Here is a 60,948-nt window from a genome sequence, read left to right on the forward strand (position 1 = left end):
GATCCACCTGCAGAACTGGCTCAGTTAACCTGGGCTGTGTGAGTTAAACCAGATAATCTGGATTTATTGAACATGCTTGATTGTAAATGGACTGAACTTTTTAGAGCTCTTTTCTAGTTGAGCTGACCGCTTAAAGCACAGTCACCCACTCATGGAGCAAAGAGGTTTAAAATGGTGCAATAAAAATGTTTATTACATGACAAAAATACTTTGTCGTCATCATCATCATCATCACCAGATCAGGACCGACTACCTTTACATTTTACACAGAGACATCTTTTACACAATAAAATGAATAAGTCTTGAAAACAACCAGCTCATCCCCCCCCCCTTATTTCAAGGATTCTTCCAGCAGTTTCCAAGTTGTCTACAGAGTTGGGCTCTTCCTTTAAATCCTCTTTTCCTCTCTGGTGTTTTTCTGAACAGAAGAAATCTCGTTTTGTTTGTTGGTGCAAAGCAGCAGAGAACAGGTAGCCCCACCTCCTCCACCTGCCAGGAGGTAAAGCATTTCTTCTCTTCCATTAAGGCAGCTGGTTGGCGGGCAGTTACATGTTGTTGAATCCCATCATGCCTTTCATGTTGCCAGCAGCTCCCTGCTGAAACTGACGCATCATTGACTGAAGACCCGCCATGCCCCCTGAAAACAGACACAATGCGGTCACACCGGCCCCATTTCACCTTTTCACACAGGATAAACAGTCTGCAACATCAGTGTCTTCATCCAGCCACAGATCACCTTCCTCAGAGCCACGATTACTGTCCTTTGAACTGTTCAGAAGCCAAAGTGATCCCGTGGCTGTCTTTCAAAGCACCAAGAGGCTCATTCAGACACTGATATGCTCAATTGTTACCAAATTAGTGAAGCAGTGTGGGTCTAAACAGGATCTCCAGGTGGCTGTTTAGTTGAGGGGTCATAAAGGTATTACGATCATCTTACCCATATGGTGCAGGACTCTCGGATCCATCATTTTGGCCATCTGTTGGTTGAGTTTAGCCATTTGAGATGGGTTCACATTCTTTGACATGTCTCCTCCTGAAAGAACAAAGCCCCACAAACATTTCAGCACCAAGACACAGGCTCCAATGCTACACTAAGACCTTCACACTGCTCTCGTGTGAGTGTCTGAGTCCCAGAGGGCTTAAAGGCCTTCTTCGCTGACTCGGGTTACCTTTGAAGAGTCCTTTGATGCCTCCCATCTTCTTGACCATTTGAGCAAACTTGGTGTACTGAGTCAGCAATTCCTGAACATCTCTGGTGGCAACCCCCGAGCCCCTGGCCACCCTTTGAATCCTGTTTGGCTGCTTACTGAACAGCTTCGCTCCATCTTTGCTGTCCAATTCTGCAGAGTGAAACCAGTAAGAGACACTAATGGACATCTTATGAGGTCACACTTGATGCTTTCCTGCTGCGCCACTCAGGAGGAGAAGCTTTACTCTTTTTTGTTTAATGGTCCAGATTCACCTTAGTCTAAGGTGGTATGATCCAGTCTTTTACTTATAAGAAAACTACAGTTGGTGGTAGGTCATGCATTACCCTGGTCATTCATGCTGTCCATGATAGTCATCAGTTTCTTCAGCCTGGCCATCGATTCCTGTTCATTTCCTTTACTCATAAAATCTGTCCCGAACCCTGGAATCATGCCCTGAACACAGCACAGACACACAGTCAGCACAGCTTTCCTCTCGGCCTCTTCCTGGTTTCAGCATCCTGTGGATGAGTCGGCCTGGGTGAAAGCCCCACTGAAGCAGACACTTCCAGCTACAACTCTATTCTATAGCAACATGTACATACAGTTTAATTTTATGTCAAAGAAAGTGAACTTAACCAAGTTGATATTAATAAACTCATTACATTCCACTTGTGCAGAACTAAACCGATGTCACGTGGCGTTTACCATTATCTGTCCAAAGGGTCCCATCTTCATGATGTTCTGGAACTGCTCGTACATGTCTCTGAGGGTGAACTGACCTGGAGGTCAGAGGTCACAGGTCAGTCGGCACGGCCACAGCGCATTCTGCACGTTTCTTTGGCTGCTTCCTTACCATGTTTCAGTTTGTCGATCAGCTCCTCGTTGTCGTCCAGCTTCAGCTCGTTCACTCTGTCGATCAGTCCTTCGATATCGCCCATTCCTGAGAGGAAGAGGATTTACCGCGAGTTACAATGGACACGCTGCGCATACCAAGGACTTTCAGACATGAGTTACACTGAGGTCTTCAGGAGTCTGTCGAAGGGACCCACACCTCAACCATAGCTCAACTACTCCTTTCAGCGGCTGTGGAATACGATTTGAACAGACACACAGTGGCTTTTTCTGCCCACTGAACATGAGCTGACTGAGGCACAAAGGTTGGAATAAGATGCTGCGAGTCCTACCATGGAATTATAGGGTCATTAAAAAAAATACCACCGTTTTAGGGGGTAAGACCTGTTCCCCACAACTTCTGGTTCCTACAGTACAGATCAGAGAAAAGAACGGAGCTCCAGGAAAAGGTTCCTGCAGCCATCGTCAAATGAGATAATATTGTGTGATTTTATATCTTGTTTGGAAAAGAAATAGCGAACCAAAATGGGTATCATTGCATCTTTCTGTACTTCCAGGAACTGGTTTAATAGGTCCCAACATCAGCGATGTGATGGTCACCCAGCCTCACCCAGGAGGGGTACATGTAGTGGTATGATTCCCACCTTCCATGTGCCAAATCCCCTGCATGAAAGGTACTGTCTCCAGTAGGGGTCCTTAGGAAAGACCCCCCCACCCTGACTGCCTACCTGTAAGTCGCTTTGGATAAAAGCGTCTGCCAAATACATAAACATTATAAATATTATAAAGCCCACAGAACTGTTTGAGCTTCCTGACCGAGGGCTTTGAGCCAAGCAGCCAACAAACGTCTGCAGAAGTGTGAGCAGCGCAGCAGGTTTGCTGAGGTCATGCCAGTCTCACTCAACTTTATACCGGCTTGTCTTTTGCTGCATTTTCTGGCAGCACACTCAGAGTTGACTGAACCAACTCCGGTCAGCTGCTCAGACATCAGGATAAACGTGTTAAAGCTGCTGGAACACAACCCAAACAGGAGATTATTACCGAGCAGTTTGCTGATGAAAGGCTGAGTCTTAAACGGCTCAAAGTCGTCGATGTGTTCGCCCGTTCCAATGAAGATGATGGGACTCCTGGTGGCTGCCACGCTGACAGGAAACAGCACAACAACATTGTAAACAAACAGCTTTGTAGTGCGATCATGCTGCAAAGGATCATGGTCTTACGCGCTCAGAGCTCCTCCTCCTTTAGCATGGCCGTCCAGTTTGGTGACGATCACCGAGGCCACATCCACTTTGTCTTTGAAGGCTTTCGCCTGAGACTCACAGGCCTGACCAATAGAGGCATCCATCACATACACAATGTTGTCCGGTTGCTACGGAAAGAGGAGGAGGAGCTTAAACACACCAGGAACAGCTACCTGAAGGAATCGTGCAGCTCTGTGGCACAGCACTAAACAACTTCACCCATCTCTCGTTGCCAGGAGAAATAAAGTAACACTTTATGTGCTTTCCATGAGCTCGGGTTCCTTTTAGGTACTAACCACAGCATTGGAGACTTGCAGCATCTCCTCAAACAGCGAGTCTTCCTGCTTGTGTCGTCCACTCGTGTCCACAATGATGATCTCAAAGTTCTCCGCTTTAAATTTCTCCACGCCCTCAGAGGCAATCACCACAGGGTCCATTTCTGTGTAACTGCCGTAAAAGGGGATTCTAGCTTTGGTGGCGTTTTGTTTCAGCTGATCAAAGGCACCTGAGAGAGAAGACGGAACAACTGACACACTGAAGCAAACAGGTAAAGATAAACGTCAGCGAGTGAAGCAGCTGGGTACCTGCTCTGAAGGTGTCCGCACAGATCAGGCACGTCTTCCAGCCTTTCCTCTGGTAATAATAGGCCAACTACAAGAACAGCAACACAGCGTTCACAGGGAGCAATCAAACAAAGCACAGCCTCTGTGTACCGAGTACAGTCAGGTCCTCTTCTACGGGTCGCATTCACACCTCAGATACTCTGAAGGGACGTATGAGCCAGGCAGCAGGTGGCAGGCAACTCCTGTCAAGTCTTTAGTTAGATACAGATTCAATAAACCTCGACTTTTTATCCATCCAATGGTGCTCAACTGACGTCTTTAACCAACCACAAAAGGCTCCCCTCGTGCTGAGAGTTATTCACGTATTCTGAGTTCTACAAACTAACTCCCTCCAGGATTTACAAGGTGTGAAAGCGACCCATATCTGGAGTGTGTGAGGTCACCTTGGAGCAGGTTGTAGTTTTTCCGCTGCCCTGCAGACCCACAAACATGATGACGTTGTTCTTTCCTTTGGTGGGAGTCCAGGCCTTCACACCAGGGTCCACGAGCTGGAACAGAAGTCAGACATGTGAGCCTGTCACTTACTTACTCACACACTCTCCAAACAGCATCTGGGTCAGCTCACTTTGACCAGCTCCTTGAAGACAGCGTGTTGGATCATCCTCCTCTTGTTCAGACCCGAAGCCATCTCCTCCAGGTCTATGGCAGACCTGCAGGGACAAAAAGCATCAGACTGTCCACCACTGGCTTCACATCCAGCCCAGAGAACAAGGACGTGGGCGGACTTGAACTCACTTGACATTCTCTCTCAGCTGTTTGACCAGTTTGATGTTAACGTCAGCCTCCAGCAGAGCAGCGCACACCTCCTTCAACATGGCGTTCAGCACCTGAAAACAAACGCAGTGCCTTCAGCTCGTCTCAGTGAAACCCAGTGCAACAACTCAGCAGGTGCAGCCTCCCCTCATCTGCCCCTCAGCACCTCCCCTTCACCTTCTTGGTGGACATCATGTGGTTAAGGTAAGGCGGTAGGAGAACATTTTATGGACTCAGGAAGAGGGCTTTGTCACTTTTCAAAAGAGCACTTAGAAAATACAACTTGCCACCCATTTCTCCTGTAAAGCAGAGCCAGTATGTATTTCTCCTCCTTTCTGTCCTCACTGTTGCCGACTTAGCAGCTTTGTTTCATGAAGAGCAGCCGGCCTGGCATGTAAGACGTTGGACAAACTGTGTAAGAGTGTCACCAGAAAGCATGCAAGTCCTCTCCTCTGCCAGAGACCGTCGACTCTCTGCTGGAGGCAGAGGGACAGGTTCAACTGGCATCTTTTAGCAGGTGCAGTAATGTTTAAAAACACATCTGGTGCTGGTTTTCCCCTCTTTTCTGTCCTCTCCACCCTCAGCTGGTGGTACTTTTCTGTTATTGGCTCTGAGTGAATGAACAGGACCGGAGTGGGTTATGACTGTCTTTGAGACGACATTTGACGCCGTATAAATAAAACTGGATTGAATATCTAAAAGCTCTCCTCCTGGCTGCCTGTCCAGTGAAGGTGCAGCTCTCTGATGGTACCTACAGGTGTGTAAGACCAGCATGGAGCCCTGTCCTATTTGCTATCTGCACAGCTGTGCTTTGTTGAGCAGGAGAGGAAAACCCTCTCAGTTTTGTCGTGGTTCCAGGTCAGGCGAGCCCCGTGTATCTGTTACCTCCTCATTGATGATCGTGGCGTTGCTGAGTGACCTCAGCGCGGAGGTGATCTTCCTCCCCAAGTCAGCGAGCACCATGATGGCAGCCTGAAGTACTCTTAAAGGGGAAAAGAAAAGAACAGTTAAAGAAAACCTTTTACAGTTAGTTAACAAAGGCAACAAACATCCTGTGGGGAACAGTTAATTATTCATCTCACTGATGACAGAACTGCAGCTCAGGTCATACAAAACATGTTTGTACGGGATGAAAATGGCCCCCTTACTGTCTGTAAGACTGTGGAGTGGAGGGAAACCCCCCAGCTGGGCACGCTCAGGAAATTAGATGCAGGTTGCAAGCACACACTTCCTGTAGGGAGAAGAGAAAAAGGATCAGCTGTAGAGGGCAGAATCAACATGTGTGTCTATGGGATGCCACCACAGTTGTATTTGACATTATGCTTAAATCAGTGAGTACAATATGGACATTTAAAAACACACTACAGTCAATATCAGCTGGGCTAGAATGGCTGTTTATAAAGGAAGGTCTAACCCGTGTTCACAGGGTCTCCACCTCTGAGAAACACATAAAAACACTCCAGAGACCGTCCAGACCAAGATCTCCTGAATGTTTCCAGTGTTTGTGTGTGAAAGCAGCTTAAGTTCAACAGGTGAACCCAGCAGGAGGTATGGCAGGAACAAACATTTGCTTCCACATAAGTCCCCTCCCACCACTGAGGTGAGCAGAGCAGCCTTCAACAAGCTTTGATGCCTTTTGATGCCTGAGGGGATGTTTCATGTTCCAAGAGCCAGTTTGTGACACGAGGGGCTGGCCCACCTTCACCTGCCAACCATCTTACACATCAGCAAACCCTAGTGTTCCCCCCAGGAGGGGGCCCAGTTCCCCTATTACTCAAGCAGAAGACTTTAAGTATCCCAAATCCTGGCAAGCTGAAGTGACAGATAGACTCCGTCCTGATTGAACACATCTGGACTTTGGATCGGGGCCGATGTTCATGATTTGGCCTGCATTTGTGGATTTTCATCAATTCAAAGGGCCAGTTTCTCAGCTATAAGATAGAAACGCTCTGCATTATCTAGATTTATTTGGTGTCCAGGTGTTGCTGAACAAGCACGGAAGCTTTTATTCTTTCAGAGCCCTTACAGATCAGCGTTAATAATGTAGAACCACTTTTATTTCCAGCGATGGCAGACTAAAGCTGAAACATGTCGGTCTCGTCCAGCAGCAAACTGGATGACTGTTGTCAATGGATTTGTTTTATTTAGACTGATTATTTGAGTGTTTTCCTCTGTGGGTGGTGTAAAGTCAGACATTTCCACGCACACACAACCTGCAGTGCACGGTTAGCTGCTGACTTTAAATTGACGCTAAGTCAGGTCAGGTTGTTTCCATGTGTATCAATGCTAAAATGTTCTATGCTTTTGCCTTTAAATGCATCTATATATCCTGTATAACCTCTATATAACCTCATCTATACTCAGATACTAACTGCAGTCCACTCTGTGGACACTCATAATCGTACATAGATTTCTGCACCGCCTTCTGACAGGTGGCGTGAGATGGGGCTTTACTTTTGGGGGATTTGGGGGACTAGATAATGGTCTCATAACCTAAAAGAAGAGAGACACTGTACTCCATGTGCAGCATTACAATGGAGTAAGGCCAGGAGGGAAACTCATTGGTACCTCTGTATTCTTACAGACTGCCCCTATGCCACCTGAGACCACAGATGTCTGAACAACCTGTAGTGACACTGACTCTTTGATACCGAGGTCACAGTATTTTTGGGGCCATGTGTCCTGTATCACTGGGCTATTGTCCCAACCTGGAGGGTGACTCGCCGTCTACCTCACAGCGAGTCAGTGAGCTTTGGATCCGGGAAGTATCGGTGGTCTTCTGCCCTACAAACCGGGTAATACTTCCAAGCCTCCGGCGGCCACTTTTCATGACGGCAGATTACAAACACAACTTTCACAAATAGTAACACCGCGATTTAGCACAAATTTCTGTTCCACTTCCACGTAATTAAACTACAAAAAATAAATAAATAATTCAATCAAATATCAGTCCAACTGATCACATCAACACAGTTGATGGATTTCCTAAGTAAGAGTTTCGCTGTAATCTGCAACAGTGTTCAAGCATGAAGCTGTTTGTTGTGTGTTGGTGATTTATTAAATAAACTCATTTTTATCACTGTGAATTATGGAACTACTGCTCAATATGGTTGATTATTAAGAATTAAACCACTGTTAATGCTGTTAAAGATGCAGCATAATCTATCAAGAAGTTTCCCACTTGCCTAAACATGATCACGTGATCACTGCCACCATCTTTCCACGTCAAGGCTGGTTTAAAGCACTGGCGTTTCACAACAACACACTTTCTTCCGCAGTGGCAGGTCCGAAATGTTGGGATACACTGCTCTGATTTACCTACCACCTCAGTTCAAAGCCAAATTAAAAACATTCATTCACATTTATTCAAACTGGCTTTTCACTGATGCTGTGTCTCACCTTTTGTTGTTGTCTTGTGTTATATGTGATCTACTTTTACATCTACTTCTGGAATTGTGAAGCACTTTGGTCAATCTCAGGCGCTATATAAATAAATGTTGGTTGATTCTCTGTTAACATGGACATAATGTCACGTGCATTTGCTTGTTATGTCGGTTTGATGCTGAGAGGAACTAATGCAGACCAGACACACCGAAAGAAACACAGCGAAACGGCTTTAACGAGTTGTGCGCGCTCCCACGGCCCTTTAACCGGTTTCTGGCACCGGTAACATACCGTCTTTTCTCCCGGTTACCGGGCGGCTGCTTTCACAACATGCCAGCTGTTGGCAGCTGCGCTAACAGTTAGCAGCTAGCTAACTGTTCGGACTGACAGAGAGTCCTCACACGGAGGCTCTCAGCGGGTCGACCCCAGAGAAAGAGTCGGTTCACGGAGGCTTGGAGGTAAATATCGGTTGCGGACAGTCAGAGATAAATTGTGTAATCTTACCGAGTGTCGGAGACTTCTACACAATCTCAACTGCCACCGAACACCGCCAGAGAAGCGTCATCTAATCTGGACTCAACCGGAAACAGGGCGCACTCCAAACCGGACACAAACAAAAACCCTACAGTTGGTGCTAAATTGTATCCGCTGGAGCTACAGGCCCAGCCCACAGTAACCCCAACAACCAATCACCACACGTAAATTAACCATAACAACCAATCACAAAAGAGTATCCTTGTCTCCGATCCAATGACAGCTCTTCTTCTTAATATTTATTTAGCCAATAGGACGCCCCCTTCTGGATTGGAGTGTGGAGCTAAATAAGAGCCATTTGCAACTAGTAGCGACGCTCAGTTTGACTGACCAATCAGATTACTTTAATCAGGGAGACCCATAAGGGTGATTCTCACTAAACTGTCCCAACTTTTGCAAAAACAAATTTAGGTCAATTTTGCAATTATTTTATCTTATTAGTATTAAGCAGGGTCTCAATTAAAATTAGTGATCAATACACGGTCTTTAATACATTTTCGGAATGTTTTATTGAGTCGTTGACCAAATAAATTCATTACCGTCACACATTTTCAATTGATGATAACTGAATATGTATGAAAGGTAAATCTTTTATTTTTTTCATGCATGTTCTATTAATAGTTCAGAATAGTCACATAGTGTAAACATTCAGAAATGTTTTTATTGATACAGTAATTTTAGTTATGTTCATTACCGTAACAAAATTGCATTTTTTACACTAAATCTTTCCTGTAGTGTAAATTTCACAAATAATTAAAAAAGTCAATTAAGTAATCTGAAAAGACTCGACAAATAGTTCCTGTACAAAAATAAAATTTGAAGGTATCACTCATTCCCATCCAAATATTTACATATACAGCAAGTGTTACAGTAATAAAAAGCTGTTACGGTAATGAAAAGTTTTGTTACGGTAATTACCTCAAACGGCATTCATACATAGAAGCCATGTTTTTAGTATGCACAAAGTAGGCTATATGGTCCAATCTTTTTCACTGGTTATCATGCAACGCTACATTAGAATTACTGAATGATTAGGTTGTCTTAGGTAATGAGAAATTAAGCTTGACTTTACAATAAAACAATGAATCAAGTGTATACAATAATCAATAAAATGTGGAAGAGCTGGAGGAAGTGGCCGGGGACAGGGACATCTGGGTTTCTCTGTTAAAGCTGCTGCCCCCGCGACCCGACCCCCAGATAAGAGGTAGATGATTGATGGATGGAATTGCTAATATATCTGTAAACAGTTAATTAAGCTTAATAATGTACGAACTAATGTTAATTAAGGGACCCTGTAATTTTTTATGATTTTTTAAAGAAAAAAAAATTAATTAGCTAAAATAGCTACAGCTAGCTAGGTAGCTGCTACAGTACAGTATAACCCCTAGATAACGAACCACAAAATTTGTAGAAGGAGCTCAAACTATACATTACAACAATCCTACACTCTAAAAACAGAAAAGCCATCAAAACCACTGAGCTATGCACTTTATATAACATTTTTATTAACTTATTTATCACTGTTTTGTATAATGTGACCCCCCGGCATTGTTTTGTATTATGTTAATATTCTGTGTCTTCACTGATTGTAATGTCAGACTTTTCAATAAAGTTTGCTAAAAAAAAAAATAAATCGATACTCATGGCTGAAAAATTTATACTTTATCGGAAACAAAATATTGATATATATCGCGGTATCGATAAAATTGCTCAGCCCTAGTATGGCTTCTGTACAATGAATCTTGAATCTTTCACAGTTGTTGTGTAACCATTTCACTGGAAAGTAGTTTACATGTGGGAAAGCCAAGTAATGCCAGGAATAGGACCCCAAACCCAGAAGACTTGAAGAGGAGAAATCTAGGATGATTGTTTCCTTGATCATTACTGGAAGGGTGAGCTCACTGGCAGATCAAATGGATACGCTGGAAGCCCTGAGGAGGATGCAAAAATAATATCAGGAAGGCAGCACTACTTTTAAGAGAGGGATCACAGAGCAGGTTAACAACAGATGGTGGAATCCTGGACCTGGCTGCAGGAACAGCTCTAATAGCTCTCTGCTCAGCTTTAAGACTATCCGGGCAGACAGAGACTGCAGACAGAGCGCTAACAGTAAAGGAGGAGGATCACAGAGCTGGTTAACAACAGAACAGCTCACCTACATCAAAGAGGATCTCTACCACATACTCTAAAGTTCAGATTTAATTTCAATGTGGCGTCCAACAAGAAAATAAAACTGCATTAAACAGAAAAAACAACGCAATACTTAGCAAATAAGAATTCATATTTTATTTACAATAAAACATAGAAAACATATCAAATGTTTAAAGAGACACTTTTCCACAAAGAATACTAGTTCATCTCGGATTTGGTGACATCGACATGTCTCAGAACAGGTGAGACGGGTCCGTTTTCCCCCCCTCTTTAACGGTCTGAACATCTGGAGGTGACGAGGCCAGCTGCTGGACCTTTGGGAGAGGAATGACGTCCCAGTTGTCGGGTTCTAGCTGCTTAATGGTCGTGGGGATTCTTTGTAGCATCAGAAATGTTTCTTATCTTAGATGTCAAAGTCTTCCACAGATGGTCTTTTCTGCCACCCCCCCTCTTCCAGGTGCATTTTAGGATAGTTTTCCAGGTTGCAGACGGGATGAAAGGAGGCGGCACAAATCAAGTTCCCCGTTCACCTGCTGATCTTTATCCCTCCGTGTCGCCTTCTTTCTGTTTCTTTTTCTTCTTCTTTTTGGCACTTTCTCCAACCTGCATGAGAGAAGTGAAACATTTACAATCTGAACATCCAATTTAATCATTTTCTACATCTTCCTCCAACTGACCGGTGTGCCGGGCTCCTCCACCGTCTCATCTGGCTCCTCCACCTCCAGCTTCACCTTCTTCTCTTTTTTCTTCTTCTTCTTCTCTTTCTTCACCTCCTCTGTTGATGGAGAGGCAGGCGTAGTCGTCTCCCCGTCACTCTCCGTCACCTCCCTTTTCCTCTGCAGGTCAGATCAAAGGTCAGAGGTCGAGTTTGTTCACGTGAAACTAAACGTGTTCAGAACGCCAGGTTAGCCTGATAAATGCTAACGACTGTACCTTGGCTGAAGCGTCTCCGGACCCCTCCACCTTGGAGACACTGTCAAACAAAAACACTTCTTTAAAGGAGGTTTCCACGGCAACATTCGTAGCGTGATGCAGCTTTAAAATCATTGGACTGTTCTCAGGGAAGCTGCATCTCAGCAGGAAGCTGAGTGCGGAAGCTCCAACCTGAAGTTTCTGTAGCAGAGCGACTCCCTCAAAGAGCACATCAGCTCAAAGAGGGATAACTGTCTGCACTTTACCGGGGAACCACCCCCAGGCTCAGAAACCTTCATCCTGTACCTGTAGTCCACGTAATGCTCCTTCCAGTCCTGAGGGGTGCTGCCGTTCGGCTTCCCGTGTTTGTCTAGAAGTCCTTTCTGAATCATCACCTTCTTCTGGCTCGCCTGTTCAAACATTAAACATGACCCAATGAGACGGATACTTTCACACTTTACCACCTCACTGAGCCCAAGCTTCTGCTTACCTTCGGTCCGAGACCCCACTTCCGAGGATAGGTGTCTCGCTCCATGATGACCCGCTTTATTTTGGCCACAACGCCGTGGTCACAGGTGGAGATCACAGCCGTAGTCATCAGAGCCACAGCTGCACAAAACAAGGAAACAAGCGTGTAAATGATCCGATTTCAGGGTTGAACCTCAGATTTATGGCAACATTTAGCAAAGCCATCAGAAAAGGGTGATAGATAGCAGGTCATCATGGCCCGAAAGCTCCTGCGTCTGCTAGTCAACTCATCATGTGGCTCAACGTGCACACGCACACACACACGCAAGATCACCTGTGCAGATAGCCTCGCCCTTGGTTGTTATGACGACGATATCCTGGTTGATCTCGATGCCGTCCTCATACCTCAGCACGCCCGGCAGCATGATCTTTGCCCCGTAGCAGATGGCGTTCACCTGCAGACAGACAGTCAGCTGTGAGAAACCCACGGGGCGGGAAGCTCTGCCAGGAGCCCGGCTGACAGGGGACTCACCGCACTGTCCTTCATCACCAGGCGCCGGTGCGACACCAGCAGCTTCTCCAGAGGGAAGATGACTCTCCTCAGGTACGTCTCGTCCTTGTTGTGGTCAAACTGCCACTGAGCATCCAGAACGTCGTGCATCGTCACCATATTGTCCTGAGAACACAGACCAATTAAAAGTCGTACGAGTTAGAGCAGCGTGAGTGATGTCAGCAGCATCGAGGCGCCACAGCTGGAACAGATGGCGTTCGCCGTGTCTCCGCTGCAGTTCATGTTCCAAAGGCTAATTAACAGACCTGCACCAAGCAGCAGGGCTGGACTCAACACTTTGGACCCGTGACCTCCGCTGAACAGCGAGCCGTGCTCACCTTTTCTCCCAGGACTCCAGAGCGCACTCTCCTCAGCTCCTGCATCTGACCTCCGACCCCGAGCAGCAGTCCCATGTGGACACACAGGGTCCGGATGTAGGTTCCTGCTTCACAGCTGACCCAGAAGATGCCTGCAAGCCACAGAAACGCAGAATAAAAACACCATAGTTTGTCAGTACTTCATAAGGAGAGCTCAGGCAGGGGATCCTCAGCCGCCGGCGTCCATTTTAACCAAATCCTGCCCGATCAGCACAAACCCAACCCAGATCTCCCTTGGTTTCCCCTCACATTTTACTTCACAGACCGGTGACTGGCAGCATCTTTGCAAAGCAGTGCATTTACATGGGAAACAACCATCTCCTTACCCAGCCTCCTCTCAGGGTCGTACTCGATCAGCTTGCTCTCGTAGATCGTTCTGACTCTCAGCTGACGTTTCACAGCAGCTATAAGCGGCGGGCGCTGGAACAGAGCGCCAGTCAGCGTCTCCAGAGCCTGCAGATAAGTGACAAGGAGGGAAGACGTCACGATACATGACAGTATGGGCCTGCACTGCATGTTTCATGGTCCTCACTGATGGGTCACAGCCCTGAACTCACTGATTTCAGTCATCTTTACAAACCAAAGTCAGGAGAAAACACTCCTGCAGCTGCTAACTTTCAACCTCTAAGCTTTTTGAAAGCAGAAATTCAGAATAATGTTCACCAATTAGCTGCTGGTTCTGCAACATGAATCGTCACACTTACCCGGGCCAAAGTGTGTTCACTCTCTATTGCATTGTGCAGCCGAACAATTCCCACATACTCTTTACCTGCAACACACACACAGAGAGTAGTGAGGGGGCCACAGATTTTTGCTGTGCTGACAACCGTCAGACAGGTGGGTTCAACACAGGAAAAGCTCTTCAATGATTACTGACAGGTCAAAGTGCCACAAATCAGCCGGTACAGGACATTCACATCAGACCTATCGCTGCATTTAGAAATTAGTTATAACCGATTGTGTCCTACATGACGGCCATTAAACTTTCAGATGATACGACCACACTGTGCATCACAGAGAGGTATTCCCAATAAAACTGGGTTAACACTACGATAAGTGTCAGATCAGGGATGAAATATTAAGTTAAAATGATACTTGTACTGTGCTCCATCACCGTGACGACAGTGTGAACTAACCATCTCGTCATTATTCACAGAAACAAGAAGCGGCGGTCCAGCATACCAGCACTCTGCTGTGATTTGACCAATCGCGTGGCTCGATCAATGCAGACGATCAAACAGCCCGTGACCTTGGGGTCAAGAGTTCCACTGTGACCGGTCTTCTCCACCCGCAGTATCCTCCGGATCCACGCCACCACCTCGTGAGACGACGGGTTGGCTGGTTTGTCCAGGTTAATGAAGCCGGACCTGATGGGACAGAGAGTCAAATCATCACTTTGCTCACCATGACTATAATAGTTAGCTTCATAGGAGGCCACGGTACCTGACATAGTCGCTGATGCTCCTCTTCAGGGGGTTGCTGCCGTTGGGTAGAGGAGTATAATGAGCTGTCCGGATGTTTAACTTGTGAAAGTTCTGCAGGAGATAAAACCAACGCTTCATTAGGGATGCTGTTCATGCACCAGCAGGTGGTTCTGGAGGGTCTGAAAAGGACTTTAATGCATCCTAAGAGACAACTCGTGTGCAATGGGTGCAGATCAGTGCACTGAAGAAGTAAGGCCTCTGTGTGACCATGACATGCTTTCCAAACAGCCAGGGCCTCCTTATGAGCCCCTGAAATGCTTTTCAAATGGACCCAACTTAAGGCTTACTTAAGACAACTTAATGTTGTTGAGTCTCTGCCAGCATGTGCTCATAGCTTTATGTTAGCATGTCAGGCGTTACAGTCCCCAGAGGGCAGCGCAGGGTTCACTTTACCTCAGTAACAAACATGGAGGAGACCAGGACAGAAAGACCAGAAGTCAAAGTCCAGGCCCCAATCCACCTGTGAACCTCACTGTATGCCAGCAGAACCTATCAGACCTGGAGGAACTGGGGCAGTTCTGCCCCAATTAATGTACAAAAGGTAGCAGTAACTGCTCACAGCTCAGTGAGGTCTTTGTTTCAGTCAGAGTGACCTCTTTAATGAGCATTTAAACAGCTATTGCACTGAATAAAATCACTTCACTGCAGCCGAGGCAGGCGACTGTAAAACCACCCGTAGTGCTTGTAGTCTCAGTTAAATGTGATCAGAACAGTCAATCGTCTTGGCAGAAGTCCGTCCAATCACTCTCCAGCAGGTTTCCGGCATTTGTCAGGCAGAACGCCAAAACAGCACCGGCAACACGTGGAGAGGCCCTGCCCCAAAAACTGAAGCAGAGGCCAAGACTGCGACAGGACTGCAGCACTCAGAGAATGGATAAACTGGTTCATCATGTCACCAAACCCAGACCAAGCACAGGCAGCGTTTAAATGGACCCGGACCGGTCCGGTCCGCTCACCTTTAATAAGAGGGGCCACTGCGAAGTGTCCAGGGAGGCAACTATGGACTCTGGCCGGATGAAGAAGTCTCCACTCTGCTGGATCTCCTGTTAGAGGGAAAAAAGCAGCCCGTTTTAGCCCAGTTACACAGAAAAGAGAGAAGTTGGACCTCAGCACCAAGCTTCTTACTCACCCCTACTTCAGTTTCACTGACTCTCTTTGTCTTCTTCTTTTTCTTCACGGATGCTAAAAAAAAAACACACAGGCTGCGTGTTAAAACGGTTCTCAGTTTGTTCAGAGGAGTAATTCAGATGCAGCAATGATGGACGAGCAGCGCCTCAACTAAAACTTCTGAAGTCACAGCGCGATAATTAAACCCTGGTCCCGGAGTCATAATCCGGGTTAAACTGCGCCAACGAACCAGAAACCGGCTTTACTTCTCTGTTCGGACAAAAGCCTTTACTACCACTCCATATGAAGCATCTTCCTTCGGGTGTTTGCAGAAACACTGGCCGCCCACGTGGCCTGCGCTCAACACGTGGTTAGCACGTGGCTGCTAACAGTTTGAGCTAACAGGCCCCTGGTCATCTGCACATGGCTGTACAGAGACAAAAGTGCCACACACCACAGCAGAACCAGGCTCAGGCTTAAACAGACAGCAGAGCTACTAAAACCCGCGTGTTTCCAGCAGATTCAGCTGCTTAATGCGTGTAACCTCTGGTGTAACACCCGGCTCCGGCTGCACGGCTCCGGCTGCACGGCTCCGGCCGCTTCTTCAACTTTCAGTAATTAATAAGACCCGAAACATCAGCCCTGAAACATCTCTCCTGCTTCAGGCCCACCAGGGGCAGAAACGTCCTGCATTCAGCCCATTTCGCAGGTCTCTAAGTGAAAGGCGCGGTGAGCTGCGTGAGAACACGAGGGCAGAATACGCAGACTAATGCTCAGCGAAAGCTCCCGAACACCTCCGAGTTACGTCCCAGCTGCGAAACGGTGGAAGGTGTAAAAGCATGCATACAAGTGGGTTCCGTGCTACGTTACAGTAGAGATTAAGTTCACGCGCAATTAAGCAAGTCGTGTAAATGAAAAGTTACTGCTGGACGTCCAGGACACTCACCCTCTAAGTCCGCCATCTTCTACTGAAAGACGGAGCGCGCAGCGACCATCTAACTACTGCGCCTTCTTCTTCTGGCTCCCCAGCCACGCAGTGTGGAGACAGCGATGGGCTATTACTGCCACCACCAGTCCAGAGAGTAAAAAACAACTTCAGCTGAAACTCTGAACGTCTTTCATTTATTTTCAGGGCCATTTCACTGCATCCGTCGCGTGCTGATCACATAAGTTTAGGTCCTCTGTGATAACTACAATAGTTCGACTGCTCAAATCTGGACAGAATTATTCTAAAGAGGCTGTAGAGTCATTAATACGTTGTTTGGGATTTGTGAGACCTTTTTCTGATTCATGAAACTGCAAAATGGGGCCGTTTTTATTTTTGCATCCTGGTCTAAATCTGCACATAATTATTCTAAAGAGGGTTCAGAGTCTTTGAATGAAGCATTCTCTGTCCCCGTGTATGCACACATTCTGGCTGCAGACCCTCCTGTTTTCTTCTGAAGTGAAATATCCAGCAATAACTTTAGGATTACTGTTTGTGTAGTGTGAACAAATCCCTCAGGTATGCATCTGAGGTGTTGTACTTTGTGTCCATTAAGTTTACCAAATGTTTGCAGCTGTTCCATAAGAAATATTTCGTCAACCTTCCACCTTTTTCTGTCATGATACAGCTGGAAAACATTAACACTTTGATGCCAACTAAAGCTTTCCCTGAACAAACAAAAGAACCCTTTCATATGAGAGTCGGTGGAGAGTATTCCTCCTTATCTGGGAATGTAAATCAAAGGTGACACACACCTATCTGCCTTTTCAGGACGAGAAACAGGCCTGTAACACCTCCATTCATCACCCCTGGGCAAACAACTCCGATTCATCCTCAGTCGGATTATTGGAACTGCATTAAGCATGTTTTATACCTTTGTACGGGTTGTTTAAGGTTTTCATTGACATCCATTTTGATACTTGTACGTGGTACACTATGGCCAAACTTTTCTATGGAGCCACATTGCCATCTAGAGGCCAGTGGCACCCAGCAGTTAAGCCTGAAATAATTCCATCGTCAGATATATGAATGAACTCAGTGGTTAACCAGTGTTTTCTGTTGTTTCATGTTCCATTGGTGAAATCAGGTTGATAACATTTCATTATATTTGATATGTGTTACCCAGTATGATGTGTGGTCTGTATAACCTTACAGACCCCGATTTGGAGTTGGTATGCAAACTATTTGAGACTCACAACTATAATCTGTTATTTTAGTTCAGAATATGTTGTTTATCTCACATAGAAGAGAATAATAGAATCAAAACCTCCACTCCCTGCAAACATAAAGTTTCAGACAACATTGGCTGAAAGTTGAGGGCAAACTCGGGAACACCGCCAAAATAAAGAAAGAAAAGAAAAGGAATCGCAAGAAAATGAAGATCTAAGAACTAGAATTTTTTGTGTTTTCGCCTTTTTTCCGGCGGCACATTTTGTTTTTCACGCTCTGTCCAACTACGCCAACTGATATCACGTAGTAGATAAAGTAAACACACCATATTATTTTTCCTTTAAATAGCCGGTGCAGTTTTTTTTCTCTTTTCCCCTTAAAGTAAAGTTTGTTGATTGAAGAGGGCTTGACTTCATTGGAGTTGGATTAAGGGCCGTTTGTGCTTCTCCGTCATTTCTACGACGTTGGCCATAGCCTGACGCGCACCTCCAAAAAATTCTAACTACACGTCACGTTGATACGGGCCGTAATTTCTGGCAGTTGCCTTTTCCAGTCTTAATGGCTGTATACAGCGAAGAAGAAGAGACTCGTTGACATTTGAAATGATCTAAAGTGCATTTGTTCATCCAGGTTGTAAATTCATACAGACGTCCTCTCTGTTGCTAGCACTTCAACATTTGCAATTTAAGCATTCGTTCTTCAGTATAACCAATGTCTAGTTAACGATTCGTGGACGAATGTTTCTCCATGTCCCTATTTCAGTCCATCCAAAGGAGAGCTCATAAAGTAGCAACTTGAGACTGGTTTCAGGTAAAATTCCTTTCCAAGGACTGGTGCCCATCATAGAAGTAATTCAATTTAAAAGGGTCCAAGACTTAGCTTCTCTGTGCCACCATCTTGGAGTCCGGTAAGTCCCACTGCCCCCTTACCTCCCTCAGAATAACCCATGTAGCTCATTCGAGCTAGCCTTTCTCTCTCAGAACAACAGCGACGAATGCAACTCAGGCTCTGCTTATACTGTGGACTGTGTTGGACCTCTCAGGCTCGACCAAAAGATCTGGCTCATCAGTGATGGCAACAACTCTTCTTCTCGCTCTCCCTCCCGGATATCCCTTCCTGCCACGCTAATTAGCAACTCCCAGTCCTTTCCCCTTCAGGTATTTATTGATTTGGGTTCGGATGACTATTTTGTTGATGAGAACTTTGTCACACAAGCTAACATTCCACTCGAGTCCTTAGAGTTCTCCAAATCTGTCAATGCACTGGATGGCCGGTCCAAAGTAACTCACCACACTGTCCCCCTCTCTTTCACTATTTCTGGCAACCATAGTGAGACGATACAGCTGTATGTGATACCTTCTCCCATGTCTTCAGCTGTTCTTGGCTTACCTCCTGAGTATCGGGATCTTGCCCTGGTCTTCAATAAGGATTTAGCACGCCCTCTACCTCCCCACCGCCCTCATGACTGCGCCATCGATCTTCTCCCTGGAGCCCCTCTCCCCACTATCAGGCTGTTCAACTTGTCTTGTCCAGAAAAAGGAAGCCACGGAGACCTATATAAATGACTGTCTGGCTTCTGGTCTGATCCGTCCCTCCTGATCACCTCTGGGAGCGGGCTTCTTTTTTGTTGAGAAGAAGGATGCTTCTTTCAATTCAATTCAATTCAATTTTATTTATATAGCGCCAGATTACAACAATTGTCATCTCAAGGCACTTAAGTAATATAGTCCAATTCAAGCCAATTGGAATTCAATTCATTGTAATCATAATCCAATTAATTCATATAGAGCTAATTCAAAAATTAATATCCTAGCTAAGGAAACCAACAGATTGCACCGAAATGTGTCTTCAGTCCAATCTCCCGTCCTGAGCGTGCCTGTGGCAACTGTGGAAAGGAACGACTCCCTTTTAACAGGAAGAAACCTCTGGCAGAACCAGACTCAGGAAGGGTGGCCATCCGCCTCGACCAGCTGGGGAGCAGTCTTTATGCCCCTGTATCGATTACTGTGGTCTAAATCACATCACCGTAAAGAACAAGACTCCTCTGCCCCTCATCAATCCCTCCTTTGAGCCGTTACGTCACGCCCAGATCTTTTCCAAGTTGGACCTCTGGAACTCCTATCATCTCATCAGGATCCGAGATCCGAGAGAAGATGATGAATGGAAAACGGCGTTCAGCACACCCCTTGGACAGTTTGAATATCTTGTCATAGACCTTTTGGACTCACCCCGCCACTTTCCAGACCCTCATGAATGACCTCTTCTGGGATATGCTCAACCGCTTCGTTTTCATATACTAGGATGACATACTCATCTTTTCCTGTTCTCTCAAAGAACATCGCCAACCTGTGAGGTTAGTTCTCCAGCGTCTGCTACAAAACATGCCCCCTCCGTCAGCTTCCTTAGCTACATCATCACTCAAGGCCAGCTGGCGCCGGACCCTGTCAAAATAAAAGCTGTTGCAGACTGGCAACCACAAGGAACTACAACGTTTCTTGGGCTTCGCCAATTTCTACTGCTGCTTCATCAGGAATTACAGTACAGTAGCCGCCCCACTTACCAGTCTAACCTCCACCAACTGGAAAGTGTAAATGGAAATCAGTCAGGACATTAGTGACAACGGGATAGTCGGTACGTTTTGTAAATCCCATACTGTGTTCAACTTTATTCATGATGGATCTCACACACACTGGTGGAGGATGGTTTTGTTTGGCCACTATACCCTTCTGATCCAGATTATCATATGCCTCAAGATCCCTTTGAACCACCATGTCGGGGAGTGAAATTCTTCCACATCGTTGGCAGAGGAATATCCATTAACACACAAATCAAATCTTCCCTCGTCAGAGATTGATAGTGAGTCTCAACCTTGACATAAGTCTGCATGAATGCTTGGAATGTCATAATATGGATAATAAAGGGTTTGGTCCCATCAACTCTAAATGGAGAATATAGGCACTGAAACTCCTCAGGAGACAATGGTATGTAATCAGTACTGCCTTTCTGAGGCTTAGATGTTATGTCATGTATCAGTCTCACTTATGAGAAGAATCACCAGAAGTGTTTTGAATATACTCACTCACATGAAATTTAACAGTTGGAACACTTTTCTTTTCATTATCAACTAAACACAGCCAACAAGATAACATTCCTGGGTCCTGTGTCTCTGAGGGAAAGGGTGGTGCTTTGATCCGACTCGTGTGTATCCATTGTGGATGGCCTTTGACCTTAGTCCTGGTCGTTAATAACACCTGGGTCAGTGGCCCGTGTCTCGGCTCACCTGTGGTTGGTTTCATACTCCTCACCACGATGTAGTCAGCCGGCTGGAACTGATGTGGTTCGTCATTCAGTGTGTCTTTCACCTGTCAAGAGAACTCAGCCACAAAAGAAAACAGAATGCTAACATACAGCTTTTGCTAGCGGCTATCCAGCACAACATTTAGCCACCGAGAGGCTAATGTGGGGTGATCCGTCCAACCTGCTATGTACAAACAAAACTTCCGTCTGTAGCTGCTTTTGATTGTTTTTTTTAATAAACATGCATACGGATTTGACTTGCATGATGCTTTGTTTTTCCTAGACACATAGAATAGGTCTTTATTGTCATTGCCACAAGTACAACGAAATTAAGCTAACAACAGCAATAGACTCTTCTAAACCATCAACTTGTATGTTAGACCCAATCCCAACCAGACTGTTCAAGGAGGTTTTCCCCTTAATTGACACTTCCATATTGGATTTGATCAATCGGTCTTTGTTGACAGGATATGTACCTCAGACTTTTAAGGTTGCTGTAATTAAACCTTTACTTAAAAAACCTACTCTTGATTCAGAAGTGTTGGCTAATTATCGACCTATATCCAATCTCCCTTTTTTGTCCAAAGTTCTTGAAAAAATAGTTGCAGTTCAACTTTGTGATCATTTACATAGAAATAATCTGTTTGAAGAGTTTCAGTCAGGATTCAGAGTGCATCATAGCACAGAAACAGCACTGGTGAAAGTTACCAATGATCTCCTGTTAGCCTCTGATAGCGGACTTGTTTCTGTGCTTGTCCTGTTGGATCTCAGTGCTGCATTTGATACGATCGATCACAGCATTCTGTTACAGAGACTTGAACATGTTATTGGGATTAAAGGAACTGCATTAGGCTGGTTTAAGTCATATTTATCTGATAGATTCCAGTTTGTTCTTGTAAATGAGGAATCTTCCTCACACGTTGGAGTAAGTCATGGAGTTCCTCAGGGTTCTGTGCTTGGACCGATTCTTTTTACTTTATACATGCTTCCATTAGGTAACATTATTAGACAGCATGGCATAAATTTCCATTGTTATGCTGATGATACTCAGCTGTACTTATCTATGAAACCAGATGAAACCTACAGGTTGGTCAGGCTACAAGCCTGTCTTAAAGACATAAAGACCTGGATGACTCAGAACTGTCTGCTTTTAAATTCAGACAAAACTGAAGTTGTTCTCTTTGGACCTGAGCGCTTCAGGGAGAAATTGTCTAGTTATATAGTTACTCTAGATGGTATTTCCTTGGCTTCTAGTTCTACAGTGAGGAACCTTGGAGTTATTTTTGACCAGAATTTATCATTTGACGCACATATAAAACTGGTTTCTAGGACTGCCTTCTTTCACCTTCGTAATATTGCTAAAATCAGGAACATCCTGTCTCAGGGTGATGCAGAGAAACTAGTTCATGCATTTGTTACTTCAAGATTGGACTACTGTAATTCCTTATTATTGGGCTGTCCCACATATTCTCTGAAAAGCCTCCAGCTGATCCAAAATGCTGCAGCCAGAGTTCTGATGAGAACTAACAGGAGAGATCATGTTTCTCCAGTTTTAGCTTCTCTTCATTGGCTCCCTGTTAAATTCAGAATAGAATTTAAGATTCTTCTTCTCACATATAAAGTTCTTAATGACCGAGCTCCATCATATCTTAAAGATTTAATTGTAAGATATTTTCCTAACAGAGCACTTCGCTCCCAAACTGCAGGTTTACTTGTTGTTCCCAGAGTTTCTAAAAGTAGAATGGGAGGTAGAGCCTTCAGTTATCAGGCCCCTCTCTTGTGGAATAAGCTGCCAGTAAATGTCCGGGAAGCAGACACCCTTTCCACTTTTAAGATTAGGCTTAAAACTTTTCTTTTCGATAAAGCTTATAGTTAGGGATGGCTCAGGTAATCCTGAAACATCCCATAGTTAAGCTGCTATAGGCTTAGACTGCTGGGGGACCTCATCTGTCACACCTTTCCTCACTTTGCTCTCTTTTTCCCCCTGTTTAATTTCAAAATTGATTTTATGTACATGTGACATTATTGTGGTTATTAACCTATGTTTCCCTGTTCCAACAGATATCCTTTGAATGGCGTTATGGTGTTTTTCCCCCCTCTTTTCCCTCTTTTCTGTCTTCTCAAACCCCAGCTGGTCGAGGCGGATGGCCACCCTTCCTGAGTCTGGTTCTGCCAGAGGTTTCTTCCTGGTTCTGCCAGAGGTTTCTTCCTGTTAAAAGGGAGTCGTTCCTTTCCACAGTTGCCACAGGCACGCTCAGGACGGGAGATTGGACTGAAGACACATTTCGGTGCAATCTGTTGGTTTCCTTAGCTAGGATATTAATTTTTTGAATTAGCTCTATATGAATTAATTGGATTATGATTACAATGAATTGAATTCCAATTGGCTTGAATTGGACTATATTTAAGTGCCTTGAGATGACAATTGTTGTAATCTGGCGCTATATAAATAAAATTGAATTGAATTGAATTGAATTGAATTGAAATTAAAAGTGCTCTCCAGTAAGTGCATCATTCATTGCGTCTGCATGAAAATATAAAAACAGTAAACATACATATACAGACATGCATACTTTCTGTCACATTCAGATTCCACATGGCACAGGCATTGCAGGTGGATAAAAGCTGTGTTTGAGTCTATTTGTCCTTCTGTTAATTGATCTGTAATGATGTAATACGTCATTATTACAATTCAATTTGTGTAATCTCAAGGCACTTCAAAGATACAGTCTAATTCAAGCCAATTACAATCCAATTCAGTGTAAAACAACCAAGGGAACGCTAAAGTAATTGTAGGAAATGCAACATATCCCACTGTAGATTAATAAACAACATGGAATTAAACATATTGAGAAAAGTCTGTGAGTATTCCTACAGTTATCAATTCAATTCAATTCAATTTTATTTATATAGCGCCAGATTACAACAATTGTCATCTCAAGGCACTTAAATAATATAGTCCAATTCAAGCTAATTGGGAATTGGGAAGAAACCTCTGGCAGAACCAGAACCAGGAAGAAACCTCTGGCAGAACCAGAACCAGGAAGGGTGTCCATCCACCTCGACCAGCTGGGGTTTGAGAAGACAGAAAAGAGGGAAAAGAGGGGGGAAAAACACCATAACACCATTCAAAGGATACCTGCTGGAACAGGGAAACACAAGGTAATAACCACAATAATGTCACATGTACATAATATCATTTGAGAAATTAAACAGGGGGAAAAAAGAGAGCAAAGTGAGGAAAGGTGTGACAGATGAGGTCCCCCAGCAGTCTAAGCCTATAGCAGCTTAACTATGGGATGTTTCAGGATTACCTGAGCCATCCCTAACTATAAGCTTTATCAAAAAGGAAAGTTTTAAGCCTAATCTTAAAAGTGGAAAGAGTGTCTGCTTCCCGGACATTTACTGGCAGCTTATTCCACAAGAGAGGGGCCTTATCAGTACCTTGTTGTTTGGCATCCAAACAATAGAGCATGAGGGCACATCAGTGTGTTGCATGCTGGGATGGGAGCGCCACTTTGTAAAGATGGGTCTCTTGTTACTTCTACACACTGCCATTGTCGTTGGGTTAGTTTATGCTTTAACTAAAAACAGTCAATTCTAACCGCGACGGGAAGAGGTAGAGAAGGAAGAAAATGGAGTAGTTGAACTGTGCCACTAAATCCAGAATCTGCTCATTAAAATGCTAGTATTGTGCTGAAATCTGATGCCCCCCAACATAATCTCACAATTGTAATTGTAACCTTGCAAAAACATGCTGATTTTGTGGAAACAAGGGCAGACAACAGCATTGGTTTCTAGAGGGACATTTCAGTTCTCCCTTTCACACAGCCTTCAATTCAGCTGTGATTACGTCCTGCTGGAGGTCCAGTGAAACACCAACTTTAACCCCCCCATTCACTCCCTGTAGCCTACAAACAAAACACTGACGCACAATGACGGCGCAACAGTTCTGTCTTGGATTTTCAGCTTTATCACTGTTTACAGAGAGTTTCATGGACCTATATGACTGCCAAGACGCTGGAGATGAACGCCTCTGAAAGCCATTTGAAAGTCAAAGTTAGCTTTATTCAATTCTGTAATACATACTCAGACATATTTCCCTAACAACACAGTGAAAATAAGAATAAAACAGCAAACACTGAATATAAAAAGTGTAAAACATATGCTATTATCTGCAAAAGAAAAGTAGCAAAAACAGTAATCGATAATATATATAAAACATAAATACAAATAACAGACCATGGATGCAGTAATGAGGTAGAATGCTGTGCAATGTAAACATTTGAGCAGTTTGTAACTGGTTAAAGTGCATGGTGCATAGATGTATAGAGTATAGACAGTCCTTGGAGAGCAGGGGGTGGGGGTTGAGTGTGTGTGTGGTTGAGGGGGGGCAGCAGAGAGGGAGTTGAACGCCCTGACAGCCTGGTGGTAGAATGTTGTTTATGTTTATGCATTTAGCAGACGCTTTTATCCAAAGCGACTTACAGGTAGGAATAGGTAGGGTAAGGGGGTCTTGCCTAAGGACCCCTACTGGAGTGATGCAGGGGATTTGAACTCAGGTCTCCCACATGGAAAGTAGCAATCATACCACTACACTATCCAGTCCACTAGAGAAGCTGTCCCTCAGTTGGCTGGTCCTGGTCCAGAGACTCCTCCCTGACGGCAGCAGGCTAAAGAGGCTGCATGAAAGGGTGGGTGGGATCTCCCGCGATACAGATGGCTTTGCCAAATGATTAGCCAAAATTTTTCATCAATCCATCCATCCATTTTCTATACCCGCTTAATCCGTGGGTCGGGTCGTGGGAGGACTGGAGCCTATCCCAGCGGTCATTGGGCGAGATGCAGGGTACACCCTGGACAGGTCGCCAGTCCATCACAGGGCCACACACAACCACACACACACTCACACTCACTCCTAGGGTCAATTTGAAGTCAACAGTTAAGCTAACATGCATGTTTCTGGACGGTGGGAGGAAGCCGGAGAACCTGGAGAGAACCCAGGCAGACACGGGGAGAACATGCAAGTTGGGAGCTGAACCAGGAAGCCTCTGCTGTGAGGTGACGGTGCTGACCACCACACATGATATAGGAAAGTGTTTTACTTTCAACATTTGATATATTTTCTGTTCTATTGTTTTGTTATTAGTTGGCCACAATTCAGTAAGTTTGCTCGCAGTGTCAGAGCAGTTTCCCCCTACTAAAGTGGTGCATGTGACTTAAAATTCTGGTGCTGTATGGAGTAATGGTTGATGTAAAGCTTGAATGTGAAGCCTGTTTCATGAGGTGCCATATAGGCACAAAAAAGACTTTGTTTAACCGTCAATGTTACAGGCCAAACAAACGTGGTCTACCACTATTACTGTGTGCTTTCAAATTGAGAGCATCGACTGAGTTGACAGCATTGGTGGCTACAATGATGTGTGTCACAGTGCTGATTCACTCTTAGTCGTAGTTTATGCTTCAACGTCATTTCAACGCCTGACGTGCACCTCCAAAAAATTCTAATTACACGTTGCGTTGACGCGGGCCGTAAGGGACAGCAAGAGCCTCCTCTAGTTTCAGGCTTCTGTTCATGGCTGTCTGCTGGAGAAATGACCAGCCAGACAAGGCTGCAAACTATTCTCACAGACTTCAAACATGCACCTGCATAAACCTGCAGGAGAAAGCATGAAAAGAGTCCATTTGGCCTTTTTCAAATCTCAACCATCCACCCAGCCACTCAAAAAATAGCCTTTCAACTGACTGATGTGTTGAGAATGAAAAATCTTATTAGCAGAATTTGGTCACCCAAGGTTGAATGAATTCAGAAGATTCTTTAAATTCAGAAGGTTCTGGGGATTCTGAAGGTTCTGTAAATTCAGAAGGTCCGGGGGATTCAGAAGGTTCTGTAAATTCAGAAGGTCCGGGGGATTCAGAAGGTCCGGGGGATTCAGAAGGTTCTGTAAATTCAGAAGGTTCTGGGGATTCTGAAGGTTCTGTAAATTCAGAAGGTTCGGGGGATTCTGAAGGTTCTGTAAATTCAGAAGGTCCGGGGGATTCAGAAGGTCCAGGGGATTCAGAAGGTTCTGTAAATTCAGAAGGTTCGGGGGATTCTGAAGGTTCTGTAAATTCAGAAGGTTCTGTAAATTCAGAAGGTCCGGGGGATTCAGAAGGTTCTTTAAATTCAGAAGGTTCTGTAAATTCAGAAGGTTCTTTAAATTCAGAAGGTTCTGTAAATTCAGAAGGTTCTTTAAATTCAGAAGGTTCTGTAAATTCAGAAGGTTCGAGGGATTCAAAACGTTCGGGGGATTCAGAAGGTTCTGTAAATTCAGAAGGTCCGGGGGATTCAGAAGGTTCTGTAAATTCAGAAGGTTCTGGGGATTCAGAAGGTTCTGTAAATTCAGAAGGTTCGGGAAATTCAGAAGGTTCGGGGGATTCAGAAGGTTCTGTAAATTCAGAAGGTTCTTTAAATTCAGAAGGTTCTGTAAATTCAGAAGGTTCTTTAAATTCAGAAGGTTCTGTAAATTCAGAAGGTTCGAGGGATTCAAAACGTTCGGGCGATTGAGAAGGTTCTGTAAATTCAGAAGGTTCGGGGGATTCAGAAGGTTCTGTAAATTCAGAAGGTTCGGGGGATTCAAAACGTTCGGGGGATTCAGAAGGTTCTGTAAATTCAGAAGGTCCGGGGGATTCAGAAGGTTCTGTAAATTCAGAAGATTCTGGGTATTCAGAAGGTTCTGGAAATTCAGAAGGTTCGGGGGATTCAGAAGGTCTGGGGGATTCAGAAGGTTCTGTAAATTCAGAAGGTTCTGTAAATTCGGAAGGTTCAGGGGATTCAGAAGGTTCTGTAAATTCAGAAGGTCCGGGGGATTCAGAAGGTTCTGTAAATTCAGAAGGTTCTGTAAATTCGGAAGGTTCAGGGGATTCAGAAGGTTCTGTAAATTCAGAAGGTCCGGGGGATTCAGAAGGTTCTGTAAATTCAGAAGGTTTGGGGGATTCAGAAGGTTCTGTAAATTCAGAAGGTTCGAGGGATTCAAAACGTTCGGGGGATTCAGAAGGTTCTGTAAATTCAGAAGGTCCGGGGGATTCAGAAGGTTCTGTAAATTCAGAAGGTTCTGTAAATTCAGAAGGTCCGGGGGATTCAGAAGGTTCTGTAAATTCAGAAGGTTCTGTAAATTCAGAAGGTCCGGGGGATTCAGAAGGTTCTGTAAATAAAGAAGGTTCTTTAAATTCAGAAGGTTCTGTAAATTCAGAAGGTTCGAGGGATTCAAAACGTTCGGGGGATTCAGAAGGTTCGGAGGATTCTGAAGGTTCTGTAAATTCAGAAGGTTCTGTAAATTTGGAAGGTCCGGGGGATTCAGAAGGTTCTGTAAATTCAGAAGGTTCGGGGGATTCAAAACGTTCGGGGGATTCAGAAGGTTCTGTAAATTCGTAAGGTTCGGGGGATTCAGAAGGTTCTTTAAATTCAGAAGGTTCTTTAAATTCAGAAGGTTCGGGGGATTCAGAGGGTTCTTTAAATTCAGAAGGTTCTGTAAATTCAGAGGGTTCTTTAAATTCAGGAGGTTCTGTAAATTCAGAAGGTTCTTTAAATTCAGAAGGTTCTGTAAATTCAGAGGGTTCTTTAAATTCAGAAGGTTCTGTAAATTCAGAAGGTTCTTTAAATTCAGAAGGTTCGGGGGATTCAGAGGGTTCTTTAAATTCAGAAGGTTCTGTAAATTCAGAGGGTTCTTTAAATTCAGGAGGTTCTGTAAATTCAGAAGGTTCTTTAAATTCAGAAGGTTCTGTAAATTCAGAGGGTTCTTTAAATTCAGAAGGTTCAGGGGATTCTGAAGGTTCTGTAAATTGAGAAGGTTCAGGGGATTCTGAAGGTTCTGTAAATTCAGAAGGTCCGGAGGATTCAGAAGGTTCTGTAAATTCAGAAGGTTCTGGGGATTCAGAAGGTCCGGAGGATTCAGAAGGTTCTGTAAATTCAGAAGGTCCGGGTAATTCAGAAGGTCCGGGGGATTCAGAAGGTTCTGTAAATTCAGAAGGTTCTGTAAATTCAGAGGGTTCTTTAAATTCAGGAGGTTCTGTAAATTCAGAAGGTTCTTTAAATTCAGAAGGTTCTGTAAATTCAGAGGGTTCTTTAAATTCAGAAGGTTCAGGGGATTCTGAAGGTTCTGTAAATTGAGAAGGTTCAGGGGATTCAGAAGGTTCTGTAAATTCAGAAGGTCCGGAGGATTCAGAAGGTTCTGTAAATTCAGAAGGTTCTGGGGATTCAGAAGGTCCAGAGGATTCAGAAGGTTCTGTAAATTCAGAAGGTCCGGGTAATTCAGAAGGTCCGGGGGATTCAGAAGGTTCTGTAAATTCAGAGGGTTCTTTAAATTCAGAAGGTTCTGTAAATTCAGAGGGTTCTTTAAATTCAGGAGGTTCTGTAAATTCAGAAGGTCCGGGGGATTCAGAAGGTTCTGTAAATTCAGAGGGTTCTTTAAATTCAGAAGGTTCTGTAAATTCAGAGGGTTCTTTAAATTCAGGAGGTTCTGTAAATTCAGAAGGTTCTTTAAATTCAGAAGGTTCTGTAAATTCAGAGGGTTCTTTAAATTCAGGAGGTTCTGTAAATTCAGAAGGTTCTTTAAATTCAGAAGGTCCGGAGGATTCAGAAGGTTCTGTAAATTCAGGAGGTTCTGTAAATTCAGAAGGTTCTGTAAATTCAGAGGGTTCTTTAAATTCAGGAGGTTCTGTAAATTCAGAAGGTTCTTTAAATTCAGAAGGTCCGGAGGATTCAGAAGGTTCTGGGGATTCAGAATGTCCGGAGGATTCAGAAGGTTCTGTAAATTCGTAAGGTTCTGTAAATTCAGAGGGTTCTTTAAATTCAGGAGGTTCTGTAAATTCAGAAGGTTCTTTAAATTCAGAAGGTTCTGTAAATTCAGAGGGTTCTTTAAATTCAGAAGGTTCTGTAAATTCAGAAGGTTCTTTAAATTCAGAAGGTTCGGGGGATTCAGAGGGTTCTTTAAATTCAGAAGGTTCTGTAAATTCAGAGGGTTCTTTAAATTCAGGAGGTTCTGTAAATTCAGAAGGTTCTTTAAATTCAGAAGGTTCTGTAAATTCAGAGGGTTCTTTAAATTCAGAAGGTTCAGGGGATTCTGAAGGTTCTGTAAATTGAGAAGGTTCAGGGGATTCTGAAGGTTCTGTAAATTCAGGTCCGGAGGATTCAGAAGGTTCTGTAAATTCAGAAGGTTCTGGGGATTCAGAAGGTCCGGAGGATTCAGAAGGTTCTGTAAATTCAGAAGGTCCGGGTAATTCAGAAGGTCCGGGGGATTCAGAAGGTTCTGTAAATTCAGAAGGTTCTGTAAATTCAGAGGGTTCTTTAAATTCAGGAGGTTCTGTAAATTCAGAAGGTTCTTTAAATTCAGAAGGTTCTGTAAATTCAGAGGGTTCTTTAAATTCAGAAGGTTCAGGGGATTCTGAAGGTTCTGTAAATTGAGAAGGTTCAGGGGATTCAGAAGGTTCTGTAAATTCAGAAGGTCCGGAGGATTCAGAAGGTTCTGTAAATTCAGAAGGTTCTGGGGATTCAGAAGGTCCAGAGGATTCAGAAGGTTCTGTAAATTCAGAAGGTCCGGGTAATTCAGAAGGTTCTGTAAATTCAGAAGGTCCGGGTAATTCAGAAGGTCCGGGGGATTCAGAAGGTTCTGTAAATTCAGAGGGTTCTTTAAATTCAGAAGGTTCTGTAAATTCAGAGGGTTCTTTAAATTCAGGAGGTTCTGTAAATTCAGAAGGTTCAGGGGATTCGTAAGGTTCTGTAAATTCAGAAGGTCCGGGGGATTCAGAAGGTTCTGTAAATTCAGAGGGTTCTTTAAATTCAGAAGGTTCTGTAAATTCAGAGGGTTCTTTAAATTCAGGAGGTTCTGTAAATTCAGAAGGTTCTTTAAATTCAGAAGGTCCGGAGGATTCAGAAGGTTCTGTAAATTCAGAAGGTCCGGAGGATTCAGAAGGTTCTGTAAATTCAGAAGGTCCGGAGGATTCAGAAGGTTCTGTAAATTCGTAAGGTTCGGGGGATTCAGAAGGTTCGGGGGATTCAGAATGTTCTGTAAATTCAGAAGGTTCGGGGGATTCTGAAGGTTCTGTAAATTCTGAAGGTTCTGGGAACGTTCTTCTCCCGCTTTGCTCGTAACTTCTGCGAACGTTAGGAAAAGGTTGACTCTGGGTTCGCCGCAGATAACCAGACCGCTGGCTGGTGTTGGCGGAAGCCCCTGCTCGGGCTCCTCGGACTGTTTCCCGTCACCGAGCTCCGTCTTCAGCCCCCCAGCCCTGTTGTTGCTTTCAGCTGCTTGGAGCGCTCCTCCTCCTCAGCTCCTCGCAGCCCGCCTTCTCCTAAGCCCGTCTTCCACTTCTCCCTGGTTAGTCCCTCTCACCGAGTCCGTCTCTGACCCACTGAAAAGTCGGGTTGTTTTCCTGGAAATGAGGCTCGCTTTAACCAAGCGGGACACGGAACCGAGATGATTGTGTTCACGCGAGCAAAGAAGACAAAGAACATGAGAAGATGAAGCTGCCCCTGTGGATTGTCGTGTTTTTTCTGCGTCTGCTGGGGACCCGCGAGAGCGGTGAGTTCAGTTAGCTGTGGAGCTAATGCTGCTGCCGAACTTTGTCCGGGTTCACACGCACTGTTTCCCGGATCAGAGTGAGAGCTCAGCGGCTCCCAGCTGCGGCTCCTCCGACATGAAATCAAACCGAGTAGTGTGTGTTTGTGAGTGTGAATTCAGTGAAGAAATGTCAGCAGTAAGCAGCAGACTGTGTTCAAACAAAGTCAAACATGACGCTGAGAAAGACAGAACTCTGAAATGTCACCGTTTATGAAGGAAGCAAAGCTGAGAACTTCAGATCAAGAGTTCAAAGCGCAGCTCTGTCCCCAGTGGAGGTGGAGGAAGCTGCAGATGGCTGTCACAGGTGGAGGTGGAGGAAGCTGCAGAGGTGTGTCACAGGTGGAGGTGGAGGAAGCTGCAGAGCTCAGAGGTCTGTCACAGGTGGAGGTGAAGCTGAGAGCTCAGAGGTCTGTCACAGGTGGAGGAAGCTGCAGAGCTCAGAGGTCTGTCACAGGTGGAGGAAGCTGCAGAGCTCAGGGGTCTGTCACAGGTGGAGGAAGCTGTAGATCTCAGGGGTCTGTCACAGGTGGAGGTGGAGGTGGAGGAAGATACAGAGCGCAGAGGGCTGTCACAGGTGGAGGTGAAGCTGCAGAACTCAGAGGTTTGTCACAGGTGGAGGTGGAGGTGAAGCTGCAGAGCTCAGGGGTCTGTCACAGGTGGAGGAAGCTGCAGAGCTCAGAGGTCTGTCACAGGTGGAGGAAGCTGCAGAGCTCAGGTCTGTCACAGGTGGAGGTGGAGGAAGCTGCAGAGCTCAGAGGTCTGTCACAGGTGGAGGAAGCTGCAGAGCTCAGAGGTCTGTCACAGGTGGAGGAAGCTGAGAGCTCAGGTCTGTCACAGGTGGAGGTGGAGGAAGCTGCAGAGGTCTGTCACAGGTGGGGGTGGAGGAAGCTGCAGAGGTCTGTCACAGGTGGAGGTGGAGGTGAAGCTGCAGAGCTCAGAGGTCTGTCACAGGTGGAGGTGGAGGAAGCTGCAGAGCTCAGGGGTCTGTCACAGGTGGAGGTGAAGCTGCAGAGCTCAGAGGTCTGTCACAGGTGGAGGTGGAGGAAGCTGCAGAGCTCAGGGGTCTGTCACAGGTGGAGGTGAAGCTGCAGAGCTCAGAGGTCTGTCACAGGTGGAGGTGAAGCTGCAGAGCTCAGAGGTCTGTCACAGGTGGAGGTGAAGCTGCAGAGCTCAGGGGTCTGTCACAGGTGGAGGAAGCTGCAGAGCTCAGAGGTCTGTCACAGGTGGAGGTGAAGCTGCAGAGCTCAGAGGTCTGTCACAGGTGGAGGTGAAGCTGCAGAACTCAGAGGTTTGTCACAGGTGGAGGTGGAGGTGAAGCTGCAGAGCTCAGGGGTCTGTCACAGGTGGAGGAAGCTGTAGAGCTCAGAGGTCTGTCACAGGTGGAGGAAGCTGCAGAGCTCAGTGGTCTGTCACAGGTGGAGGTGGAGGTGAAGCTGCAGAGCTCAGAGGTCTGTCACAGGTGGAGGAAGCTGCAGAGCTCAGAGGTCTGTCACAGGTGGAGGTGAAGCTGCAGAACTCAGAGGTTTGTCACAGGTGGAGGTGGAGGTGAAGCTGCAGAGCTCAGGGGTCTGTCACAGGTGGAGGAAGCTGTAGAGCTCAGAGGTCTGTCACAGGTGGAGGAAGCTGCAGAGCTCAGTGGTCTGTCACAGGTGGAGGTGGAGGTGAAGCTGCAGAGCTCAGAGGTCTGTCACAGGTGGAGGAAGCTGTAGAGCTCAGAGGTCTGTCACAGGTGGAGGTGAAGCTGCAGAGCTCAGGTCTGTCACAGGTGGAGGTGGAGGAAGCTGCAGAGCTCAGAGGTCTGTCACAGGTGGAGGTGAAGCTGCAGAGCTCAGGGGTCTGTCACAGGTGGAGGTGAAGCTGCAGAGCTCAGAGGTCTGTCACAGGTGGAGGTGAAGCTGCAGAGCTCAGAGGTCTGTCACAGGTGGAGGTGAAGCTGCAGAGCTCAGGGGTCTGTCACAGGTGGAGGAAGCTGTAGAGCTCAGAGGTCTGTCACAGGTGGAGGAAGCTGCAGAGCTCAGTGGTCTGTCACAGGTGGAGGTGGAGGTGAAGCTGTAGAGCTCAGAGGTCTGTCACAGGTGGAGGTGAAGCTGCAGAGCTCAGAGGTCTGTCACAGGTGGAGGAAGCTGCAGAGCTCAGGTCTGTCACAGGTGGAGGTGAAGCTGCAGAGCTCAGAGGTCTGTCACAGGTGGAGGTGGAGGAAGCTGCAGAGCTCAGAGGTCTGTCACAGGTGGAGGAAGCTGCAGAGCTCAGGTCTGTCACAGGTGGAGGAAGCTGCAGAGCTCAGAGGTCTGTCACAGGTGGAGGTGGAGGAAGCTGCAGATCTAAGAGGTCTGTCACAGGTGGAGGTGAAGCTGCAGAGCTCAGGTCTGTCACAGGTGGAGGTGGAGGAAGCTGCAGAGCTCAGAGGTCTGTCACAGGTGGAGGAAGCTGCAGAGCTCAGGTCTGTCACAGGTGGAGGTGAAGCTGCAGAGCTCAGAGGTCTGTCACAGGTGGAGGTGAAGCTGCAGAGCTCAGAGGTCTGTCACAGGTGGAGGTGGAGGAAGCTGCAGAGCTCAGAGGTCTGTCACAGGTGGAGGAAGCTGCAGAGCTCAGGTCTGTCACAGGTGGAGGAAGCTGCAGAGCTCAGGTCTGTCACAGGTGGAGGAAGCTGCAGAGCTCAGATGTCTGTCACAGGTGGAGGTGAAGCTGCAGAGCTCAGAGGTCTCTCACAGGTGGAGGTGGAGGAAGCTGCAGATCTAAGAGGTCTGTCACAGGTGGAGGTGAAGCTGCAGAGCTCAGGTCTGTCACAGGTGGAGGTGGAGGAAGCTGCAGAGCTCAGAGGTCTGTCACAGGTGGAGGTGAAGCTGCAGAGCTCAGGTCTGTCACAGGTGGAGGTGGAGGAAGCTGCAGAGCTCAGAGGTCTGTCACAGGTGGAGGTGGAGGAAGCTGCAGAGCTCAGAGGTCTGTCACAGGTGGAGGAAGCTGCAGAGCTCAGGGGTCTGTCACAGGTGGAGGAAGCTGCAGAGCTCAGAGGTCTGTCACAGGTGGAGGAAGCTGCAGAGCTCAGGGGTCTGTCACAGGTGGAGGAAGCTGCAGAGCTCAGAGGTCTGTCACAGGTGGAGGAAGCTGCAGATCTAAGAGGTCTGTCACAGGTGGAGGTGAAGCTGCAGAGCTCAGATGTCTGTCACAGGTGGAGGTGAAGCTGCAGAGCTCAGAGGTCTGTCACAGGTGGAGGAAGCTGCAGAGCTCAGGGGTCTGTCACAGGTGGAGGAAGCTGCAGAGCTCAGGTCTGTCACAGGTGGAGGAAGCTGCAGATCTAAGAGGTCTGTCACAGGTGGAGGTGAAGCTGCAGAGCTCAGATGTCTGTCACAGGTGGAGGTGAAGCTGCAGAGCTCAGAGGTCTGTCACAGGTGGAGGTGGAGGAAGCTGAGAGCTCAGGTCTGTCACAGGTGGAGGTGAAGCTGCAGAGCTCAGAGTTCTGTCACAGGTGGAGGTGGAGGAAGCTGCAGATCTAAGAGGTCTGTCACAGGTGGAGGTGAAGCTGCAGAGCTCAGGTCTGTCACAGGTGGAGGTGGAGGAAGCTGCAGATCTAAGAGGTCTGTCACAGGTGGAGGTGAAGCTGCAGAGCTCAGGTCTGTCACAGGTGGAGGTGGAGGAAGCTGCAGATCTAAGAGGTCTGTCACAGGTGGAGGTGAAGCTGCAGAGCTCAGGTCTGTCACAGGTGGAGGAAGCTGCAGAGCTCAGGTCTGTCACAGGTGGAGGAAGCTGCAGAGCTCAGGGGTCTGTCACAGGTGGAGGAAGCTGCAGATCTAAGAGGTCTGTCACAGGTGGAGGTGAAGCTGCAGAGCTCAGGTCTGTCACAGGTGGAGGTGGAGGAAGCTGCAGAGCTCAGAGGTCTGTCACAGGTGGAGGTGAAGCTGCAGAGCTCAGGTCTGTCACAGGTGGAGGTGGAGGAAGCTGCAGAGCTCAGAGGTCTGTCACAGGTGGAGGTGAAGCTGCAGAGCTCAGGTCTGTCACAGGTGGAGGTGGAGGAAGCTGCAGAGCTCAGGTCTGTCACAGGTGGAGGAAGCTGCAGAGCTCAGGGGTCTGTCACAGGTGGAGGTGAAGCTGCAGAGCTCAGGTCTGTCACAGGTGGAGGTGGAGGAAGCTGCAGAGCTCAGGGATCTGTCACAGGTGGAGGTGAAGCTGCAGAGCTCAGAGGTCTGTCACAGGTGGAGGTGGAGGTGGAGGAAGCTGAGAGCTCAGGTCTGTCACAGGTGGAGGAAGCTGCAGAGCTCAGGGGTCTGTCACAGGTGGAGGAAGCTGAGAGCTCAGGTCTGTCACAGGTGGAGGTGGAGGAAGCTGCAGAGCTCAGGTCTGTCACAGGTGGAGGTGAAGCTGCAGAGCTCAGAGGTCTGTCACAGGTGGAGGAAGCTGCAGAGCTCAGGGGTCTGTCACAGGTGGAGGTGAAGCTGCAGAGCTCAGAGGTCTGTCACAGGTGGAGGTGGAGGAAGCTGCAGAGCTCAGAGGTCTGTCACAGGTGGAGGAAGCTGAGAGCTCAGGTCTGTCACAGGTGGAGGTGGAGGAAGCTGCAGAGCTCAGGTCTGTCACAGGTGGAGGTGGAGGAAGCTGCAGAGCTCAGAGGTCTGTCACAGGTGGAGGAAGCTGCAGAGCTCAGGGGTCTGTCACAGGTGGAGGTGAAGCTGCAGAGCTCAGAGGTCTGTCACAGGTGGAGGAAGCTGAGAGCTCAGGTCTGTCACAGGTGGAGGTGGAGGAAGCTGCAGAGCTCAGGTCTGTCACAGGTGGAGGTGGAGGAAGCTGCAGCGCTCAGGGGTCTGTCACAGGTGGAGGTGGAGGAAGCTGAGAGCTCAGGTCTGTCACAGGTGGAGGAAGCTGCAGAGCTCAGGGATCTGTCACAGGTGGAGGTGAAGCTGCAGAGCTCAGAGGTCTGTCACAGGTGGAGGTGGAGGTGGAGGAAGCTGAGAGCTCAGGTCTGTCACAGGTGGAGGAAGCTGCAGAGCTCAGGGGTCTGTCACAGGTGGAGGAAGCTGAGAGCTCAGGTCTGTCACAGGTGGAGGTGGAGGAAGCTGCAGAGCTCAGGTCTGTCACAGGTGGAGGTGAAGCTGCAGAGCTCAGAGGTCTGTCACAGGTGGAGTAAGCTGCAGAGCTCAGGGGTCTGTCACAGGTGGAGGTGAAGCTGCAGAGCTCAGAGGTCTGTCACAGGTGGAGGTGGAGGAAGCTGCAGAGCTCAGAGGTCTGTCACAGGTGGAGGAAGCTGAGAGCTCAGGTCTGTCACAGGTGGAGGTGGAGGAAGCTGCAGAGCTCAGGTCTGTCACAGGTGGAGGTGGAGGAAGCTGCAGAGCTCAGAGGTCTGTCACAGGTGGAGGAAGCTGCAGAGCTCAGGGGTCTGTCACAGGTGGAGGAAGCTGCAGAGCTCAGGGGTCTGTCACAGGTGGAGGAAGCTGCAGAGCTCAGGAGTCTGTCACAGGTGGAGGTGAAGCTGCAGAGCTCAGGGGTCTGTCACAGGTGGAGGTGAAGCTGCAGAGCTCAGGGGTCTGTCACAGGTGGAGGAAGCTGAGAGCTCAGAGGTCTGTCACAGGTGGAGGAAGCTGCAGAGCTCAGGGGTCTGTCACAGGTGGAGGTGGAGGAAGCTGCAGAGCTCAGAGGTCTGTCACAGGTGGAGGTGAAGCTGCAGAGCTCAGGGGTCTGTCACAGGTGGAGGAAGCTGCAGAGCTCAGAGGTCTGTCACAGGTGGAGGAAGCTGCAGAGCTCAGGGGTCTGTCACAGGTGGAGGTGAAGCTGCAGAGCTCAGGGGTCTGTCACAGGTGGAGGTGAAGCTGCAGAGCTCAGGGGTCTGTCACAGGTGGAGGTGAAGCTGCAGAGCTCAGGGGTCTGTCACAGGTGGAGGTGGAGGAAGCTGCAGAGCTCAGGGGTCTGTCACAGGTGGAGGAAGCTGCAGAGCTCAGGGGTCTGTCACAGGTGGAGGTGAAGCTGCAGAGCTCAGGGGTCTGTCACAGGTGGAGGTGGAAGAAGCTGCAGAGCTCAGAGGTCTGTCACAGGTGGAGGTGAAGCTGCAGAGCTCAGAGGTCTGTCACAGGTGGAGGTGAAGCTGCAGAGCTCAGAGGTCTGTCACAGGTGGAGGTGAAGCTGCAGAGCTCAGAGGTTTGTCACAGGTGGAGGAAGTTGTAGATCTCAGAAGTCTGTCACAGGTGGAGGTGGAGGAAGCTGCAGAGCTCAGAGGTTTGTCACAGGTGGAGGTGAAGCTGCAGAGCTCAGAGGTCTGTCACAGGTGGAGGTGGAGGAAGCTGCAGAGCTCAGAGGTCTGTCACAGGTGGAGGTGGAGGAAGCTGAGAGCTCAGAGGTCTGTCACAGGTGGAGGTGGAGGAAGCTGAGAGCTCAGGTCTGTCACAGGTGGAGGAAGCTGCAGAGCTCAGAGGTCTGTCACAGGTGGAGGTGGAGGAACCTGCAGAGCTCAGGTCTGTCACAGGTGGAGGTGAAGCTGCAGAGCTCAGAGGTCTGTCACAGGTGGAGGAAGCTGAGAGCTCAGAGGTCTGTCACAGGTGGAGGTGGAGGAAGCTGCAGAGCTCAGGTCTGTCACAGGTGGAGGTGAAGCTGCAGAGCTCAGAGGTCTGTCACAGGTGGAGGTGGAGGAAGCTGCAGAGCTCAGGTCTGTCACAGGTGGAGGTGAAGCTGCAGAGCTCAGAGGTCTGTCACAGGTGGAGGTGGAGGAAGCTGCAGAGCTCAGGTCTGTCACAGGTGGAGGTGAAGCTGCAGAGCTCAGAGGTCTGTCACAGGTGGAGGTGGAGGAAGCTGCAGAGCTCAGGTCTGTCACAGGTGGAGGTGAAGCTGCAGAGCTCAGAGGTCTGTCACAGGTGGAGGTGGAGGAAGCTGCAGAGCTCAGGTCTGTCACAGGTGGAGGTGAAGCTGCAGAGCTCAGAGGTCTGTCACAGGTGGAGGTGGAGGAAGCTGCAGAGCTCAGGTCTGTCACAGGTGGAGGTGAAGCTGCAGAGCTCAGAGGTCTGTCACAGGTGGAGGAAGCTGCAGAGCTCAGAGGTCTCTCACAGGTGGAGGTGGAGGAAGCTGCAGAGCTCAGGTCTGTCACAGGTGGAGGTGAAGCTGCAGAGCTCAGAGGTCTGTCACAGGTGGAGGTGGAGGAAGCTGAGAGCTCAGAGGTCTGTCACAGGTGGAGGAATTTGAGAGCTCAGAGGTCTGTCACAGGTGGAGGAAGCTGCAGATCTAAGAGGTCTGTCACAGGTGGAGGAAGTTGTAGATCTCAGAGGTCTGTCACAGGTGGAGGAAGCTGCAGAGCTCAGGTCTGTCACAGGTGGAGGTGGAGGAAGCTGCAGAGCTCAGAGGTCTGTCACAGGTGGAGGAAGCTGCAGATCTAAGAGGTCTGTCACAGGTGGAGGAAGCTGAGAGCTCAGGTCTGTCACAGGTGGAGGAAGCTGAGAGCTCAGGTCTGTCACAGGTGGAGGTGGAGGAAGCTGAGAGCTCAGGTCTGTCACAGGTGGAGGTGGAGGTGGAGGTGAAGCTGCAGAGCTCAGAGTGGAGGACAGAGGCGGTCTTAGACTTTGAAGGGACCCAGGCTGAGGAGCCCTTTGTGCCCCTCGGCCCCCTGATGGAACTCTTCATCCTCCTTCAGAACAGACCTGAAGACGACCCTGAACTGTTGAACAGAAAAAACATTTAGTTTCTTCCTCTCGTCCCATTTCCTGAAAACATGGAAAGCTGATAGGTTGCTTTTGCGTTGTCAATATGCGACAGAGGAGATTCAAACTGAAGAAGATCGGTCTCTTGAAATGTACCAATAATTGGCTTCATGGTCAGAAAATGCAGTAAGTGACTGAGCTGCATGTGAACAGTCCAGTGCCAAATTAAAACAGCACCCACCCCAGGATGATACTATTATGACAATAGTTCTACTAACCTAACAGCTTTCTGTTCAGCAGCCCCCCCCCCCCCCCCCCCCCCCCCCCCCCCCTCCCACATGTTACTTCATCACTTGCTCTAGCCCTAACCCTATATATATATATCTATATATATCTGACATATTTAGCCTTTTCCTCTTGCAGGCGTGCTGTTCACGAAGCATCCATCCAATCAGACGGTGTCCCAGGGGAACGAGGTGAGGCTGGGCTGTGCTGTTGAAGGTGTGGCGGAGCCAGACATCACGTGGATGAAGGACGGAGAGAAACTTTACGGCACCGACCAGGTGTTCCTCACACTGGGAGAGCAGCACTGGGAGACCTCTCACAGGTTCAGACACACTCACACTGCACAGCTCAACTAAATGGTTACCAATGAGTGACACTCAGAGTGGGGTGTTTCTGGGAGCAGATTTTAGGTTTAAATGCCCCAGCTTGGATGCTCTGCCTTGTGCTTTCAGTGTGAAGTCAGTTCAGCAGCAGGATGCAGGCCAGTACTGGTGTGAGGTGGAGTTCCACGGCCTGACATACTCCTCTGAACGGGCTTGGATCACAGTGGAAGGTGAGGACCCTAAATGTGCCACAGTGTCTGTTGAGACACCCCCCACACATGTTCCTTCATCACCTGCTCTCTCCCACAGGAGTCCCTCACTTCACCCAGGAACCTCAGGATGTGGCAATGTTCCCTAATGCTCCCTTCAACCTGTCTTGTGCTGCTGTTGGCCCCCCCAAGCCTGTCGAAGTGCTGTGGTGGCTCGGAGGAGTCCAGGAGGGAGGAGCCCAGCCATCCCCCTCTGTCCTCCATGTCCCAGGTCAGAGTCAATCAGAACCCTGTCCAGGCGCAGTGTGGGATCATGGGAAAAAAAGCCACACCAGTTGGCATGGTTACAGATGCTGCTGTGTTTATGGTGGGGTTAATTGCGTGTGTCCTGCCCACCTCATTAGCTCATTAGCTAGCTACAGACGCACACACACGCTGGAACAGCAGCCGTAAACCCTCCAGAATGTTTTCCTCTTCTAAAAGGTTTCAGCTGCTAATGATCGTACTGCAGGGATGGAAGGAAGTACAGACTCTGGAACATCTCCAGAACATTTCAGGGCTGCAGTGAGTGTGTGAAGGTGAACGTTCAGATGGATAGAACCGCCCTGTTCCCCTGAAAGATGTTCATGTTCGAGCTGGGCTTCTTTCTGCAGATCTTAGCTGCTTTGTTGCTGCTTCTTGTTTGATTTTAGCTGAAAGTTGCAGTTGAATTCGTTGATAAATCTAATTTAACACTCATAAATAATGCTGACAAACACATAACCTTCCTGCATAGAGGGAGCTTCTTGTTAAAATCAGAACAACCAGTCAAACTGAATAGCCTGCACTTATATAGCACCTTTCAACCTTATCTAGGGAACGCTGTGTTTCTCATTCACACATTAGCTCATGCACCACTTCTGATTGCACATTTGCACACTTTATATGAAGCGCGTAGTTCTGTACATCCACATATTCAACCAGGTTGAATGTGGGCTTGAGGACACAGATTTCCTCGGCTGATCCTCTGATTGGCTGTGCCCAGCAGACACATGTGTGATGCTGTGGGCAGCAAAGCTTTTTCACCTCTGGTTTTCTAACTGATTCGAGGTCATGTTGCCTCCAAAGTGAAGTGTGAATCATCAAAGTTGGATTCATGAAGATGCATTCTTTGCAGCATGGTTTGACACTCTGTGCTGGAGCTGACATGTGAACGCTGGATCTGATCCAAAGGTCGCTTCCAGCAGATGGAGCACATTAAGTCCAAACTACAAAGTGAGAGTTGGAGCTTGAATCAGGGAAACTGGACTTCTTTTTCTTGGCTCTCCAGTACAGTTTCCCTATTCAAGCTCTTAGGATTACAGACAGATTGCATGTGTGTGTGTGTGTCTTTTCAGTGATTTTGGGGACCACAACCTGACAGGACACAAACTTATGAGGACTTCCTGTCGTTTCTCAGGGTTAGGACTTGGTTTTAGAGTTAGGATCATGTTGGAATCTGGTTAGGTTTTACTGTAAGGGAACGGATTGTGTCTGTGCCTAAAGATATAGAGACGTGTGTGTGTGTGCAGGTGTGAACAGCAGCGTGAAGTTTTACTGTGAAGCAAAAAATGCCAGAGGAATATCTGTGTCCAGGACTGGAACGATCCACATTAAAGGTGAGTTTGCCTGCTGGGCCCTAACTGGGATGGAGTGACACAGGTACGCTGGGATCTTCAGTAAGCTGTGCTCTGGGGGGGGGGTGGAACCTGATAAACAGCCTCTCTGTCTGTCTGTCTCAGTGTTGCCAGCAGCACCGGTTGGCCTGCAGGTGCTTAAGATGACAGACAACAACGTCACGTTGTCATGGAAACCAGGTTTTACTGGTCACTCTGATCTTTCGACCTGTATCATTCAGGTAGCGCACGCACACACACACACACCCACGCAGTAACTCCTCAGCAGCCATTTTGAAGCTCTTTTTCTCTTCTTCTCAGATGATGAGGCGCTCAGTCCGCAGGTGGGACCTCCCTCAGCAGGAGGTGCAGGTTCCTCCTCACCTCCACACGCTGTCTGGTCTGAGGAGTCACTCCAACTACAGTGTGAGGGTCTCCTGTGTAAATGAGGTGGGGGCGTCTCCCTTCTCCCCGTGGTTGCACTTCGTCACGCCGGAGTCAGGTGAGACAGCTGATGATTAACTGATTCACAGGATCAGAAATGCAGATTATTATTGGCTCTGTTCATCACAGTGAGTAGGTGTGTTTCCATCAGTCTGTTTGGGGTTGTGGAGACCAAACAGACTGACTTTAGGCATTCTGAGCTGCTGTGGTGTTCAGTCTGCTTAATTCAACAGAAAACAACACAAACTGAGCTGCAAAGAGGCTCTGAGGCTGAAGCAGGAGAGCATGAGCTCAGTAGGTGTGTTTCCATCAAGCAGTTTCGATGCACATCGAGAAGTATCGCATCGGAAAAGGATGATGGAAACGCCATGATTGGAGTTAAAATCCCCTGAAAATACGCCCGCTGGCGCCGGGTTTTGGTTGATTGGAGCGGGATGGAAACAGCTGTGTTGGCATCAAGTCTGTGTTTGCAGGCCTCTCACAAGACAACAAACATGTTGGACAAGGAAGGTTTGTGTGGACGGAGGAAGACGTTTTTAACTTTAATTATCCCTGACAGTTCCCCACACATAAGGGCGGAGACCCATCTCTGCTCGGGCAGTTAAGGGCATTAAATAGCAGCTCTTGCCTCCTCCTCCTCATGACAGCCCCTCTAATCACCAGCACTGACTGGGTTGACAGCTACAAGACCCCATTCTTCATAAAGGTTCCAGTCCTCCCTCCGTGGTGACACACTCCGGGTCGGGAAGCCGGTAAAACCTTTACAGGCCGGTTGTCATGCCAACCTGCGGAAAAGTCGCAGGAGTTAGAAGTTTTCACCAAAGTCCGTACTTTTGATGGAAAAGTCCGTACGCATGGTATGGATTTCTTTTTAAGCGCATTTCCCAATGATTGGAATGACTTTTGGATGGAAGCGTGACGACAGTTTCTCTCATTTTCCGGCTGTTTCACGTTATATGGGTTAGGGTTAGGGTCATCAGTGGTTTAGGGTTAGGGTCATCAGTGGTATAGGGTTAGGGTCATCAGTGGTATTGGGTTAGGGTCATCAGTGGTATAGGGTTAGGGTCATCAGTGGTATAGGGTTAGGGTCATCAGTGGTTTAGGGTTAGGGTCATCAGTGGTATAGGGTTAGGGTCATCAGTGGTATTGGGTTAGGGTCATCAGTGGTATAGGGTTAGGGTCATCAGTGGTATTGGGTTAGGGTCATCAGTGGTATAGGGTTAGGGTTAGGGTCATCAGTGGTATAGGGTTAGGGTCATCAGTGGTATAGGGTTAGGGTCATCAGTGGTATAGGGTTAGGGTCATCAGTGGTATAGGGTTAGGGTCATCAGTGGGTTAGGGTTAGGGTCATCAGTGGTATTGGGTTAGGGTCATCAGTGGTATAGGGTTAGGGTCATCAGTGGTATAGGGTTAGGGTCATCAGTGGTATAGGGTTAGGGTTAGGGTCATCAGTGGTATAGGGTTAGGGTTAGGGTCATCAGTGGTATAGGGTTAGGGTCATCAGTGGTATAGGGTTAGGGTCATCAGTGGTATAGGGTTAGGGTATGAATGTTTTAGGAATGCTGCTCATTTAGAGCTGTAATCACAACTGTCATTTGCAAGTGAATTTTGTGAGTTTGGAGCTACATTTCTTCACATTGTCAGGAGTTTTAATATTGTCAGCTGCTGTTTGTTTATCACACTCAGAATAGCATATTTAGGCCTGTTTGTATCACTATTCATTAATAACTGTTTTTCTCTTTGGAAAATCCTGTCGGGTTTGCATTAACAAACACCAACTGTAATAAATAAAGGTTCCAGTCCTCCCTCCGTGGCGATACACTCTGGGTCGGGAATGAATTTCTTTTAAAGCACATTTCCCAATGATTGGAATGACTTTTGGGTGGAAGCGTGACTACAGACTGTTGTTGGCGGGCATCAGCAGAAACAGTCTTGTTGCTCTGGTTGCTTTGTAGAACGGCTCTCATGCAGGCCTAACCTGAGCTAGGACATGCTGTTGACTTATTTCACAGTTCGCTGTTTCATCAGTAAACAGCGAAGCTGCTGGTTTCTTGCTTCCAGCTGAACTCTGAGGCTTTGTGAGTCTGTGTGTGTGCGCTGGTCCAGCTGGATCTGGGCCAGTGAATTCCAGTCCTCTCCGTACAATCAGCTTTTGTTTGTGGCCTCAATCCATATGAAAGGACTGGCAGTTGTGTCTGCAGCGCCAACTGCAGGAGCACTGATCTCAGACCAGCTGAAGGGCCTTAACATTTAGGACACTGTGTTTATTCAGCATGTTCTGACCCACATTCAGAGGAGAACTGAACTGTCAGCTTTGGACCGTCTTGCAAATCAATGGAGTAACTAGAATTAAATAGAAGTCAAGCAAACCAGAAGTAGACGACGTGTTAAAGCAAAGTATGAGAGAAACAGAGAGATTAGAGATGTGTGACTAACACTGACTGTGTGTGTTCTGCTTGCAGTACCCTCTGCGGCCCCCAGGAACCTGACCTTTGAGCTCTCAGAGCAGCAGCTGTCTCTGCGGTGGGCACAGATCCAGGAGGACCAGCTGCAGGGGAACCTGTTGGCCTACAAGCTGCAGTGGACTCTGGGAGGTGAAGCTCAGGTATCACAGCGCTGGACAGATGGACAGTGTTTCTGAAATTAATGTCTTTAATGTGGGGAGAATAAATCGGTGGGAGATTCGTACATTTCTGTGCATCTTACCATGTGGATACCCACGGGTGAAAGTATTTTCCTGTTGTTGGACAGAACCAAAGGTGCCGTTGCAGCACATATAAATCTGACAGCTTTGGACACTTTATCGATTTAAGACCACTTGATTAAACCCTGAGGACAGACTCCAGGCACTTTGATAAAGATCAGGTCACCTGGAGGACCAGTCCGATGTTATCATGATGCTGTGTCCTGTTTCCAGGAGCCACTGCTGTTCAAGGAGAACTCTGCTCAGCTCTCAGGAGGGGGCCGTTTCTTTAACGCCTCCATCCAGGTGTCAGCCTGCACCTTGGTGGGCTGTGGACCCTGGAGCCCCCCGGTGGTGGTGCTGCCAGCCTCGGGTAAACCCACAGTTTGGTTCTGCCCTGGTGTTTTGTGCGTCTGTGTCATGATTTTAGCTCTACACTACTTTGATTCTACTCGTTTAACAAAGCGTTTCCAGATGGTATTAATGGCTAAACCCATCTGATGGCAAGCTCTGGAGAGATTTAAGCTCTTCCTGGTGGTAGCACACAGTTTGTTCTCTGTCATAGCATTGTTTCAGTGTGTCAGTATTGGATAGACCCCGGGCCCAACACCCCTTTGTGTATCCTTTTGTCCAGCTTAACTGTCCATAGATCGGAACGACCAGACGCCATCTTCCTCAGCTCCTCTGTCTTGTCCATAGACTGGAGCATTTTGAATTTCTAGGTTTTCTGTGGTCGAGCAAACCAGCCAACATGATCTTTTCATGTTCTAACATTCAGATACTGCCCTGCCAACTGTTCCCAGACCAAAGGAGATCAGGCATTTTCCATTAGAACGCCCATCTTATAGAACTCCCTGCCTTCTCGAGTCAGACACAGGAAGTCTGTAACTACCTTTTAAATCCCTCTTTAAATCTCAAAGCCATCTGACTAATTCCCACTATTTGTTCTTGTAAAACACTTGTTAAGAAAAGTGCTCCACAAGCAATACTTTTTTTAATTAGTACCCATGTTTCAGTCTTCACTTGCAGGCATTCATTATGAACTTTGCATGGATTAAACTATGTTGGACTACAGATTTCATATATTTTTATCTTTATTTATGTCTGCTGATTTCTACCTTCATGGGAGATAAGTGCAGCTCTGTTTTCTGTGCGTCTGTACAACTTGAACGATGTTTGCTGATCTGAGGCGCTGATGGTGGCCTTTCTGCTGATCCCTCAGTGCAGGTCCAAGTCCAGCGAAGCCATGTGTGGGTCGGTCTGCTGCTCGGTCTGCTGTTGGCCACCGTGGTCGGGCTGCTGCTGACTGTCGTCGCTAAGCGCCGCGGAAAGGAAACTCAGTTTGGGTATGAACCCAAATGTGCATGTGTGTGCATGTATATAAGGTCAGTGGTTCGATTCCCACTGTCGACACTCAAAAATAGAGCAAGGCACCGTACCCCCATGCTCCCCGGGCGCTGTGATTGGCTGCTCACCGCTCCAGTGTATGGCGTCTCTGTCCATGAGTGTGTGACCCTGTGTGTGTTCAACAGCTGCTGACCTGGATGGGTCAAATGCAGAGGAGTAATTATGTGTAAACAACATGAGAATAAAGTCGTCTTAATCTTAATGTGTTGCTGTGTCGAGCAGCTGCGGACTCTGGGACTCCCTGCAGGAGCAGGCACTGCTGCATGTGAACATGAAGGACAATACAGAGGGAAAACATGAAATCTTTGTGTCTATTATCAGCTCAGTCTTCAAGGATCCGGGTCCTGAGAGTTTGGTCTTCTTCACAGCTGCTCGATCGTTCAGCAGAAACATCAGTGACGTGCAGGACTCAACGTGTAAGTGTGAGGTTTCCTACATCAAACAAACATTTTCAGAGCTGTTAATGTTCACAGTACCGAGTTAGCTCCACCAAGGAAAGAAAAAAAACCCTGTCTAGGTTCTACAGAGTGAATCTCATCCTCCCATTCACACAGTTATTCTTATTGCATATGTACAATCTATTTGTACAACATATTTATGTAAGTATGCTGCACTTTTATCTACAATCACACAACACGACACATATATGAGATCATTTGGAGATCAGTGTCCAGGATGTTCCGTGTGCTGACTCTCCTGTTGCAAGGCAGCTGCCCAATCGTCTAAAATCATGAAAAACAAGAGTCTGAACAGTCAAAACAACCCCAGAGATGAAGCCCTCTGAGAAGTTGTGTGAAAGTGGTCATGAAAAACAGTGTGACTGACATCTGTCCTCCAGGTGTGTGTGTCTGTCAGCAGGCCTGTGTCCAGAGAAAAGGGGTCTGTACTACGAAGCAGGTTCAACATATCCAGGGTATCTTCTAGTTACCTGGCTCCACTTATCAAAACTACCAATAATCATGGTAAGTGCTATCAAACCACTAGTTATGAAGTTGGTAAGACAACCCAGGTTTTGTAATTTCCAACATAATCATGGATTTTGAGCTTCTTACTTTCATATAGTGGTGACTGGTTTGACAATAGTAGGAGTAACAGCAAGTTTCGTTTCCTAAATCCGTCATGGTTACTGGGGGATAGCTTTTTTTGAGTGTAATACAGCCGCAAATAAGACAAGAGACTTCTGACAGGAGGAAGTTGGTCCCTAGAACAGAAATACAAACAAGACACAAACATTTGGCATAATTAAAAGAGTCCATGTAAGAAAGTTGGACCACTGAGCAAAGCAAAGCAACTGTTTGAGGGTTTGGAGCAATCAAGGGGTAGTACACCTTCCCTGGTGTGCACACACCCTATGGGAGGCTAGCTGTTGTTGAGCTAAAGGCTGGTAGCCTGGCAGAGGCCAGCTGTTACAGAGCTAAAGGCTAGTAGCCTGAAGGAGGCCAGCTGTAGCAGAGCTGAAGGCTAGTAGCCTGAAGGAGGCCAGCTGTAGCAGAGCTGGAGGCTGGTAGCCTGGTGGAGCTAGCTGTAGCAGAGCTGGAGGCTGGTAGCCTGGTGGAGCTAGCTGTAGCAGAGCTGGAGGCTGGTAGCCTGGCGGAGGCCAGCTGTTACAGAGCTAAAGGCTAGTAGCCTGGTGGAGGCTAGCTGTAGCAGAGCTGAAGGCTAGTAGCCTGAAGGAGGCCAGCTGTAGCAGAGCTGAAAGCTAGTAGACTGACGGAGGCCAGCTGTAGCAGAGCTGAAAGCTAGTAGACTGACGGAGGCCAGCTGTAGCAGAGCTGGAGGCTGGTAGCCTGGTGGAGCTAGCTGTAGCAGAGCTGGAGGCTGGTAGCCTGGCGGAGCTAGCTGTAGCAGAGCTGGAGGCTGGTAGCCTGAAGGAGGCCAGCTGTAGCAGAGCTGGAGGCTGGTAGCCTGGTGGAGCTAGCTGTAGCAGAGCTGGAGGCTGGTAGCCTGGTGGAGCTAGCTGTAGCAGAGCTGGAGGCTGGTAGCCTGGTGGAGCTAGCTGTAGCAGAGCTGGAGGCTGGTAGCCTGGCGGAGGCCAGCTGTTACAGAGCTAAAGGCTAGTAGCCTGGTGGAGGCTAGCTGTAGCAGAGCTGAAGGCTAGTAGCCTGAAGGAGGCCAGCTGTAGCAGAGCTGAAAGCTAGTAGACTGACGGAGGCCAGCTGTAGCAGAGCTGAAAGCTAGTAGACTGACGGAGGCCAGCTGTAGCAGAGCTGGAGGCTGGTAGCCTGGTGGAGCTAGCTGTAGCAGAGCTGGAGGCTGGTAGCCTGGCGGAGCTAGCTGTAGCAGAGCTGGAGGCTGGTAGCCTGGCGGAGCCCAGCTGTAGCAGAGCTGGAGGCTAGTAGCCTGGTGGAGCTAGCTGTAGCAGAGCTGGAGGCTGGTAGCCTGGTGGAGCTAGCTGTAGCAGAGCTGGAGGCTGGTAGCCTGGTGGAGGCCAGCTGTAGCAGAGCTTGAGGCTGGTAGCCTGGTGGAGGCCAACTTCTTCAGGGCTGGTGGCTGATGACTAGCTACTGCAGAGCTAATGGTGGGTAGCTACTGCTGAACAAGTAGATCCCCAAAAGGTCAAGGCTGCAAACAATTCAAAGGCAAACCAAAGAGTCCTGAGACAACTGGCACAACTGTGTCTCAAATATAAGTCCCAGATATATCGGAGTGGAGAAATCAAAAAGAGCTTGCAAAGTGTCCCATATTCAAACGTATGTATGACTGATACTGACTTAAAACATTAAAATTCACAGACCATCTTCTGTCATGCAGCCTCTGAAATGTTCCAGAAAAAGGGCTTTAGCTGTTCACCGATGTGAGTTCACACATTTTCTAAGACGAGGTGGATTTGAACATGAACGTACAGACATCCTCTGATGCAGTTTGGTGAGTTTGATCCACTGAGAAAACAACTACGCAAAAAGTCCTTTTTCTGGAGCACTTTAGAAGCTTGATGGCTGAAGATGAAGCCCACTGATTGGCTTGAATGTTTTTTCTGTTTATTCTTTACTTGCTACAAATAGATCTGCATCTGACAGAGACAGAGTGAAACTTCCCCCCAATAATACACCTGCAGCACATTTGTTTAAAGGAAAACAATCACATGTCTTCAGATCAACTCACATTTGAATGATGTGGCTGAGTTATTGATCAGATTCATTCATTTGGTATCCCTTTTCTTTGTATGTCTGATGCCAACTCTGCCTGTTTTACATGAATGTGAACATACCTAGAATTGGAAAACCTGGGCTGACTTACTGACTTGATAACCTTTGATGTAATCTGCTTTTTAGTGTTCTCTAAACCAGATCACCCAAGAATAGAAAGTTGAACCTGCTTCATAGTAGACATCCCAGGTTCCAAGCATCACTTATTGTGGTGATAGAACCAGCTTTGAGAAACCCAGTGTTGAACCTGGAGTTATCTTAACGAGACCCTGATCCTGTTCTGTAGTACAGACTCTGTGTTTAACCCAGATCCACTCTGAATGTCAGCCTGAACTCTGAGAGGATGAGCCAGAGTTTGCTGATCGCGTACCCAAACAGCTGATAAGTGATCTCCTCACAAACAAGCACAGTACATGAAGACAAGGCCGACACTCTCAAACCCAATTAGCTCAGAGCAGTGGTGGGTCAACGGTGGCTCAAACCCAACAGCCTGAGAGCAAAAGCCAGAGGGGAAAGACACAAAGACACAATATAATGAACAAAGACCAACTGTAAAGGAAGAAAAGCAACATACAGCAATGCTATAAAACAGTGGTTAGATGGTATGATTTTGTCTTTGACTGAAACGACAACCCAATGGCTCAAATCCTCTGTCCTTGAGTCTGTCCTCACCTCCTCTGATGGGAGGGACTAAGACGAGGAGAGGAATCCTGAGTGTACAACTAGCATCTGACAATTGCTCTGACTGTGTGTCTCCCCCAGTGGACAGTCTTTGCATCAACAGTGAGCTGAAGAACAAGCTGCAGGATGTTTTGATCCCAGAGAGGCTGCTCACACTGGGACACATGCTGGGGAAAGGTAGCGGAGCAACGACACAACTGCAACACAACACACATTAACAGGAGCTGTTGTCTGCTGAGGATTGATCTGATCCCTTTGGATGATTAATTGATACATTTTTAATGTGTTTGTTCCTGCTCCTCCTTCAGCCTCACTGCAGATGACCTGGGAACTCCTGACATTTTGAAGGCTGAGGGGGGGGGGGTCACATTGGTGTACAAAACAGAACAAAGTGCTGAGTGTCACTGAATGCTGTCTGAACATAAAACACAGCAACTAACAGACCCGGGGGGTTTACAGCCAAGTGAGAGCTCACCATGGTAACTGCCGCTGTACAACTAACCTGCTCCAAAGTAGGTTTTTTCAGAGGTTCCCGGTTTGGATTGAATTGGATTGAATTTATCTCAAGACTCTTTAAAAAAATGGAATTTCTTTTTTTTTTTTTATCCAATTCAATCAAAATCTGCCAAATTCGTCATACTTTTAGTTATTTAATGTCAATTTATGAATAAAAAGAATCGAAGGAAACCAACTCCATTCAGGTACTGCAGTTGATTAAATTGAATTCAATATTGCTTTGTAAATCCTACAGGGGAAATTATATTGCTGCAAGATAAATTATTACAGGCAGCTAATACAAAATATGAATCCAAATAAGAATTCAAGCATTTAGAAAGTGTAGCAGAGAGTGATGAGGTGGAAATCTTGAGAGATCACCATAGATGGATCTGAGTGTTGTTTCTGTAGCTTAGCAACAACTCAGCTGATGATGTCACACACAGCGTCAGCAGGTAACTCAGGTGAACTCTCTCAGTCTGGTCCAGGATTCCACCATCTGTTGTTAACCAGCTCTGTGATCCTCCTCCTTTACTGTTAGCGCTCTGTCTGCAGTCTCTGTCTGCCCGGATAGTCTTAAAGCTGAGCAGAGAGCTGTTAGAGTTGTTCCTGCAGCCAGGTCCAGGATTCCACCATCTGTTGTTAACCAGCTCTGTGATCCTCCTCCTTTACTGTTAGCGCTCTGTCTGCAGTCTCTGTCTGCCCGGATAGTCTTAAAGCTGAGCAAGAGCTGTTAGAGTTGTTCCTGCAGCCAGCTCCAGGATTCCACCATCTGTTGTTAACCAGCTCTGTGATCCTCCTCCTTTACTGTTAGCGCTCTGTCTGCAGTCTCTGTCTGCCCGGATAGTCTTAAAGCTGAGCAGAGAGCTGTTAGAGCTGTTCCTGCAGCCAGGTCCAGGATTCCACCATCTGTTGTTAACCAGCTCTGTGATCCTCCTCCTTTACTGTTAGCGCTCTGTCTGCAGTCTCTGTCTGCCCGGATAGTCTTAAAGCTGAGCAGAGAGCTGTTAGAGTTGTTCCTGCAGCCAGGTCCAGGATTCCACCATCTGTTGTTAACCAGCTCTGTAATCCTCCTCCTTTACTGTTAGCGCTCTGTCTGCAGACTGATGTGAAAAAGAGCCAGAGCTACCAACAGAAATCATTCCAGCAGCACAGAAGATTATTTAAAATAAATGATTTCATAGAAAAAAAGCCAAATAGGTTCTCTCTCAAGATAGAAAGGACGCAATGTGTCCAGAGCTACTGCATGAGGCTGCCGCTGCTGTATTTGATTATACATTAGTGATGATTGTGGGAAGGATGCAGCTTAACTGGCTTTTAAAAGTGTTGCATTTTCCAGATGATAAGTCATTTTAGCCATTCTCACATGTGCACTGCATATTTTCTAGAAATGTTTTAGAGGCTCCTTGTGAAAACAGATCATAATCCAGGTGCCTGTGGATCAGTTCAAGGACATGTGAAACTAATATAAACAAAGTAAGTCATCAAGAAGCTGCATCCACTGTGACCGTTACCCAGATGCCCTGGTGGAGTCATCCCAGCAGTTAGGGGGCTTCCCCAGCTGCAAATCTCTTGCTGTTAGGGGTACACTGTGGTCTCCAAGGATGAGTGTTGTCTGAACAAAATAAGGAAATTATCATGCAGTTTTAAAACATTCTGAAAATATGCAAATATGTCATTTAATTCAAAACTGTTGTCAATCCAGAAAATGTTCAGAGAAATAATTCGGAAAAGATAGTTGAAAACATGTTGATATTCTTTAATATCTGGAAAAGAAGAAGGTGTGAAAAGTATCGACAAAGTCAAAAATATCAGAATATGTATGAATGAAATGAGAAGTGCTTGACTGCAGTGTGTGTTCCTGTGCAGGTGAGTTTGGGTCGGTGCGTGAGGCCATCCTGAAGGCCGAGGACTCGTCTGTGCAGAAGGTGGCAGTAAAAGTGCTGAAATGTGAGTCAGATGCTGCTAATTATTTATCCAGCTTCCAGTTAAATGTTAACTGGTGCACAGCAGCCCGAAAGCAAAGACGTTGGGACTCCATGTGAAATATGAATAAGAGTAAGGGGTTTATATCTCCCTCGCTCGAGGACACTTCAGCTATGAGTGAACAGCTGGTTCAGCAGCCTGTGCAACCTGCAAAAGAATGTTTTATTTCTGTAAAATCACAGGGAATGATTGTGGAAGGCAATCAGTGTGTGGGCTCAGGTGAACTCAGTCCATCACTGCAGAAACTGGCTGGTGGTCTGATCCCTGAAGCTGAGATTCTGTTTGAAAGTCTGGCTGCTGCATCATCTGGGCTGCAGGGGAGAGGAACTGTCCAACTTGTTCAGTGTTTGAGCATTAGTGACGGCACAGGATGGATGGGCATCATTGCACATCTGTGAAGACTCCACTAATGCTCAGCCACATATCCAAGTCTTTTGTAGGGAAGGTTTCTTCTTTCTTTGGGCAACTTAAACCACACTCTGCATGGATCACAGCGGCATGACTCTGTATTAACACCCGACCTAACGACATCCAGCCATCCCATCTTTTTCAGACCTAACAACATCCAACCATCCCAGCTTTTTCAGACCTAACAACATCCAGCCATCCCATCTTTTTCAGACCTAACAACATCCAACCATCCCAGCTTTTTCAGACCTAACAACATCCAGCCATCCCAGCTTTTTCAGACCTAACAACATCCAGCCATCCCATCTTTTTCAGACCTAACAACATCCAGCCATCCCAGCTTTTTCAGACCTAACAACATCCAGCCATCCCATCTTTTTCAGACCTAACAACATCCAGCCATCCCATCTTTTTCAGACCTAACAACATCCAGCCATCCCATCTTTTTCAGACCTAACAACATCCAGCCATCCCATCTTTTTCAGACCTAACAACATCCAGCCATCCCATCTTTTTCAGACCTAACAACATCCAGCCATCCCATCTTTTTCAGACCTAACAACATTCAGCCATCCCATCTTTTTCAGACCTAACGACATCCAGCCATCCCAGCTTTTTCAGACCTAACAACATCCAGCCATCCCATCTTTTTCAGACCTAACAACATCCAGCCATCCCATCTTTTTCAGACCTAACGACATCCAGCCATCCCATCTTTTTCAGACCTAACAACATTCAGCCATCCCATCTTTTTCAGACCTAACAACATCCAGCCATCCCAGCTTTTTCAGACCTAACAACATCCAGCCATCCCATCTTTTTCAGACGTTTTTTAGCCTCAAATTCAAAATGATGAGCTATTTAAAACAATAAGAATAAAAAATGTTAATTCTTTAGTTTTTTCTACATTTGATGTGTTATTCGTGCGCTGTACTCGTTGTATTGTCGTTTGATGTTAATTTTCTGTAACACCTGGAAACAGGGTCCCAGTTAAAGCTGAATTACTGCTCTGTGTGTTTCTGGGTGTGTTCTCGTCCAGCTGACATCACCTCGTCAGCTGACATTGAACAGTGTCTGAAGGAGGCAGCCTACATGAAGGACTTCCACCATCCCAATGTCATCCCGCTCATTGGTAACACACACACACACACACAGGCCACACTAAACAGGAGTGAGAGGGGTTGATTGACAGGCTGTTCTGTCCAAAAGGAGTAAGTCTGCACCGGCGTCCTGGCCAGCGACTGCCCATCCCCATGGTGGTTCTGCCGTTCATGAAACATGGAGACCTGCACACCTTCCTGCTGCTGTCCCGTCTGGGAGAGCAACCATTTGTAAGCATGCAGTTGAGACTTGATGGTTCACACTCACATGTCTGATGAACTGATGAGAAGCCGAGTTCTCTCCTTCAGGACCTGCCTGTGAAGACTCTGGTCCAGTTCATGTTGGATATCTCTCGGGGAATGGAGTATCTGAGCAGCAAGAACATCATCCACAGAGACCTGGCAGCCCGTAACTGCATGTCAGTCCACCAACCAGCCAACACTGCACGCTCACTTTGGTCTCATTCCAAACCCCTAACCCTTTTCATCAGGAGTAAACGCAAAAGAAAACCATTCACACAGCCAGTTCTCTCCATTTTAGTGCAGAACGTCATCTTTTATTATGCAGAAAGTGAGCAGAAAAAGTAGAAGGAAGCTAAAACTGGACTGCAATGCGTGTGTTTTAGGTTGGACGAGCACATTTCAGTGTGTGTGGCAGACTTTGGGCTCTCTAAGAAGATCTACAGTGGAGATTATTACCGCCAGGGCTCTGTTTCCAAGCTGCCCGTCAAGTGGATTGCTTTGGAGAGTTTGGCTGACAACGTCTACACCAGTCAGAGTGATGTGGTACACACACACACACACACACACACACACACACTGTGCACAATGGATCAGCAGGAACATATTCTTAAAACCAACCATTTAGAAATAGAGATTATACGGTATATATATATATATATATATGTGTGTGTGTGTGTGTGTCAGTGGGCGTTTGGAGTGACGATGTGGGAGATTATGACTCGTGGGCAGACTCCATATCCCGGAGTGGAAAACTCTGAGATCTACGAGTTTCTGATCAAAGGGGAGCGGCTGAAGAAACCTGCAGACTGTAGAGATGACATGTGAGTGTGCACGCAACAACACGCCCGAGCTCAAAGCTGGAGTAACTCCACATTTAGCCAAGATCATCCAGAAAGATCCACAGCTGTACGTTAGGCCACCAAGAAGCTAATATTAACAAAAAAAGCTAACTGCAGGGTGGAATCTGTGTCGCGTTGCCATGGGAACTATTCATTCAGTCCGTGGTGTCTGGTCTTTATATTTTGTCAGGATTTGCTCTGTTCTACCCTGCTGGATTAGAAAATAAGTGTATATTTATGTTTAATATGTAAGACTTTCCAAGTTCTTCTGGGTCAGAGCCAAATGTACATGAATATCAAGTTTAAAGTTTAAGAACTTCATGTAAACTCATGACAGACATTTCTGTGTTCTCCCGGCAACAAAGTTGCTTTGTGCTGTGATCATTTTATATTCCTCAGACCTTTCCGCTCATACAACTTGCTCCTCGTATGAATATTGTCAGCTGATCGGCATATTTTCTATTAAAGAAGTGTGCGATTACCTTTAAAATGCCCCTTTTTACGTGAGCATGCTCAGAACCTGAAGAGGAAAGCCTGAGTAAAACAGGAAAGATGAGTGCCTCCGTCGTCATAGTCATTACCTCTGAGTGGAAGCTCAGGTTTGTTAAATTAAAATTCTGACTCGGAGCTCAGAAATTCTGACATTTGTGTACAACTTGAACGCACCAGTCGTCGTAGCACACAAACGCTGCCCTCTCAATGCGTGCTGCAATGTAAATTAGTCCAACTAACGGAACATTACTCTGCTGTTAGACTCTCAGTGTGTCCACATGGTGAGATTAACTGGATTACTGCTACAGTTGGGTTATGCTCCTTATCTGAGGTAATTATCCTTGGATATATGGCGGTGAATGAATGGAATCACTGGCACAAAGCATGTCATACCCCGGTACCATAGGTGGCGCTGTCCCCATTTCAGCTATCGCTAATAGAGCCACTTCCTGTTGTTTCTGTGCAGAACGTAAACTCCAATTCACCGTATACAAGCAGTTTAGTGCGACTATCAACCGAGTTATCTCAGGGTCTTAATCCGACTGCGAGGAACCTGGTCCGGTCCAATTTAGAGTCTGACTAAGGTGTATACATGAAATGAATAAGTCAGTCTTATTGTAATTTAGCCATTAATCCGATTCTTTACGGTGCCGTGTGACCCCACTGACTGAGTGATGCATTTAATTAGATGAATATGTGTTTTTTAAGACAACTTTACACTTTGGGAGAACACACACAAGTACTTCACTGAAACCAGCCAATAGCAGATCTATCTGCAGATGTTAGCATGGGTTCAGTTTCATGATATGAGAAGCGAGCGTTCAGCAGGCTGCTCTTTTATGTGTGTTGATCTCTGAAAATCTCAAGTACAGGCCGCTGGACTTGCCTGGCCCCACATTAGGTGACTCTAAACCCTTCTTCTTCCTTTGTGTTTCTCAGTTATGAGATCATGCACAGCTGCTGGAGTCCGGTTCCAAAATGCCGCCCTAGTTTTCGGCACCTGGTCAGTCAGCTGGAGGCACTGCAGCTCAGCCTGTCCCCTGCCCCCCCTGCAAAGGAGCCTTTACTCTATGTCAACCTGGAAGGGGACGAGGGGGAGCCAGACAGGGAAGGAGGAGCTGTTGGAGCTCGGGCCCTGGGGCCCCAGGCAGTCGGAGAAGCTTCCAGCTGGAGTGTCCCCTGGCAGCGACAGGCAGAGGAGGAGGAAGACTGGCTTATGGTGGGGTACGGGGCTGCGAGGGCCACGGGAGGAGACTACAGGTACATCATTGGCCCTTGTGGGGAGGCAGTAGAAACATTACAGGAAGAGATCATGGAGGAAGAGGAAGATGTTGTAATTAACGTGTGACACAGACTGACCAATCGCAGCACTCCTCATCTGAGCAACACAAAGAAGACTCAACGATGGTACAAATGGACATTTCACAGTCTCCCAGTTACTGCCCCTGAGTTGCACTGGTTCCCATCTGCTGCCAGCCAGTAGACAGTCACAGATACACTGTACTGCCAAAAGTATTGGCTCATCTGCCTTTACACGCATATGAACTTAAGTTCTTACTCCAGAGGGTTTAATATGATGTCAGCCCACCCTTTGCAGCTATAACAGCTTCAACTCTTCTGGGCGAGCTTTCCTCAAGGTTTAGGAGTGTGTTTATGGGAGTTTTTGACCATTCTTCCAGAAGCCCTGTGAGGTCAGACACTGATGTTGGACAGAAGCCTGGCTCTCAGTCTCTGCTCTAATTCTTCCCAAAGGTGTTCTATCGGGTTGAGGTCAGGACTCTGCAGAACAGTCAGGTTCTTCCACACCAGACTGGATCATCCATGTCTTTATGGACCTTGCTTTGTGCACTTTGTGCTTTGTGTGCTGTCGTTCCCCACCGCTTCCACTCTGTTATAATAGCAGTTATAGCTCCTGAGAGCGACCCACTCTTTCACAGATGTGTGTAGAAGCAGTCTGCAGCCGAGGTGCTTAATTTTATGCACCTGTGGCCATAGAAGTGACTGGAACACATGAACCTAATTATTTGGATGGGTGAGTGAATACTTTTGGCAGTATAGTGCATATGGTGGGGCATCAGAATTCTTTCAGTGTGAAATATCTTATGTTTGAAGAGTTCATCAGACAAACAAAAAAAGACTCTGCAGATGAATCAATGATGGAAATATGTTTTATAGAGACAGAAGAAGAATGAAACGGTTTGAATCTCATTAAAACTTCCTGAGCTGAATGGATCCAGTGTTTCTATCAAGTATGAACATCTTTGTACCGTCCTCAGAAACATCCAAAACCTCCAACCAGCAATGTTTCAAAAATGGCTGACTGAAGGTTGAACTGATTGTTTAAACAGTTGATCAGCTAATTGATTAATTTGACTAACTGTGTTTTTTTTCTTTTAGAAGCAGAATATTTACTGTAAACGTGGCTTTTCTTGTTGTGACCTTTGTGTAGAAGAACTGTGAAACTGAGCAGACCTGTGGCCCCTTCAGCGTGGGGGGAACTTTACACGGTACTGGTCTGTTGATACTGGGAGATCTATGAGAACTGGTGTGGGGTGAGGGCTGAATCTCAGTAACACGCAGCTGATTACCATCCTCCAGCTGCCTGGATGCACACGGCTCTCACGGCTGTGAACTTTGCGTGTTTCACAGATGCTCAATTAGACTATTGAAAAAATAGATTTAAGCGTCCGCCTGGTTCCAGTTTAACACAGTAAACTAAACACATTAATTTTGACCTGTGGTTGGGGCCTGATGCATAAACACACAGAAACAGTGTGTTCATCTCTTCCTCCGTACCAACTGGCCTGTATAAAACAGGTTCGCCTCACACATGCACAAACGTTAGGGAAAATGTAGGAAGAGGGCACAAAAAGTCCAGATTTCTCAGTAAATAACTGCCGCCGTGTGTAATGGCTGTGGACTGTGAGTGTCTGCATCCATCCATGGCTACCATGGGAGGGAAATCATTTTCTGCACATGCACATACTCTGACCACGTCTTTTAAAATGAGATATTATCCTGACAGAAAAATGAGTGATGATAAGATGCTTAACTGACTGGTGGAACGTGCACATCCATCCACAGTAAAGATGTTTCTTCTTCATGTGTTCACTGAGTATGAAGGCGGGCTAACCTCCCAGTCCTGTTCAGGAACCATGGGTCAGAATCCAGACTGAAGAGCTGGACAGGTTTCAGTTTCAGTAAATATGCAGCTGAGTGAAAACTAGTACAGTTTCACCCGAGAAGCCACTCACACAAATGGGTTTAATGACTCCATCAGAAGTGTTGGGACACAGACTTTAGGGCCCAACAACAACCAGATGACCCGAGGCCCCTCAGGTGACTCTGGCCCTGCAGGTTTGGGATAGCTTTTTCAGCCTTCTCTGCTGGTATATGCCCTGAAATCAGCTGGCTGACTGTAATGTGTGTTAAGATGTGAGACATGCAGCGGTGTTCCTTCCCTCCAGGACACGCTAGCTAACTGTACTGTGCAGCGTTCACACACCAGCTAACTGTACTGTGCAGCGTTCACACGCCAGCTAACTGTACTGTGCAGCGTCCACACGCCAGCTAACTGTACTGTGCAGCGTTCACACGCCAGCTAACTGTACTGTGCAGTGTCCACACGCCAGCTAACTGTACTGTGCAGTGTTCACACGCCAGCTAACTGTACTGTGCAGCGTTCACACGCCAGCTAACTGTACTGTGCAGCGTTCACACGCCAGCTAACTGTACTGTGCAGCGTTCACACACCAGCTAACTGTACTGTGCAGCGTTCACACGCCAGCTAACTGTACTGTGCAGCGTTCACACGCCATCTAACTGTACTGTGCAGTGTCCACACGCCAGCTAACTGTACTGTGCAGCGTTCACACGCCAGCTAACTGTACTGTGCAGCGTTCACACGCCAGCTAACTGTACTGTGCAGCGTTCACACGCCAGCTAACTGTACTGTGCAGCGTTCACACGCCAGCTAACTGTACTGTGCAGCGTTCACACGCCATCTAACTGTACTGTGCAGCGTTCACACGCCAGCTAACTGTACTGTGCAGCGTTCACACGCCAGCTAACTGTACTGTGCAGCGTTCACACGCCAGCTAACTGTACTGTGCAGCGTTCACACGCTAGCTAACTGTACTGTGCAGCGTTCACACGCCAGCTAACTGTACTGTGCAGCGTTCACACGCCATCTAACTGTACTGTGCAGCGTTCACACGCTAGCTAACTGTACTGTGCAGCGTTCACACACCAGCTAACTGTACTGTGCAGCGTTCACACGCCAGCTAACTGTACTGTGCAGCGTTCACACGCCAGCTAACTGTACTGTGCAGCGTTCACACACCAGCTAACTCTACTGTGCAGCGTTCACATACCAGCTAACTCTACTGTGCAGCGTTCACACGCCAGCTAACTGTACTGTGCAGCGTTCACACGCTAGCTAACTCTTTTTTCTGGAGCAGGTGGCTGCTCGGTGAATTGTGCAGGACCCCCACGTAAATGTTGTGGACATTTGTTTGGTCTCGAGCATCTCCTCCTAGTTTTTTACTCCTTAAACTTGAATCTTCTCCTGATCACAGACTGTCTGGTTTAGGTCAGTGGAGTCTGCACTGCTTTGATTGTGTTGTTATTAAATGAAACCTGACATCCTTACCTCTGTGAGAAATAAAGTGTTACTGATGACACTCACGTCTCTGGATTCATGTTGTCACAACAGTGTTAGTCCTGCAGAGCAACGTCTCATCTGAGGTCCCCTGCAAACGCTGCTGACTGCACACTAAAAAGAGCCTGGTCCCTGGTCCATCCTCAGCCTGCTGCGTTCACTGACACTGAAGTCGCAGAAATTCACCAGTGCCGGCCTTGTTTCATCAAACATGAAGATAAACTCTCCTGTGACTATGGTGATCAGATGTGGCTCCTTCAGCCTGTTAAAGAAGATCACAGGAGACCTTTCCATCTTAGACTGCACTCTAGATTTTATAAATAAACTATTGTTACAAGGAATAAATAGTTAAATGGTAGCGACAGTGAAGAAGAAAATAAGTCTAGTTGAATTATTTTGATATTTAATCATCTTAAAATCTGCTGGTTTTTATCTCAACGTGTTGTTTTTCCTAATCCGATTCAGAATTAATCTCAGCGACATTTACAACTTGGATGAAGTCAAGGTTTTTTTAAACTGGCCAGTCAGATTAATCCAAATGCAAGTTAGAACTGAATGGGTGCTAGATGGGTGCACTGAAAATAGGTGCAGCCTGAGGACTAGGTGGCGCTGTTCCTGCACACAAGCTGG

The 60,948-nt window shown here is 47.0% G+C and overlaps 3 protein-coding genes and 1 non-coding gene across 6 annotated transcripts; 1 reads left to right on the forward strand and 3 right to left on the reverse strand.

Annotated features, from left to right (window-relative positions):
- Positions 1 to 409: 409 nt before the first annotated feature.
- srp54 (signal recognition particle 54) lies at positions 410 to 8,653 on the reverse strand. Its single transcript, XM_072365303.1, has 16 exons — positions 8,548 to 8,653; positions 5,808 to 5,890; positions 5,545 to 5,641; positions 4,642 to 4,733; positions 4,472 to 4,556; positions 4,290 to 4,394; positions 3,868 to 3,934; positions 3,580 to 3,788; positions 3,263 to 3,411; positions 3,084 to 3,184; positions 2,044 to 2,130; positions 1,896 to 1,969; positions 1,535 to 1,643; positions 1,170 to 1,340; positions 938 to 1,033; positions 410 to 637 (listed from the first exon to the last, which is right to left on the reverse strand). Exons 3-16 carry the CDS (start codon positions 5,620 to 5,622, stop codon positions 546 to 548), a joined length of 1,515 nt encoding a protein of 504 aa, XP_072221404.1. The 5' UTR covers positions 5,623 to 5,641; positions 5,808 to 5,890; positions 8,548 to 8,653; the 3' UTR covers positions 410 to 545.
- A 2,187-nt stretch (positions 8,654 to 10,840) lies between these two features.
- dkc1 (dyskeratosis congenita 1, dyskerin) lies at positions 10,841 to 16,610 on the reverse strand. 2 transcript variants are annotated; one of them, XR_011907692.1, is made up of 16 exons: positions 16,573 to 16,610; positions 15,649 to 15,701; positions 15,476 to 15,562; positions 14,479 to 14,570; positions 14,218 to 14,402; positions 13,740 to 13,804; positions 13,362 to 13,488; positions 12,997 to 13,127; positions 12,641 to 12,784; positions 12,443 to 12,563; positions 12,131 to 12,249; positions 11,947 to 12,050; positions 11,662 to 11,701; positions 11,406 to 11,564; positions 11,026 to 11,331; positions 10,841 to 10,994 (listed from the first exon to the last, which is right to left on the reverse strand). XR_011907692.1 is itself a non-coding variant. In XM_072365304.1 (15 exons), exons 1-15 carry the CDS (start codon positions 16,586 to 16,588, stop codon positions 11,269 to 11,271), a joined length of 1,506 nt encoding a protein of 501 aa, XP_072221405.1. In that variant the 5' UTR covers positions 16,589 to 16,610; the 3' UTR covers positions 10,841 to 11,268. The 2 variants fall into 2 exon arrangements, 1 of the variants encoding a protein (XP_072221405.1); XM_072365304.1 differs by having other exon boundaries at positions 10,841 to 11,331.
- Positions 12,328 to 12,407, reverse strand: LOC140270970 (small nucleolar RNA SNORD83). Its single transcript, XR_011907786.1, has one exon. It is a non-coding gene; the product is annotated as a small nucleolar RNA SNORD83 (small nucleolar RNA).
- A 14,797-nt stretch (positions 16,611 to 31,407) lies between the features above and the next one.
- tyro3 (TYRO3 protein tyrosine kinase) lies at positions 31,408 to 59,493 on the forward strand. 2 transcript variants are annotated; one of them, XR_011907696.1, is made up of 20 exons: positions 31,408 to 31,637; positions 39,707 to 39,890; positions 40,021 to 40,121; positions 40,201 to 40,371; positions 41,651 to 41,737; positions 41,861 to 41,976; positions 42,056 to 42,236; positions 44,641 to 44,783; positions 45,096 to 45,234; positions 46,084 to 46,207; positions 46,590 to 46,684; positions 50,177 to 50,272; positions 52,460 to 52,540; positions 54,024 to 54,116; positions 54,194 to 54,315; positions 54,394 to 54,503; positions 54,711 to 54,870; positions 55,012 to 55,148; positions 56,598 to 57,065; positions 58,108 to 59,493. XR_011907696.1 is itself a non-coding variant. In XM_072365356.1 (19 exons), exons 1-19 carry the CDS (start codon positions 31,577 to 31,579, stop codon positions 57,004 to 57,006), a joined length of 2,610 nt encoding a protein of 869 aa, XP_072221457.1. In that variant the 5' UTR covers positions 31,408 to 31,576; the 3' UTR covers positions 57,007 to 57,312. The 2 variants fall into 2 exon arrangements, 1 of the variants encoding a protein (XP_072221457.1); XM_072365356.1 differs by lacking the exon at positions 58,108 to 59,493 and having other exon boundaries at positions 56,598 to 57,312.
- The last annotated feature ends 1,455 nt before the right edge of the window (positions 59,494 to 60,948 follow it).

This window comes from Leuresthes tenuis, unplaced genomic scaffold, assembly GCF_036924035.1.
Source record: "Leuresthes tenuis unplaced genomic scaffold, fLeuTen1.0.hap1 SCAF_15, whole genome shotgun sequence".
In the NCBI taxonomy this organism is placed as follows: domain Eukaryota; kingdom Metazoa; phylum Chordata; class Actinopteri; order Atheriniformes; family Atherinopsidae; genus Leuresthes; species Leuresthes tenuis.

What these genes read in the sequence shown, in the direction of transcription:
- dkc1 (XM_072365304.1), bottom strand. An exon ending in AGTGGCCCCTCTTATTAAAG is followed by an intron (nt 14,571 to 15,475) that starts GTGAGCGGACCG and finishes TATCTCCTGCAG; the next exon opens with AACTTTCACAAGTTAAACAT. An exon ending in TGGTGATGAAGGACAGTGCG is followed by an intron (nt 12,564 to 12,640) that starts GTGAGTCCCCTG and finishes GTCTGTCTGCAG; the next exon opens with GTGAACGCCATCTGCTACGG.
- tyro3 (XM_072365356.1), top strand. Translation starts at nt 31,577, where the DNA reads ATGAAGCTGCCCCTGTGGATTGTCGTGTTTTTTCTGCGTCTGCTGGGG. An exon ending in GCTGGGGACCCGCGAGAGCG is followed by an intron (nt 31,638 to 39,706) that starts GTGAGTTCAGTT and finishes TTCCTCTTGCAG; the next exon opens with GCGTGCTGTTCACGAAGCAT. An exon ending in CTGGCAGCCCGTAACTGCAT is followed by an intron (nt 54,504 to 54,710) that starts GTCAGTCCACCA and finishes CGTGTGTTTTAG; the next exon opens with GTTGGACGAGCACATTTCAG.
- srp54 (XM_072365303.1), bottom strand. Translation starts at nt 5,622, where the DNA reads ATGGTGCTCGCTGACTTGGGGAGGAAGATCACCTCCGCGCTGAGGTCA. An exon ending in TCTTCAAGGAGCTGGTCAAA is followed by an intron (nt 4,395 to 4,471) that starts GTGAGCTGACCC and finishes CTTCTGTTCCAG; the next exon opens with CTCGTGGACCCTGGTGTGAA. An exon ending in TGCGGACACCTTCAGAGCAG is followed by an intron (nt 3,789 to 3,867) that starts GTACCCAGCTGC and finishes CTTCTCTCTCAG; the next exon opens with GTGCCTTTGATCAGCTGAAA.